Raw genomic sequence first — 62172 nt, forward strand, 5'->3', positions numbered from 1 at the left:
AAAGGGAGGAACCTCTAGTATTATACTACAGAGATATGGGCGTGCCAGAGGGAGGAACCTCTAGTATTATACTACAGAGATATGGGCGTGCCAGAGGGAGGAACCTCTAGTATTATACTACAGAGATGTGGGCGTGCCAGAGGGAGGAACCTCTAGTATTATACTACAGAGATGTGGGCGTGCCAGAGGGAGGAACCTCTAGTATTATACTACAGAGATGTGGGCGTGCCAGAGGGACTAATTAACAAATTAGAGTGAACCCGTTTGACTAAACTCAATGTACATTTGATTAGATTTGACAGTTTTTCAGTAAAAGGAGTAATTGCGAACTTAAATTAAAGCGTTTTATTTATTTTTTGGGTCTCAAAAGGAGAATTTAACAACAGTTTGCAAACTATATAATTGTGTGTTTTTACATTATTCAATTATTGTCATAGAATCAAAATTCCTTAGCTGATGACCAACAAATGTAGAAGTCTGAAGAGGGTCTGTGTGTTTCTGTGAGTGTGTTTACTGCAGAGTGAACGTGTGTCATCAAGACAGAGTGCATGTATTAAAGCAGTGGTGGCTGAATGGTGAGGGGTGTGGAGTGTGAGGAGGGTCAGGGGCTGAGGGATGAGGGGTGTGGAGTGTGAGGAGTGTCAGGGGCTGAGGGATGAGGGGTGTGGAGTGTGAGGAGGGTCAGGGGCTGAGGAATGAGGGGTGTGGAGTGTGAGGAGGATCAGGGGCTGAGGGATGAGGGGTGGGGAGTGTGAGGAGGGTCAAGGAGGGATGAGGGGTGTGGAGTGTGAGGAGGGTCATGGGCTAAGGGATGAGGGGTGTGGAGCGTGAGGAGGATCAGGGGCTGAGGGATGAGGGGTGTGGAGTGTGAGGAGGGTCAGGGGCTGAGGGATGAGGGGTGTGGAGCGTGAGGAGGATCAGGGGCTGAGGGATGAGGGGTGTGGAGTGTGAGGAGGATCAGGGGCTGAGGGATGAGGGGTGTGGAGTGTGAGGAGGGTCAGGGGCTGAGGGATGAGGGATGTGGAGTGTGAGGAGGGTCAGGGGCTGAGGGGTGTGGAGTGTGAGGAGGGTTAGGGGCTGAGGGATGAGGTGTGTGGAGCGTGAGGAGGGTTAGGGACTGAGGGGTGTGGAGTGTGAGGAGGGTCAGGGGCTGAGGGGTGTGGAGTGTGAGGAGGGTTAGGGGCTGAGGGATGAGGGGTGTGGAACTTGAGGAGGGTCAGGGGCTGAGGGATGTGGGGTGTGGAGTGTGAGGAGGATCAGGGAGTGAGGGATGAGGGGTGTGGAGTGTGAAGAGGGTCAGGGGCTGAGGGATGAGGGGTGTGGAGTGTGAGGAGGGTCAGGGGCTGAGGGGTGTGGAGTGTGAGGTGGGTCAGGGGCTGAGGGGTGTGGAGTGTGAGGAGGGTTAGGGGCTGAGGGATGAGGGGTGTGGAGCGTGAGGAGGGTCAGGGGCTGAGGGATGAGGGGTGTGGAGTGTGAGGAGGTTCAGGGGTCGAGAGGGTAGGCCGGGGTACACCAGTCAAGGTCAAGTGTTAATTCGCCACACGGCGAGGGGAGGAGATATGTAGGGAGAGTGGACTGAACGAGGGGGGAGAGGTTGGGGTGACCACCACCACACCAGTGGCTGAGGGACAGGAGCAGGACATTCCAGGGGGAGCAAGTTCGATGTTCACCCCCTCCCTCCTCTGTCTACCTCTCTCCCTCTCTACTCCACATCCCCCACCAGCAGCAGCTTGACCACAGGGGTCAGCCTCAGTCGAATGAGGTCAGCCGTCTGGGATGAAATTGACCCTTGGCCCCCTCTGCTTGATGCCTGCTTGCATCCCAATCACCTGGACAATGAACCCGCAGACAGTAGTGGTTATGGGTTTGAGATTGTGCGACTGAGTGTGTATGTGTGTACAAGATGCTACAATATTTATTCACCACTTTGTATAGATGGGGCTACTGGTTAAAATCATGTTTAACACAAAATTGACTTTACGTTTCTTGTTTGGAATTATTTCCTCACTGCGGATTGTCAGCGGCAGCCATTTTGTTTGATCAGAAGTAATATCTTGTTCATCACTATTACCCTCTGGCTACTAATACTAACAATCAGTACATAGGGACATTGATTATTACTCCCTGTGGCATGCTATCGCATTTCCAGTCCATTCGTGGTCTGACTACCAATGCCCATGCCTGCGTAAATCTATCCATCGGGTTAAACCTTTCTCTGACTTTGCTCTTGATAGTGTTTTCACAATTTATTGTGAATAATTTTAGCCAAATTCAGAACCATTGAGTATATGGGGCGGCAGGGTAGCCTAGTGGTTAGAGCGTTGGACTAGTAACTGAAAGGTTTCATGTTCAAATCCCAGAGCTGACAAGGTACAAATCTGTCATTCTGCCCCTGAACAGGCAGTTAACCCACTGTTCCTAGGCCTTCATTAAAAACAAGAATTTGTTCTTAACTGACTTGCCTAGTTAAATAAAGGTCAAATTAAATATGCATACTTCAGGGAATTAAGGCTATTTGTAGATGTTTAGGGAGCTTAAACACATAACTCCCAATTTGTTATCAAGAAAATACCTCATCCATATTGCATATGAGAGATGAAATGCTGAAATTGCATAAAATAAATAACGATGCAAATTCAGCAGAATTGATTGATAAAAGTGAACGCTTTTGTAGACGAACATATATTTTGGACGCCGCATATTGCTGCATATTCCTCTTCACAAAAGAGCAAAAGTTTTCCTCAAAAAACTTTATTCACGTGTGAACAAAGGTCAATATTTATATTCGTTTGTGGTGTTGATAGTGTCCACCGTAACGACGTCGTTATAGCACAAGGAGGAGCTGATGCGATGCAGGATATAGGCTGCCTACTTTGCAGTTGAGGTCTGTCGTCATTCGCGAGAGTGACCACCTGCCCTTTGACACCGGGTCGTTCTAATGGGCTGGGTCTGGCGGCGGTGGGTGACAGAAGCTCTCTAAAAATTGATGAAAAAGGCAATACTAAAACCACCCTCTTTCGGTAATAATAATACATATCTACCGTGACAAGTTAGATATTTAGTGTGTTCCTGCAAGCGTTAAGACTTTTGTAAAATTAGAGAAATGGTTTCAGTAATTATTTACAGGTTTGGTTTTGATGTTTGCTAGTGTTATTGTAGGACCACTATTTATGCGGTTATATTGCAATGGATAGGCTTTTATCTCGATACGTGTATTAGGTTTTTAGGATCTGTCTAAATCAGGTGCTCTCCAACTCGGTTCCTGGAGAGCTACCGTCCTGTAGGTTTTCGCTCCAACCGTAATCTAGCACACCTGATTCGAATAATTAGCTGGTTGATAAACTGAATCAGGTTAGTTACAATTTGGGTTGAAAGGCAGCTCTCCAGGAACAGGGTTGGAGAGCCCTGGTCTAAGTTATTCTGCGGCACAGTCGTACTCGTGAAACCTTGACTTCTGGAACAATAGGTTGGCCTACATTCAGTAGAGGTGTTGGCTACTACGTTGTATAAAGGGCTGGCACGTTATTTTCATGCATGTTAAAACTAGAAATGAAATGTCCATAACGCATTTATTATGTTAATTTAAATAACATCATTATATTATTCTTGAATCATATTTATATTATTAGGATGTTGATTGTTTTTATTATTACTCATCGGTTAATATGCATTTGACACAGTTGTTTATTGGGAAATCAGTGGATAATAATGAAACATTTGTCAATTCATTCCGACCTTTACAACACTAAAGAAGACGACGGAAGTAGCGACCATACAAATACATTATATTAAAATGCAATGTTCAGAGGGAATAATAATATTCATATGCAAATAATTAGGCCTAGCTATGTAAATAAAATTCGAAAATCCTTTGACGGTAATTTCCTACTAAATACAATGATGTTTTACATTTTCCCACGTAAAACCTCGTTAAATGAATGTCAAAACATGGAGCAACTATACTTGTTGCTTTATAAAAAGAGGAACATTCTCATTCGCTTTCTACGTCCATCTAACTGAGTCGTCAAGGACCTTCTCGTTATAGGCATTGCCCAAACTCTGCCCAAATGAATCCGCATTTGTCAAGATCATTCAAATCGCTTACTTGATCAATGCATTGATTAGAATGAATACATGATGCCAAAAAACCTATTGCCTACATCTTCACTGTACTGCATTTAAATAAAATAAGATTCGGAATTAATCTACAATTTACAGGAATAAAAAAAAGAATAATAATTCATATTGCTTGAGGAAAGCCCACTTCATACAGTTAATCATTATTTAAATAAAATCCTATCGCCTTTATACTTTGGTAGAGAACGGTAATAATTATTTCATTAGGCATAGATGAATTGCATATGAGCATATGTACATTTCAGTAGCGTACAATATGAATATGAATATTTTATATTAACATAATTTGGCATATCTAGCCTACTTGAGAGGCATTTTAAATGCCAAAACATGTAAATGTATATATCCAATATTGGTTTAGCAGCCCAAATACATGAAGTAGGTTAACTTCCAATAAGGTTTGGTAAAAAAAAAAAAATTTAAACGCTCACATTAGTTTGATTGTAGTTTGATTGATTGTATCAAACCGAGTGCGCACATAACACATTTGATCTTAACACTTATAATAATACATTATAAAGGCCCGTATAAAGCATAAACCATTATACCTTCACGCTTTAAGAAAGTAAAGAGTTCCCATTAGTAGTACTCACTTTTAGCTCATGTTACATGGTTGTAGATTCATCGACTTTGGACCTAATTGACATACTTTGCTTTGATCTCTGATGTATCCGTTTTCATCCATAGCCTACCAACACAGTGGGATTTACAGCGAGTTTGTAAGGCTATTCTATAGAAATGACAAAAAGCTGACGTAAGTGCACTTGGTTTCATATCATGTGAGTACAATCAAACTAATATGAGTCAATACTTTAAATGATGTAAATTAGGTCCACAGTTGATTCATCTACAACAATGTAACATGAGTTGAAAGGCTAAAATATGTTACGTCTTCAACATTTCAACTGACAATTTTTTTTTTTTTGGGGGGGGGGATGTAATAATACTATTAATAATAATAACAATAGAAACAAAAACAGCCTGGGGAATTTGTGAAGTCGTGAGCGAGAGGGAGAAAAAATGTAAAGTGCAAATGTGTTTCTGGCTCATCGTTAACCCAGTCGCTAACTAGGGGTGAAATCACATTGACGTTGTGGGGCACACCCTTGACCGATAGGATTTTCTATTTATTTATCAGCCTATAGCTTCTGCTTGAAAGGAAATGATTCTGAAATGTGTAGTGACCACAAACCACTGCCATGTGTTCTACCTCATATGTGTTATTATCATGAACGCTTTGATGTCAGAGAGACTGTATTTAAGTCTGTAATGACTGTGCGTATGTGTGTGTGTGTTTGTGTGTATGTGTTGTGTGTGTCTCTTTCTCTCTCTGTGTGTGTGTGTGTGTGTGAGAGAGAGAGAGAGAGAGAGAAGAGAGTAGAGAGATTATAATGAAGTTCACTTTGCCAGCAAATTAACACGAAGCGATTGGCATGAAATAAAGCAACAACAACAAAAAATACCATGAACAAGTTTAATTAGGTTTCAATCAACTGCCAGCCATACAACAGAAACACAGGATTCCCATTGGCCTCCCATTGGCCTCCCATTGTGCCTCGCTTGGCCGAAATAAAATGTATCAGGTGCTCGGGTGAGAAAGATACAGGAGCTTAGAACTGCACGCCGACAGCCGAGCCAAGTGAGTCGCTTCCTCTCCTTAATCTCTGACAATTTATAAATGGCAGTGCGCTCTTTAAAGGGACAATTCCCTCCTCTTAATTGATTTCTCATAATTAACTCAGTCTGTTCATCGATTTTCCCATGACAGCGTATCGGCCTTGGATATACGCTAACACACTGGTCTGCTCATAGAGCCTTATTATTTTCCTGTTTACCGAAGTCATCTGGAGTGCCCCGGAATAAATATTGACCACATTCGATAATAATTACGGTTCAACAGCAGTAAATAATCAAAGTTCAGGAACAAAGGCACCTCGACCGGCAGTGCGACTATGAGGTCGTCATTATAGTTTATCACTAGAATCTCCCTGTAAAAACTGCATCAATTGAAATCACATTTTGATCATCATGTAGGTAGCCTACAACTAAGTCCCTCGCGAAATATCAAGCTTCACAACAAAAATGTTGCTGTGAGGGAGGAGTGTGCTCTCTCCCCGGTGGCGTGGAGCACCTGAAGGTCAAAGCCTATGGCGTGGGCAGTGTCCAAATGAGTGGCCTACAGCGGCAGTTTACCCCCAACATTATGGCTGACCGACCATCTTGTGTGCGTTGTCATGGGTCACAAGTCTGCTCAAAGTGGCAGAATTGTAACATGAGGATAAACATATAGTTACAAAGGCCCACAAACTGTGATAAACTGCAGTAATTCATTTATATATGTTGTATTGTTAATCTTGTTTGCAAAATTGATGAATAGCAGTAGATGGAAATGTTGATGAAATTGCTGAAACATCAAGCATGTTCTGTTTCATAGGAATGTCATTTCCAAGTAATTGGACTTTACACGTGTAACTGGAACTTGTTTGTGTAGTGCAGCCTATTTCATATGGTAAAAATATATTTTTCAACTCTAATTAAATGCTCCTATTGACATATCACAATTCTCAGAGGTCTCTGGATGCTGTGGATTCAGCTGGAAACCGCTGAATGTCGATAAAATCGAATCCATAACAAATACGGGAAAACATTCTGTCGTTTTTCACTCGCGTAGTTTGCTGTGTAGCAGCTAACCCTCATCTTAAACTATATAACCGGCATACATAAACGGAGCTGTACGCCAAAGGTTAATTGATCGAACCACGACATGCGTTGACACAAATAGAGCACCAAAATTGTAAATGCACAATCTTACAAATAGGTTTAAAAATAGATCTTATTAAGAAGTTATTCCATTACAACAGCAATAAAATAAGAACCTCACTTTGGGAGGGAGTCTAGATAGGTAGCTAGTAACTTTACTTTTAGTTTTGGGTTGCCAGATTGCAATCCAATGTTGGTAGGGAGGGATACATCTAGAACCCCCCTCACAATCACCCTCCTCCCTCAGCTAACAGCATGGTGAATCAGTGATTGTTAGAGCCTTTTGCACTGCCAAAGGGGTGAGATAGAGAGAGCAAGAATGCAATAGTGTGTGTGCGTGTGTGTGTCTGTAAGAGAGTAAGAGAGAGAGGATTGTTGGGGCCTCCCTTGTAAGGAAGGGGGGGGGGGTCTGTCTCATGAATTTAACGCTTTAAGGTATTCTGTCTGAGGCACGCGCATAAGGCCCCTTGTGAATAAAAGGGCCTCTGTCCATCTGGCTTTTTCAGAGAGAGAACGATGAACAGAGGGAGAGAAAGCAGGTGAGAGAGGAAAGTGGTGAAACTAACAGTTAAGGCAGCAGTGCAAAGGTGTGTAAGGGGGTTTGAGTGAGAGAGAGAGAGAGAGGCAGCCTTGAGGGAAAATCGAGTGTGGGGGCGCAACCACTGAGGTAGTTTCACTGAACAGCCACAGTTTAAGACCTGGTGGGTTAAAAGAGGCCCGTCACATACACAAGTAGTGTTAAAAAACCCTCACCTTTAATCTGTACATGTCCTTCAGCCACATTTTCTATACCTCTTGTGCTCCATCTCTCCCTCATCCTCCCTCTCTCTCCTACTCCGCATCTTGGCTGTTTCCATGACAACTGAATTGCCGGCTCTACAGAGAGAAAGGGGGAAAGGGGGCACGTGTGTGTGTGTGTGTGTGTGTGTGTGTGTGTGTGTATGTGTGTGTGTGTGTGTGTGTGTACAGAGGGAGATTAAAGCCGGGGCAGCAGGTGATGGCCATCAGCTCATGGCCCAACCACCATGTGTGCCTAAGCTTTTAAAGGAAGAAGTTATTCAACAGTAACCGTTGTTCTTTCATAATTATATTCAAGAGGGGAATATAATGTGAATGTCAATACAGTACTTTCCTATTTATTTATTTTGAATTCATTTAATCAGATAAGCAAATTATTACAGCCAAAGAGTATGAGACAGTGACAACTGAATCTATGGCATTCACACATTATGTTTCTTGTTTCATTTCAGTGGATCATAAACTCAATATCAAAATGATTGGGAAGGCCTACTGAACATGGAGTAGGAAGCCTGATATAGGAAATAGCCTTGTTAATTGCTGCCATGTGCAGGTTCATGAGAGATACAATTGTACATTCCATTAATATGAAAAAGATAGAAGTTTCAACTCAGCAGATAACCTGCCCTAGGCCACACCTGTGATCTTCTCGAACCCCAGAACCAAATTCTCGCGTGAAGGCTGGCCTCTGGCCTGCTAATGGGTTTATGGATGTTAGTAGACAGACTACATCTGTGGGCAGAAAACATTGAGGATGGCAGATGGCGAGATGACACAAGGCAGAAAGAAAGGCACGAGGTACAAGCCTTACAAACCGACGTCTGTGAAATACAAGCCTAGTACTTTCTCATTTGAGTCAATTACAGCAGGAGAGATAATGACATGTTCCACTCCTGAAAACCCTGAGCAGTCGACGGATAGTGAAATCTCAAAAATCGATGACTCTGGCCCAGTTGAAAGTGGATCCATGCCATTTGGCCGATCGGTTTGTGGTGTCAGGCTGGGTGAGGAAGGAGATGGGTTCTGTCAATTCAGTCAAGGTATCCAGAGGTGGACTGATGTAGGATTGTCTGTGTCTGCTGCCCAGAGGGACAGGGCGAAAGTGTTTCGCGACTCCGGGACGAGAGCTGTGTCCTGCTTTGCTCTCCGGAACAGAGCGCCGCTGAAAGGAGTGATAACTGGGGTGGCGTTGAGTATTGAGGTGGATTGACTGAAGTTGAGCATCCCCATTGTCTGTAATGCACGCGGTTTGGTGCGGCAGACCCGATGGCGAGTACGAGACTGAGGAGACCCTGTCTGTCCTTCTGAGTTTTGATGCAGAGTGTTTGCTGGATAAAGTCACGCTAGGGTATATACGTTATCCTGTGAGAGCTTTTGCTTCGAACCCAATACGGTGTTTCAGGTGCCAAGTTTATGGTCATGTTGCAGCAGTATGTAGAAGGGAGATTCTGAGGTGTGAGGATTGTGCAGGAGGGCATGGGGCAAAATAATGTGTCATTTCTGTGAAACAAATAGGTGTTTCAATTGTGGGGGTGGTCATGTTGCTGGGGATCAGAAATGTCCTGTGCGAGTGAGACATGTTGAAGTTTCCGGGGTGAGAGCAGTGCAGAAAGTGTCATATGCTGAGGCAATGGGGAAAGTAGAGGATTGGGGGCTAAGGGTGAGGGAGCCTGAGAGGATCCAGTACAGAGTGACCCCAACAGTTTGTGCTTTAGTAAGGTTGGCTTCTTGAAGTTTATTGCCATGGTCATTAAGTGCCCCACACAGATGGAAAGGAAATCCCAGAAGATTGCATTGGTGGTAGGAGCAATAGAGCATTTATGGGGTCTCAGAGATTTTAGTGCAGAAGAACTAGAGGGTGGGCTCTAGCCTCCCAGGCCCATGGCCTGGTGTAGAATCTGTTGGGGCCCAAGTAGTGGGAAGGGGTGGTGGGTTTTGTTGGGGATGGTGGTATATACACAGTATATAGGGTTAGATGGTGGTATATATACAGGTTAGATGATGGTATATACAGTGCCTTGCGAAAGTATTCGGCCCCCTTGAACTTTGCGACCTTTTGACACATTTCAGGCTTCAAACATAAAGATATAAAACTGTATTTTTTTGTGAAGAATCAACAACAAGTGGGACACAATCATGAAGGGGAACGACATTTATTGGATATTTCTAACTTTTTTAACAAATCAAAAACTGAAAAATTGGGCGTGCAAAATTATTCAGCCCCTTTACTTTCAGTGCAGCAAACTCTCTCCAGAAGTTCAGTGAGGATCTCTGAATGATCCAATGTTGACCTAAATGACTAATGATGATAAATACAATCCACCTGTGTGTAATCAAGTCTCCGTATAAATGCACCTGCACTGTGATAGTCTCAGAGGTCCGTTAAAAGCGCAGAGAGCATCATGAAGAACAAGGAACACACCAGGCAGGTCCGAGATACTGTTGTGAAGAAGTTTAAAGCCGGATTTGGATACAAAAAGATTTCCCAAGCTTTAAACATCCCAAGGAGCACTGTGCAAGCGATAATATTGAAATGGAAGGAGTATCAGACCACTGCAAATCTACCAAGACCTGGCCGTCCCTCTAAACTTTCAGCTCATACAAGGAGAAGACTGATCAGAGATGCAGCCAAGAGGCCCATGATCACTCTGGATGAACTGCAGAGATCTACAGCTGAGGTGGGAGACTCTGTCCATAGGACAACAATCAGTCGTATATTGCACAAATCTGGCCTTTATGGAAGAGTGGCAAGAAGAAAGCCATTTCTTAAAGATATCCATAAAAAGTGTTGTTTAAAGTTTGCCACAAGCCACCTGGGAGACACACCAAACATGTGGAAGAAGGTGCTCTGGTCAGATGAAACCAAAATTGAACTTTTTGGCAACAATGCAAAACGTTATGTTTGGCGTAAAAGCAACACAGCTCATCACCCTGAACACACCCTATCCCCACTGTCAAACATGGTGGTGGCAGCATCATGGTTTGGGCCTGCTTTTCTTCAGCAGGGACAGGGAAGATGGTTAAAATTGATGGGAAGATGGATGGAGCCAAATACAGGACCATTCTGGAAGAAAACCTGATGGAGTCTGCAAAAGACCTGAGACTGGGACGGAGATTTGTCTTCCAACAAGACAATGATCCAAAACATAAAGCAACATCTACAATGGAATGGTTCAAAAATAAACATATCCAGGTGTTAGAATGGCCAAGTCAAAGTCCAGACCTGAATCCAATCGAGAATCTGTGGAAAGAACTGAAAACTGCTGTTCACAAATGCTCTCCATCCAACCTCACTGAGCTCAAGCTGTTTTGCAAGGAGGAATGGGAAAAAATGTCAGTCTCTCGATGTGCAAAACTGATAGAGACATACCCCAAGCGACTTACAGCTGTAATCGCAGCAAAAGGTGGCGCTACAAAGTATTAACTTAAGGGGGCTGAATAATTTTGCACGCCCAATTTTTCAGTTTTTGATTTGTTAAAAAAGTTTGAAATATCCAATAAATGTCGTTCCACTTCATGATTGTGTCCCACTTGTTGTTGATTCTTCACAAAAAAATACAGTTTTATATCTTTGTTTGAAGCCTGAAATGTGGCAAAAGGTCGCAAAGTTCAAGGGGGCCGAATACTTTCGCAAGGCACTGTATACAGTATATATATATAGGGTTAGATGGTGGTATATATACAGTATATATAGGGTTAGGTGGTGGTCTATATACAGTATATATATAGGGTTAGATGGTGGTATATATACAGTATATATAGGGTTAGATGGTGGTATATACACAGTATATAGGGTTATATGGTGATTTATATACAGTATATATATAGGGTTAGATGGTGGTATATATATACAGTATATATAGGGTTAGATGGTGGTATACATACAGTATATATAGGGTTAAATGGTGGTATATATACAGTATATATATATAGGGTTAGATACAGTATATAGGGTTAGATGGTGGTATATATACAGTATATATAGGGTTAGATGGTGGTGTATATACAGTATATAAATAGGGTTAGATGGTGGTATATATACAGTATATAGGGTTAGATGGTGGTACATATATACAGTATATATATATATATATATATATATATATATAGGGTTAGATGGTGGTATATGTACAGTATAGGGTTAAATGGTGGTATATATACAGTATATATATATAGGGTTAGATACAGTATATAGGGTTAGATGGTGGTATATATACAGTATATATAGGGTTAGATGGTGGTATATATACAGTATATAAATAGGGTTAGATGGTGGTATATATACAGTATATAGGGTTAGATGGTGGTATATATATAGTATATATAGGCTTAGATGGTGGTATATATATAGTATAATGGTTCAATTGTAGTATATATACAGTATATAGGGTTAGATGGTGGTATATATACAGTATATAGGGTTAGGTGGTGGTACATATATACAGTAAATAGGGTTAGATGGTGGTATATATACAGTAAATAGGGTTAGGTGGTGGTATATATACAGTATATATAGGGTTAGATGGTGGTATATGTGCAGTATATATAGGGTTAGATGGTGGTATATATACAGTATATATAGGGTTAGATGGTGGTATATATACAGTATATAGGGTTAGATGGTGGTATATATACAGTAAATAGGGTTAGTGGTGGTATATATACAGTAAATAGGGTTAGATGGTGGTATATATACAGTATATATAGGGTTAGATGGTGGTATATATACAGTATATAGGGTTAGGGTTAGATGGTGGTATATATACAGTATATAGGGTTAGATGGTGGTATATATACAGTATATAGGGTTAGGTGGTGGTACATATATACAGTAAATAGGGTTAGATGGTGGTATATATATACAGTAAATAGGGTTAGGTGGTGGTATATATACAGTATATATAGGGTTAGATGGTGATATATATACAGTATATATATATATATATATATAGGGTTAGATGGTGGTATATATATAGTATAAGGGTTAGATGGTGGTATATATATAGTATATAGGGTTAGATGGTGGTATATGTACAGTATATATGGGGTTAGATGGTGGTATATATAGAGTATATAGGGTTAGATGGTGGTATATATACAGTATATAGGGTTAGGTGGTGGTACATATATACAGTAAATAGGGTTAGATGGTGGTATATATACAGTATATATAGGGTTAGATGGTGGTATATGTACAGTATATATAGGGTTAGATGGTGGTATATGTACAGTATATATAGGGTTAGATGGTGGTATATGTACAGTATATATAGGGTTAGATGGTGGTATATATACAGTATATATAGGGTTAGATGGTGGTATATATACAGTATATAGGGTTAGATGGTGGTATATATACAGTATATAGGGTTAGATGTTGGTATATATACAGTATATAGGGTTAGATGGTGGTATATATACAGTATATAGGGTTAGATGGTGGTATATATACAGTATATAGGGTTAGATGGTGGTATATATACAGTATATAGGGTTAGATGGTGGTATATATACAGTATATAGGGTTAGATGGTGGTATATATACAGTATATAGGGTTAGATGGTGGTATATATACAGTATATATAGGGTTAGATGGTGGTATATATACAGTATATATAGGGTTAGATGGTGGTATATATACAGTATATAGGGTTAGATGGTGGTATATGTACAGTATATAGGGTTAGATGGTGGTATATATACAGTATATATAGGGTTAGATGGTGGTATATATACAGTATATAGGGGTTAGATGGTGGTATATATACAGTATATATAGGGTTAGATGGTATACAGTATATAGGGTTAGAGTATATATACAGTATATAGGGTTAGATGGTGGTATATATACAGTATATATAGGGTTAGATACAGTATAGGGTTAGATATATAGGGTTAGATGGTGGTATATATACAGTATATATAGGGTTAGATGGTGGTATATATACAGTATATATAGGGTTAGATGGTGGTATATATACAGTATATAGGGTTAATATAGGGTTAGATGGTGGTATATATACAGTATATATAGGGTTAGATGGTGGTATATATACAGTATATAGGGTTAGATGGTGGTATATATACAGTATATATAGGGTTAGATGGTGGTATATATACAGTATATATAGGGTTAGATGGGGGTATATATACAGTATATAAATAGGGTTAGATGGTGGTATATATACAGTATATATAGGGTTAGATGGTGGTATATATACAGTATATATAGGGTTAGATGGTGGTATATATACAGTATATAGGGTTAGATGGTGGTATATATACAGTATATATAGGGTTAGATGGTGGTAAAATGTCCTTTTTCCCCATTTTCCATTTCCCTATTTTGTGAACCAATTTGCAATGCACTTTCCAAACAGTGAAGGCAGTAATACATAACAAAGTGTCTAGTCTGCTGGAAAACCAGCAGAAGAAGAAGACTACACCTGTGATTGCCTGATTAGGAGCATACCTGGAGACAGAAATATGGCACACAATTTTAAATGGAGACATATGAAATCATTTGAGGCTAGGCTACCATCACAACTGAGAGAAAAGTTGAAATGTATCCCTAAAGGTCTGTTGTGTAAATTGAGGGGGAAACCAAGCCTTTGTTAGAGCAGATTGCCTGCGATAGCCTAGGGGGAAAATCTTTTTAAATATCTGGTGGTTCATTTGGCAAACACGATAACTGTCATGACCAGAACACAAAGAACGCTAAACGTGTGGCAACGTTATCTTTCTTCGCATTTTGTAAAATGAAGACATTTTACAAAATGTCTTCAAAACTACTAGCAGTCGTTCACCTTGAATTTTTTTTCAAGTGAAGCTCTGCATGCTCAAGACATTTAAATATGTGTTATATCTGGAGCAACCAGCCTGGTATTGGCCACGTTCCCCTGCTCAGACTTCGCATGCATCAACCTATGGGTACGTGCCAGGTCATCGATTGTGCCATCGGGCGACCAGATTGCCATAACATGATGTGGTTAGCTGAAACGCAAAATACCTATCCAGGCGTTGTAAGATCTGGCAGGCGTCAGCAACGCCTGGGCAAAGGAAACGCGCCCATTGTTTTCAATGCACATATTGGGCACGTTCCTCTGCCCAGGCGTTGCTGACGCGTATGCTTTAATAATCTGTCAGTCGATGACTTGGCACGCAACCATTGGTTGATGCATGCAACGTCTGAGCAGGGGAACGAATGAATGAACAATGAATGAACGCTGGCTTTTGTTGGGTAGGCTATGCGACGTTAATATGTTTATTATAAAAATATATATACTTTCTTTGTTGCTTTCACAGCTCAAATAACCTTACTTTAGACCTGTTCATCTTATTACGTTTCTGTCTTGGTTGTCTGATTTGTGGAGAATGTAGAATGTATTTCTTACTAGATTCAAGTTTGTATATCAAAATGTAGGGCTTTATAATAAGTCACTCAGAGGAATACCTTGTATAATTTCTCTGTAATAAGTCAATATTTGTACAATGATTACAGAGCAATTATGCTGCGCTTATAGCCAACATTAGTCTATTTTCTGGGGAAAAACATAGTTACCAGTCATTCGTGTCCTACTATATAACTCCCTGTATTTTCCCCTGTTACGATGTAGTTGTGTCAAGGACTTCTCTGTTATTACCCCGGAACAATGAATAATGTAAAGTGCTGCCCTTTTCTTTGGGGAGGGGGGGGGGGACTGAGAATGTACAGGTGATGTTCAGACTTCTTACTAGGCGTCTCAAAGCAAGAGGAGTCATGGGAGTCATACTGCCAGTGCCATCTTCTGGCTGCAGACCCACTCTGCAATCTGACTGGATGAATCCAAGAGCCTATTAGATGCTTGGCATCGTGATCATTAGGATGCTGGAGAAACTTGACACTTTTCATGACTTATTACCTGTTCTTACTCTTATTTTTTTTTTATGAATATGTTCCTAGTCGTGAATTGCAATTGTTCAGGGTTTATTTGTATGACAATAGATTCATTGTAATTTCCTCATGCATGGATTGGATTATCTCTCTCTATCTTCCTATCTCATAGGTTCAGTTACCCAACACGGCTGCCAGCAATAGTGAGTGCTTTTATTTATCCTGTCCGTCAAAAGTCTACAAAAAGTGCTCTTCAATCTTAAATGTCATCCAAGAAAATATAGCTGTCCAGGGTTCTGCCTGTTGCAGTTTACATGATTTGAATACATTGAATACATGTTCAGAGAGCTTTTCAGAGAACAATGCTAAAACCTAAACTCTGCTGTGTCTAAGCCAATTATATGTTATGTCAGTCTATGGTCTGAGCTTTAGAGAGACAACAAGTTTAAATAATTATTGTACATCCTCAGGGTCATTATTCTGTTTTGGCCACTAACTGTGCAGCTATGGATAGGTAATCATGCGTTTCACCATGTTAGAGGTCTAAGGCACTGCATCTCAGTGCAAGAGGCGTCGCTACAGTCCCTGCTTCGAATCCAGGCTGTATCACATCCGGCCGTGATCGGGAGTCTCATAGGGCGGCGCACAAATGACCCAGCATCGTTCGGGTTTGGCCGGGGTAGGCCATCATTGTAAATAAGAATTTGTTCTTAACTGACTTGCCTAGTTAAATAAAGGTTAAATAAAAAACATTTTTAAATATTAAAAAAAAAACATGATCCCCTAGCAGCCCCAATTCCTTTTAAACCTACTGTCCAAATGATGGGTTCCTGTCTTACTCATCAGACCACCTACGATCCTGATTTTGTAAACCTACATAAAACTAAAAGTGTTGCACACCCTTATCTCATGTCAGGGTTGAACCACTTTGAGTATCCACATTTGATCTATCTCCTGTTGACTCCTGTCTCTTTCCCATCCCCAAACTGTGCTTTTACCCTTACTTGGATCCCATTTTGCAGTGGTTGCGCTGTGCTGTGCTCACTATAGAACAGAGCAGGATCATCCCTCATAAATGGAAGAAGTCACAGTGAAGACCGTGAACTTTGACCTTTACCATCTAAAAATGGTCCTAACACCCTGATGAAGGCTCTTTAGCCAAAATCCACAGCAAGGAGAGGTATGTGTGACTTCATTTTTCATTTATATAGATTATAATTCATTAGCCAGCTCCTTACCTAAGGATACATGTTCTTTATGTCACTGAAAATGGTCCTTTCCCAGAAGCTTGTGCTTAACATTTTTATATATCTAAAGTTGTAATTTTTTCAGTCGGTGCACGTAAATAAAGTTGTATTACTACATTGTGAATTTATAAATATATATTTGTACACTCTTCAGGTGCTTGCTCTAGACGTATTTACTGTAAATCATGTGGCTATTGTCTTGTCTCGTTATATGGTTTACACCTGTAAAATATGCTGACTATATAGTAGGATCTAAATTTGATCAACCTGTTGCAGGACAACTTTCCTGCAATGCAGGGAAAATTACAAATGATTGTGTATTTGAGGTTTAAAAAAGCTTCTGAAGTTTGTAATTTTCACTTGTAAATGTCGGATTCGATTTTTCCCTTACGAAAAATGAATCAACCCCTACAAAAGGGCCATTCATTATAATCCACATAGTAATTCACATATTCTGTGGATGCAGGATTATTTTCCTGCTGTAGCAAACTGGCTCACATGTCCTGTTTATATATTCCTGTGTGTGTGTTTGTGTGTGTTTTTGTGTTTGTGTGAAAGAAAGGCCTGTAAAATGTATATGACGATGTCACACCCTGTATCCACACATTCATTACTGACACTCCATTATTGCAGGAGCTCTCCCCACCCCCAACCCCCCTTACCCATTAAGCGACACCCAAACAGATTTGGCCAACCCACTGACCCCTCCCCCACCACCTGACCCCGGCGACCTAGGAGCCATGGCAACCCTCTGACCCATCCTCCTGTTGCCAAGGAAACAACCTTGGAGCATGTCTGACCATACCCTCCCTTCTCCCCCCTCAATGACGCGCTGAGACGAGCGATCGATATTCTATCACACAGAACAGTGGAGCGCGAGAGAGGGGGGCACGGTGCGGGGAGATTACAGAGTGGAGGGGAGAGGACGGCTGACAAAGAGAGCCCCTGTGTGTGTGTGTGTGTGTTCGTGTGTGTGTGTGCGCATCATAATGAGCAGACATATTTGTGCTGTGCTAGAGGTACAGTAGCTAGCTTCAAGGTATGTTTTTCTATGCTAAGAAGCAGATGCTACTGTTTGTGTTTGTGAATTTTGTTTAATATGAAGAAATAGTATGAGCTTGACATTTAAAGATGTGTTGTGCATTTCAGAGGCTCACAAAGGCCCCTGGCTCCAGGAGCTGCTATAGTAATTTATGTGCTGCAACAATGAAGGGTTATATGTGCCCCATTTAGGTGAAACTGGTTTCTAGTAATTGACAGACAATGAAGAGAGATCAGAAGACTGTCTCATGAGAGAGAAGGTCTAGAAAGCTGGATCCAGTGCAAATGGGGTGACCTATATCCCCAGGATATAGGTGTGTGTGTGTGTGTGTGTGTGTGTGTGTGTGTCTATTTGTGTGTATTTGTGTGCGACAAATGGGCAAGCCATCATTGGCTCCCTCAGCCTTGTAATAGTATTCATGAAACACAAACTCTCCTCCTCTCTCTCTCTCTCTCTCACACACACACACACACACACGGTCAGAGGCCCATTACTAGAGCAAACAAACACGCACGCACCATTCGCCGTAAACCTATGAGATAAACAGTTAAAACCTTCAGAAATGCAGGCCCCTAACACTGCCCTAAGGCTTACATTATAAGGCATACATGTTCAAATATCATTTTTAAATAAACATTAAGGTAATAAATCTCAACCACAATAGGTCATTATGATTACTGGTTTATGAATACTAATAAATGTCTGTTTCAAATCATGTGTGGGGTCTACGATATCAAGGGACCTTCCTATACCCATTCAGGTAAAGGGAAGTATGACTGAGTTGTGTGAGGAACTCATTATTGAACATGCTAGAATCAAGCTCTTGATCTTCCATGGTTCCTTAAGTAATTCATCTCGCGTAGTATATTGCAAAGTACGTTGTTAGAATTTAAATGTATTTTTCAAATGTGTTCACTTTGTGTTTTCAGGACTTTCATATATTTTGATATATCTAAGGACTTAATATTCACAAATATATATGTGTGTGTGTGTTTTCAGGACTCGTGTATATTTTCCTCAGGATTTCTATGGCTTTCATTGCACTAGCAGTGTATCAGAGGATGTGAGCATCTTCATTTATGCCCAGATGAATTCTGCAGAGGTGGTGACTGGATACCTATATTATTAATTAGCATATTTCCATGATTTTATTTTTCTTTATGGCCTTTTTGTATTTTTTAAACATTTGATTTGCCCAACCACGATGAGTGAGTGGGTAGAGCAGCATAATTGTGTGCTGTGTGAAAATAAGTGTAGTAAGAAGTGTTGCTCACTCACTGTCGGCGCTCCCAACGCACCTCATTGCAGACAACCCTTCAATCCCCCTGGTATGTAAGTCGAGACATTCTGTCTGCCTTAAAGTGGTATCAGGAGCATTGATAGTATGAAAGATGTATTTACAGTATTGTATTTACAGTCTTGTCTTTCTCTGCCAAACCCCACATACTAAACAACTAACTGCGACCAAACTGAAAAACAAGGGGGGGGATCCTTGTTTTTTATAAATTGTTTTGCTGCTGTTTTGCATGTACGGTACAGTGCTTAATTCCATTTTTCACTTATTTAAATAATGAAATTGGAGAGAAATTTCTTTCTCCTAGGACACAGAAAGAATGTTATATTTTTTCCAACAGGGGTGAGTTGGGGGGAGTGAGGGGGGGAAGTTTACAAGGACAGGGGAGGTCGCACAGTTCTCACAGACAAGTAGCTCTCAGAGCCGCTGCTAGCATTAAAGAAAAAGAAACACCAGAAATGTTAGGAACTATTGTTTAAAAATAAAACACTCAAGTCTTCTAATATTAGACAACAACATTGGCAAAACAGGAGGAAGAGGGAGGGGAGGGGAACAGGAAGGAGGAGGGACATTTTTTCCCCCTGTAGAGGGAGGGAGTGTTCCACGTTTACGGGAGTGGCGGCAGGGGAACGTTAAGTCGAAGATTGGTGGAAGGAGTGAGAGTGTCAAGAGGGGACGTCAGGGTAGAACGGGTGACAACGACGCCACAGCGCTCACCGTGGGATCTAGATGCAGCCGCCATTTTGTTATTGATAGAGACGAGTTACACCGGCATTTTGTACATTAGTGTATTAGCACATTTATGAACAGTGTTATTATAACAGTATAGTAAACAGTATTGACAGTATTGACTATGCTGTGGTCTTTGGGTAGAAAAAAAAGTCAGCGAGACAGAGAGGGGCGCAGGGATTTGGCGTGATCATCCCGTTCCTCTCCTTCTCTGTAGTTGGTTCTTTGTTCCTCAAGGCGATGTTGGAGGAACATACAGGATGGGGAACGGAGGAGTTTTCAGATGTGGTTTCTCGTGTGGTTGGTATGTGATTAGAGGGATGGGTAGGGAGGAGAGGAAGAGGGGAATGCATTTTAGGGGAGGAAGGGGGAGAGAAGAATGGTTTGATCATTTAATAGTATGTCTCTTTTTCCACCCAGCCTGGAGAGAAAGGGAACAGAATAGAAAGGGAACAGAATAGAAAGGGAACAGAATAGAAAGGGAACAGAATAGAAAGGGAACAGAGAGAAAGAAAGAAATCTTTTTTTTATTGAAATAGAAAACATTTGTATCAAAGGAAACTTGAATTCCCCTAAGATGGTTTTAGTGCAGGGCTCTCCAATCCTGTTCCTGGAGAGCTACCGTCCAATAGGTTTTTGCTCCAAACCTAATCTAGAACACCCGATTCCAATAATTAGCTGGTTGATAAACTGAATCAGTGTAGTTACAACTGGGGTTGGAGCGAAAACCTACAGGAGGGTAGCTCTCCAGGAACAGGGTTGGAGAACCCTGGTTTAGTGTATGCAAACGTGCATGTCTTTTCTACATGTTTGTATGTGAGTTTGCGTGGGTTTGTGCATGTAGGATTTAGTAGCATTATGTACAACAGTACCCACAATGCTCTGTAAAAGATATCTGGTTCTATCTTAGTAAATGATATTATGGGTACTGTAGTACATTGTGCTATAGATTTGTGTGAGTACACTAAGTGTGTTTGTGAGAGAGTAGTACCTCCGGGGTTCCGACGCAGGATGAGTTTTCGGATCTCATCGTAAACGAAGATGAGGAAACTGTACGGGAACGCACAGAACCACCAGCTGGGCCTGAGAGAGAAAGAGATGGGTGGAGAGAACATAGTAGAAAAATACACATTTTAGTTACATCCAGAGTGCCATTCAGTTTAACCCCCCTCCCCATTCATGGATTGACATAATCTCCAGTCCACACATTGGTACATTACTGTTAAGTAACTGCTATATAAACATCACTCAGTAGAGGGTGCTGTTGCTGTGTGGGAATGAAGGCAGAGAGGCTGGTGTACAGTACTGACTTGAGGGGGTACATCCTGAGAGCCACGTCCATGCCTGGGGTGTAGGACAGGAAGGCAGCCAGAGCGGTCTCCTCAAACAGCCCAAATATCAGGATCTTATTCCTGTAAACAAACAAAGAATTAATCTCAACATTTATCCTAGCTATGAATGACATAACGTAGAGGGGCTTCATGACCCTACAAAACACATGGTTTACCTAAATGGAGAAAAGAAGAGGTCTGTTATTTAGTCATGCTAAAGTTTGTGTCATTAGATGACAGACGCAAAGATAAAGGGTTCTGACCTCATGCCCTGCTGGAAGACAGAGTTGCGCCTGGTCTTGCAGATGATGACATCAGCCCACTGTACCACCACAATACTGACGAAGAAGGCTGTGTGACAGGTGTACTCCACTATCTTCCTCTGTTCATAGGTCTGGCATGGGAGGGAGAGAAAATCACAACGGAGGAGAGTTAGAGTGAACGAGAGCAGAGGTAGAGATGACGAAGTGGAAAGTGGTGGTGATGACTAAGTGGAAAGTGGTGGTGATGACTAAGTGGAAAGTGGTGGTGATGACTAAGTGGAAAGTGGTGGTGATGACTAAGTGGAAAGTGGTGGTGATGACTAAGTGGAAAGTTGTCGTGATGACTAAGTGGAAAGTGGTGGTGATGACTAAGTGGAAAGTGGTGGTAATGACTAAGTGGAAAGTTGTCGCGATGACCAAGAAAGCAATTCATTTTATAAGACTAATAAGGACTGGATGAAAGAAAATAAGGTGAAAGAGTGGTAAAAGTGAGTGAGTAAAGACGAGCGAGAAAAGAAAAAAAAGAAAGAAAGAAACTGGAAGGGGAAAAAAACATGAAAACGGAGAAAAAAAAGAGGCAATCTAGCGTACCCATTGCTGTCCGTAGCTGTCCTCTAGGTCGTTGTTCGAACGGTCGTCCCAGTTTAGCCTGATGCCCACCAATAAAGAGGGAAGGAAACCGTTCTCCGCCAGGATCACAAAATAGGAGAAGAACCCTCCCAGAGCCTGGATCATCCCTACAGAGACAGAGGGAGGAGAGGAAGATGTGTTAGTTTTATCCACTATGCCCATAGAATTAGAATTAGGCCGGGAATCAATCCAACACAGACTGACGACCTGAACACAGAGATAGACTTTTAAAGACCCACCAATCTGTCCGTAGGCGATACTGATCAGCCTCTCGTTAACCAGTTTGTCCCTGGCTGGGTTCCTGGGCTGTCTCTTCATGATGTCACTCTCTGCTGCCTCGTAGGCCAGAGAGATCGCTGGCACCTGTAGACATAAATTAGGGTTCGGAGAAGACAGTGGATATCAATACACTGCCTCACATTGTGGTGCAAAGGACAACAGACCAAACCACACAAACCACACACTTGGATAAGACGACCTTCATTTCAAATTGTATTTTTAATCTTCATAGTGTATGAATTGAACAAACTACAATTTGCCTGTGTGTTCGTGAGCCATGCATGTGTGTGTGTGTGTGTGTGTGTGTGCATCTCACCATGTCGGTTCCCAGGTCGATACAGAGGATGGTGATGGTCCCTAAGGGGAGTGGGATGTTGACCAGGATGAAGAAGAGGAAGGGGGTGATCTCAGGGATGTTACTGGTCAGGGTGTAGGCAATGGACTTCTTCAGGTTGTCAAAGATCAGACGGCCTGGAGGGACACAAGAGAAAGGGCTTGTATAGGCTACCCCAGGACGACATCATTATATATTTTATTTTCAAACAATGGGCTCATATTACAGATAAGTTACCTTTCTAACCAGCACCTTTTCTTTCGTCTCCCAATATTCCATTACCCCTCCTTCCTCTCCTCTCGCTGACCTTTTTTTAACTCTCTCCATCCTACCTGTCATTCATACCACCCTCTTTCTCTCCTTCGTTTTCTTCCTCCCTACAGATGTATGATCTTAATTTGAGCCAGTTTGATACAGCAGGAAAATAATCCTGCAGTCACAGGAAAACATCAAACATTTTGTATTGGATGATACATTTTTCGTAAGGGAAAATCAAGTCTGAAATGTAAAACCTCAGAAGCCTTTTTAAAACCTCAAATACATTACAAGTTTTACATTTCCTGTATTGCATGAAAGTTCTCCTGCCACAGGGTGATCTAATTAAGATTCAACATATGTATACCTCTATCCGCCCCTACCCTTTTTCCTCCCTGCTAATATCCACTTTTTACCCACCCTCCCTTTCTTCTTCCCTCACTCCTTCCCTCCCTCCATCTCTCTCACCCTCTTCCACTCCGGTGACGATTGAGGCAAAGTTGTCGTCCAGCAGGATCATGTCAGCGGCTTGTTTGGACACGTCTGAGCCGGAGATCCCCATGGCGACGCCGATGTCAGCCTTCTTCAGGGCGGGAGAGTCATTCACACCATCACCAGTCACAGCCACAATGGCACCCTGAGAGGCAGGAAGGGGGGGGTGAATATTATGAAAAGCCTCCTCTTTATCTACTACTGTATAACAGAATATGTAGGAAGTGTGTGTGTGTGTGTGTGTGTGTGTGCGTGTGTGTGTGTGCCTCACCTGTCTCTGGCAACCCTCCACGATGATGAGTTTCTGCTGGGGGGAGGTCCTGGCGAACACAATCTCAGTGTGGTTCCTCAGGATCTCATCCATCTGATCCTGAGACAGATCCTTCAGGTCTGTTCCGTGGATCACACACGCCTTGGCATCCCTGGAAAAAACACACGCAGGAAGACGGTGAGTGAGAGAGCGTATGTTTGCTATCGCTGATACACACACACACACACACACACACAGAAATGCAGAAAGTGACTGACTGACGGAGTGACTGACTGACTGTGTGAAAGAGTGACTGACTTTGTGAAAGAGTGACTGACTTGTGTGAAAGAGACATATTCCATGCAGTATGTGTTGGTACACACCCATACACACTCCGTCCTCATATCTCTTACCTGGGGTTGACCTGGCTGACGGGGATATTGAGACGGGAGGCGATGTCCTCCACTGTCTCGTTGCCCTCGGAGATGATGCCCACGCCCTTAGCGATAGCCTTGGCTGTGATTGGATGATCGCCGGTCACCATGATGACTTTGATGCCAGCGGAGCGACATTTACCCACGGCGTCAGGCACGGCGGCACGAGGAGGGTCAATCATGGACATGAGGCCCACGAAGCACAGGTTCTCTGTGGTGAAGTTGACATCGTCACAGTCAAAGGCAAAGCCCTTGGGGTACTGGTCCTCAGGCATTAACAGGTGGCAGAAACCTGGGGAGGGACAGTATTAGATTGGTATTATTATTTGTATATGCGCTCTGAAATGCCTCTTTAGGTTCCCATTTCTTACTCTCTTCTCATCTGTCCCACACTCTCTCTCACCGAGTACTCTCTCTCCCAGTCCTCCCAGCTCCATGTAGGCGTTCTGGAAGGCCTCCTTCATCTCCTCCTCCATGGGCTGCTCCTTGCCCTGGATCAAGATGGTGGAGCAGCGGTCCAGGATCCTCTCTGGCGCTCCCTTCATCACCAGCAGGTAGCGGTTGTCGTTCTCATCCTCCGTCTCATGCACAGAGAGCTGGTGGTGGGTGGTGGGGGGTGGAGGAGGAGGCACAATCACACACTTGTGTTCAGCCTCTTATACAAACCCTTGTTTTCCCTAAACCTAGGTTCATGTCTACACCCCGGCTAAACCCTAACCCTCAACCCTAACCCAGACCCAGGTCAGACCCACCTCTAGAACTGGGTCCGTATGTATCAAGCTGATTCAGGATCAGTTTAGACCTTTATACCACAATGAATAAGATCACATAGATAGGTGGAATCTGTTCCACTATGAGATGTTTGACACCTACAGGATCCAGGGTGTACGCTTGTGCTCCATGTTGCTCACTCACCTGGTACTTGTTGGTGGAGTTGAAGGGGATCTCGGCCACCTTCTTGTTCTTCTCCCTCATCTGTCTGACGCTGCCGCAGGACAACTCGATACATTTCAGCAGCGCGGACTCGGAGGCGTCGCCCGCCACGTCCCTCTTCAGGATGGGCAGCTGGTCTTGAGCTGCCTTGAACTGCGCCCGGTTACACAGGGCAGCCACCCGCGCCAGCGCCAACCACGTCTCCGAGCTCTTGTCGAAGGAGGCGCCTGGGGAGAAGAGAGAGGGGGGGTTCTTAGTGACAGACACATGGTTGTTGTGTTCATGTGCCCACAGGCAGCCTTGAAGCCTTCATCAAGGCCTGCATAAGTAAACTTACTATCATTAAAAATGCAAAGCCTTTGGTATAAGACGTTACAAACAACATAAGGCCAATCTTTGATGGCCTAGTTATTCACTAACACAGTGGTCTAAAACTTCTGGCTCGGGTGCCTCAGCAGGCCAAACATTATGCCGGTTTGCAAAATGATATCTAATTCCAGTCAGTTCCAAGGAGGGAACAATCAATATACAAGACTATCTAAATCACCTTAACCGTTGCAACCATCTCAATAACTGTGATCACGATATGCAAAGCCAAGATATATTTACTTTGCTATTATATAGTAAGGACATAAATGAGTTCAGTGAACTTAAACCCCTCTCTCTTACCAGACTGGTCCTCTGTGGTGTCGGCCTCGTGGATCTGGTTGTCGAACCACATGTGGGCCACGGTCATCCTGTTCTGGGTCAGGGTACCAGTCTTATCAGAGCAGATGGTGGAGGTGGAGCCCAGGGTCTCCACAGCCTCAAGGTTCTTCACCAGGCAGTTCTTACGAGCCATACGCTTAGCGGTCAGGGTCAGACACACCTGAGAGAGAGAGAGAGAGAGAGCGAGAGAGAAGAAGAAGAAGAAGAAGGAGAGCGAGAGAGACAAAGAGAGAGAGAGAGAATGCAACAGGGATTGGGAAAAGAAGACCGGGTGACAAAGTAGGAGAGAGAGAATTGGAGAGAATAAAATAAAATATTAGTACCAAGTCAGAAAAGTAAAGTCATGGGGTGCACAACTCCAGGGGTGGACGCCCTATACCAGGGCTGCCCAACCTTCTTCCTGGAGTTCTACTTCCGGTGGGTTTTCAGTCCAACCCTCTTCCTGGAGATCTACCGTCCTGTGGGTTTTCAGTCCAACCCTCTTCCTGGAGATCTACCGTCCTGTGGGTTCAGTCCAACCCTCTTCCTGGCGATCTACCGTCCTGTGGGTTTTCAGTCCAACCTTAATGTAACACACCTGATTCTACTAATTAGCTGCTCAACAAGACCTTCACTAACTGAATGAGATATGCTAAATTAGGTTTGGACTGAAAACCCACAGGACAGTAGATCTCCAGGAAGAGGATTGGGCAGCCCTGCCCTAGACCCTCAAACCAATCAACAACTTACTTGTGTCTACAGATAAGTAAAACCATGACAAATCAATACAAGAAAGCTAAACACCTACCCTTGAGACCTGGAGTTGTGTAAACCCCTGTCAGTCCACATCCCCACCTCTCCACTACATTCAAATGTGCTAGAGTCAAATAAAATACTCAAATATATTTCACAGCCCAGCGCTGCAATGCAGAAAGATAGAAAGCGTAGGAAAGCCAAGCAGAGCAAAAGCAGCGAAAAGGCGGGCGCCGGTGTATCATGCTACTTTCAAAATATCATGGCCGACACAGGCAACTAGCCAAGCAGTGAGAGTGGCAACAGCCCAGCATATATATTAACATTAGCCCAGCATTTCTATTAACATTAGCCTAGCATTTATATTAACATTAGCCTAGCATATATATTAACATTAGCCTAGCATATATATTAACATTAGCCTAGCATATATATTAACATTAGCCTAGCATATATATTAACATTAGCCTAGCATTTATATTAACATTAGCCTAGCATATATATTAACATTAGCCCAGCATATATATTAACATTAGCCCAGCATATATATTAACATTAGCCTAGCATATATATTAACATTAGCCTAGAATTTATATTAACATTAGCCCAGCATATATATTAACATTAGCCTAGCATATATATTAACATTAGCCTAGCATTTATATTAACATTAGCCTAGCATATATATTAACATTAGTCTAGCATTTATATTAACATTAGCCTAGCATATATATTAACATTAGCCTAGCATTTATATTAACATTAGCCTAGCATATATATTAACATTAGCCTAGCATATATATTAACATTATCCTAGCATATATATTAACATCAGCCTAGCATATATATTAACATTAGCCTAGCATATGTCAATCTCTCTTAACAGCTGTCATAGAAGACAACTAACCAGGGGGTGTCACTGACCGAGGCGCAAAGACAGCCTGAAAAAGAGAGACAAACACAAAGAGGGAAGGAGAGAAAAAAGAAACAGCCTGAAAAAGAGAGAGAGGGAAGGAGAGAAAAATGAAAGATACAGGTACACAAAACACAATGGGCTGCCTTTTATGGAGAGAAAGAGAAAAAGAGTGAGATACGATACACCACCACAACCATCACAAAAGACAGATAGAGAGATGCATAATTCCACAACGATACCGGGACACAGGGAAATACTAACACAGAGATAGAACACACAGAGTAAGAGCCAATGACAGACAGACAGACAGACAGAGTAAGAGACAATGACAGACAGACAGAGATGGAACACACAGAGTAATAGACACACAGTCACACACACCTCTCCTCACTACACACACACTGCTCCTCACTGCACACACACAAACATCTTTCCTCACTATACACACACAAACACACCTCTCCGCACATCACACAGACCTCTCCTCACTGCACACACACACACACACATCTCTCCTCACTACACCCCCCCCACCCCCCCACACACACACACACACACACACACACACAGTATTGTATAACTAACCTTGTGGGGGACACAATTCAGTCCCATTCAAAAACCTATTTTCCCTGACCTCTAACCCTAAACCTAACCCGTACTCTTACCCTTTACCTAACCCTAACCTTAACCCAAAAACCTAACCCTAGCTCCTAACCCTAACCCTATCCCTTAAGCCTAAACCCCCTAGAAATAACATTAGCCCCAGTTGGTCAAATGTTTGTTTGTTTACTATTCTTGTGAGTAGTTAAACACGTCCGTCCGTCTGTACACACACACACACACTCCACTCCTCACTACCCCCAACTACCCCTTCCAAACCCACATCACACGACAGCACAAAACATAAAAATCCACCAAAATATCCCCTCACAGTGACCGTAGCCAGCAGGCCCTCGGGCACGTTGGCCACGATGATGCCGATGAGGAAGATGACGGCCTCCAGCCAGGTGTAGCCCAGGCAGACGGCCAGGATGAAGAAGGTGATGCCCAGGAACACGGCCACGCCTGTGATCAGGTGAATGAAGTGCTCGATCTCCTTGGCGATGGGGGTCTTGCCCGACTCCAGGCCGGAGGTGAGGGTGGCGATACGGCCCATGACGGTACGGTCACCGGTGCACACCACGATGCCACGCGCCGTGCCTGGTGACGGTGAGGACGAGAGAAGGAAGTTAGATGACTTGACTTACATGTTACAGTATATATTATATTTGTAATACCATTTGTGGTATCATGGTGAGTAAAATGATGGTGCGTTACCCCCATTCAGTGTAAAGAACTGAGTTTGAGTGCAAATCATACGTTTTTTTGTAATCATGTTTTGTTGCCGTCATTTCTTCCCCAATTTCATGATTACATTCTTGTCTTATTCCTGCAACTCCCCAACAGGCTCGGGAGAGGCGAAGGTCCAGTCATGCATCCCCCGAAACATGACCCGCCAAACCGCACTTCTTAAACACCCGCCCACTTAACCCGAAAGCCAGACCCACCAATGTGTCGGAGGAAACATCTTTCAACTGACAACTGAAGTAGGCCTGCAGGCGCCCAACCCACCACAAGGAGTCGCTAGAGCGCAATGAGCCATGTAAAGCACCCGGCCAAACCCTCCCCTAACTCGGGTGACGCTGGGGCAATTGTGCGCCACCCTATGGGACTCCCGGTCACGGCAGTGCCTTAGACCGCTGCGCCACTCGGCATGCCATTAAATCATACGTTTTTAAGAAGAGTTTGTCTAACACTCCTTTATAATGAATAGTCCTGAAGTAATCATTAAAAAAAAATTCTAATAGGGAATTGCTGAAGTGTTCTTTACTCAAATAACACTGACATTTTTCTTGTTGCCACCAATTCAGGTGCAATACACCATCCCGGCCACATGGGGGCAGCATATACCTTTCTATGAGGTGAAATATATTTGGGGCCCACAGGTAACCAGAGGCCTTAGCTCCATCAGACAACGATGGCCTAGATTCACTCAGATTAGCGTTAACCTGCCGGAACCAAAAACATAGCATATTATTGTTTTTTGTTTCGGCGATGATGTCAGAGGTGTAACTGCATTGGAACTGTCAAAATCGGTGAGCAGCTGCTCTTGTGGTCATTGTCACGAAGCCACACCCTTCCCACCCGTGTCAGAAGTTTACAAAGAGAAAGTGTAGGCTATACAGAAATAATGACACTCACATTGAAAAATCATGAAACAAAATAATAAGGATTTATATCAGACTAATCTAGGTGTAGATCACAATGTAAGACGGCTGCATGGGATTTCTACTAATGACCCTCGATGGGGCCGCTTGTGGATTCGACAGCTCCAACACAGTTACAACTCCGACGCCGCCTAAACGAAAAACAAAGGCTATGATAGGCTATGCCGTTGCCGGCTGCCGCGGGTTAACGCGGATCTGATTGAATCTAGACCGTAGCCGTTTATGTATGTCGTCCTGTATTGACACTACCACTAGACCAGCTGAGCCGTAGGGAAAGGATGCGGTAATATTGACACCAGACGGAGTGTTCGCAAAGATGAAAAGATGTGGACAGATGGGAAGGAAAAGGCACCTGGGGAATTGAAAGAAGCGAGAGGAAAAGAGGGTGTAAAGAAAGCAGGAGAGAGAGAGACAGAGTGTGTGTGGGCGCTGGGTAGGGTGCTTGTTAAAATGGTGGGTGCCTTGTTGCTATGGCAGCCACAATGTTCCCCTCCTACCTGTTCAGGGGATAAAGAGAAAGGGAGGGAAGGAAAGAGAGAAAACAGTAGAGCGACGGGGGGAATGCCGGTTATGACGACGACAACGAGGATTATGGCGATGGCAACGAGAAAAGGGAAAGGGGTCAAGAGGAGGATGGAGATGAGGAGGATGCAGTTGCCAACACGATTTTACCTTCGACACAGTTGGTGGAGAAGAAGGCGACGTTGCGGGTCTCCAGGGGGTTGTCATGGGTACAGTCAGGTGACCTGCTCTGGGGTTCTGATTCGCCTGTCAGGGAGGAGTTATCCACCTATAGGAAAAGGACACAATCCAGGGAACTTGTTTACAATTTGAAAAAGCTTATTTGTCAAATGTGTAGTTGTGCGAGTGTGTGCTATATTTTAATGTGAGCTGTGTGTGTGTGTGTGTGTGGGGGGGGTTCCCCGAGGACAAAGGGTATTTTAGGCTTAGGGGTTAGGTTTACAATTAGGGTCATGGTTAGAATTAGGGTTAGGAGTTAGAGTTAGGAGATAGGGCTTTAAATGTAAATACATTTTAGGTCCCCACAACAACAGTAAAACATATGCTGTGTGTGTGTGTGTGCGTTTACCTTGCAGCCGTGAGCAGAGACGATCCTGAGGTCAGCGGGGATCCTGTCTCCTCCCTTCACCTCCACCAGGTCTCCAGCCACCACCTCCTCAGCGTTGATCTGCATTTTCTCACCCTCACGGATCACCAGCGCTTGCTGCAGACAGAGGAACCCCAATGGTGAAACAGGAACCATAAGCCAACCATTAGCTGGCTATAAATACAGGTGTAACACTGGGGCAACAGTAAAACTCACTAGCAACCACAGACTGATCACAGACAAACGACACACTATCACTGACCATAAACTAACCAGTAATGATGGGTTATTATGTTATAACTATGCAATTGCATAGAGATTGGCAGATGAATAATAGACTAAAGTAACTGACTAACCATTGACAATGACCATAGACGGACTGCGGATAGACAAGACGAATGAACTGCATACAGACTGATCATATGAGACAATGTCTGTGTGGCTACTAACTCACCACTGAAAGACAACATGCATCCTATTCACTGGCGAAGATGTAGAATAGACTAATCCCTAACTGACCGTAGATACAATGGCCACAACAATGTCGGCTACGTGTGTTTTGAGAGGGGGGGGGGAACATCTGGATTAGGGTCACAGGTTATTTTGAGTCACTGCCACAACTACCCCACCCATAGTCATCTAGGAAAAACAAGTTAGGATTAAGATTTGTAAAACACTTATGATGGGACTAATAGGATTGGAATTAGGATTATAGACACTGAGCCCTATGGTCAGGGCCGCGGGCCGATTTTTTTCTTGAGCGGAGGGTCAGGAGCATAATTACAAATAATTTGTAGACCGCAAGAAGCCCAAACAGATGACTAAAACGTAAAAATGTCAAACGATAACATATATATCTCTATATTACGTGTGGGAATACTTTGGAACAGATTTCCAGAATCTAAATCACTTGGAGTTGATTTGCTGGTGTTTTTACACTCTTTTATGTCTAACAAAAAACAAACAAAAAATTATTTATTTGTTTTTGATTCAGAAAACTCGGCAAATCACCAGAGGGCCAAATTGGTATTGGTGGTGGTATTGTAGGATATGGGGTGGTAAGGAGATCTAACATGTTGACCAAACAGGACACCTGTGTGTGTCGTCAAATCGCATGTTGATTTTGTACCCCCTACACCAGACACGATCAGGACACGCAGGTTGAAATATCAAAACAAACTCTGAACTAATTATATTCATCTGGGGACAGGTTGAAAAGTGTTAAACATTTACAGCAATTTAGCCTTGCTGCTGCTAGCTAATTTGCCCTGGGATATAATCATTGGGTTGTTATTTTACCTGAAATGCACAAGGTCCTCTACTCCGACAATTAATCCACAGATGAGAAAGGAATTTGGTTTACCGTTTTGTCATCGCTCCTCCTTCCTCAGGCTTCTTATTTACTTCTTTGAACTTTATATGGAGGTTGGCAACCAACTTTACGGTGCATTACTACAACCGACTGGAGCGTGGATGTCAGTTTATCTTTCAAATCACTCACGTGGGTATATGCTCCTAAACACCAACGAAGAAATGGGAGAGGCCGGACTTACAGCTCGTTGAGCGTCACAAATAGAACCTATTTCTATTTTAGCACCTGGCCATGCAGACGTGAGGCGTGCGAGCATTATGGGTGCAATGATTGAATAACATGTATGTGTACATTTATTTTGAAACGCTCGCGGACGTACGAAGAGCAGTGCTTGACTTGGGCAGGAGCTCACCGGAGCTGAGTACTGGCACCTCAAATGTTCTACTGCTTGAGTGCCTGTTCCCTTTATAGAATATTAGCTCAAAAGTATTGTGGAGCTCCTATACATAATTATAATCAGTACCAGCAACCAAAATAAGAACTGTATTCTTTTTCAGTCCAAGCCATGCACTAAAGAAGAGGTTTGTTTACCTGCGGCACCATGTTCTTGAAGGACTCCATGATTTTGGAGCTCTTGGCCTCCTGGAAGTAGGAGAAACAGCCGGTGATGATGACCACAGCCGAGAGAACGATACCCAGGTACAACTGAAGAGAGAGAACCCAGCAAACAATGTAAAAAAACAAACAGTATTGGAACATTTTAACAAACGTTTTTACAACCATTATGTCCTTCTACTAATGTTTATCAAATAACATTTTACCAGCATTCATGAGGTGTTGTCATGCTATGTTATCTGAAAACCAAATTAGGGCTCAATTGGAACATTATTTAACATTGTAGGAACTCTCACAGTTTTTGCTGGGGGGAAAAAAAATCGAACTTAATTGTTTGATTGTGTTATTATGGTGCCTAGCTTTTTAATGAATTTAGGATTGGTTGAAGCATATAGCTGGATCTAAAATACCACATGCCATGCAGGGTTGAGGTCAATTCAGAATTGAATTGAGAATGGCTGATGAATTCCAATTCAGTTCTTGAATTGAAATAGTAAACGGGATGCAGAATTATTTGAATTTGAATTAATGGAAATATATAGGATAGGAAATAAATCATTGATACATTCAATGAAATTCATTGAAATTCAAATGCCTCATTTAGTATTACCCAGGTACAACTGAAGAGAGAGAGCAAGGAGAGAGAGACATAAATATTGTTTAACCATTTATCATTTCAGACCGTGCCTATATTTCCCATTCATTTGGGGTTGGTTGAGGCATATAGCTGGATCTAAGAAACACATTGGACATTGACTCATATCAACAGTAGACCACTAGACACTTAATTGAGTTTGACAAATCTTTTAGTGCCAAGTAGGAATCAGCCACATCCCCACAAGTTGAATCTTAATGCTACATTTGGGAAACACTACATTAAGCTGAACCAAAAAGGTCATGTATACCCTTGCATCCCTTTATCCCCTGCCAAGTGATGATGGTGGCCATTTTGTGTGTGTCTGTCACTCACATTGTCTCCGGCGGGCTCATCCTCGGTGGCGGCTTGGATGGCGTAGGCCAAGAAACAGAGGATGGCGCCAGTCCACAGCAGGATGGAGAAGCCACCGAACAGCTGACGACAGAACTTGACCCACTCGGGGGTGGTGGGGGGAGGTGTGAGGGCGTTGGGACCGTCTCGAGCCAGGTACTCAGCGGCCTTAGCGTTGGTCAGACCCTGAGCAGGGGGGCGAGAAAGGAGGGAGAGAGGAAGGATTGCTGTTAAAAGGGTACAACCTTGTGATGTGGTTGTTGGCTAGCTAGATATTTTGTGTGATAACTGATATTACTATTAAGGTTACAATATATTTCATTTTAAAAGCCACAACACAGGTTTTGAGAAAACTCTTGAGGTGATGAACTTACCTGGACTATATCAGTAGCGTACTTCTGGCATACCTCCTCGATGGACATCTTGTGTTCCGTCTAAAAGAAAAAAAGTTAAAAACATTGAATAAAACTCTAGTTTTAACTAAATATTTGCAAATACATTGTGATTAGAGCTTGGGGACATTTTACGGCTGTGTTTCAGAGGGATATTCATATTCTCATGGTTTGGCCATATGCCTCATGTCACGTTTACTCCCGCTCCCCCTCTCTGGCGCTCGACATCGCCAGTTGTCTCATCATTACGCACACCTGCCACCATCGTTACGCGCACCTGCACCTCATGACACTCACCTGGACTCCATCGCCTTCCTGATTACCTCCCCTATATCTGTCACTCCCCTTGGTTCTTTCCTCAGGTTTTATTGACTCTGTTTCTGTTTCATGTCTGTACACTTTTTCTGTTTCTTGTTTTGTACTATGTTCGATTTATTATTAAAGTTGCACTCCCTGTACGTGCTTCCCAACTCCCAGCGTACACTTTATACGTGCTTCCCAACTCCCTGCGTACATGTTATAGAATAACGCTTAACTAAGAGAAAACAGGGATTTTTGGTTTTACTGGTGACGTCGGATCCAAGTGCCGCTGCCGAAGCAACAGGAGATGCCTCAGCTGGATCATCAGGCTTCCATACCTCAGCTGGATCATCAGACTTCCATGCCTCAGCTGGATCATCAGGCTTCCATGCCTCCGCTGGATCATCAGGCTTCCATGCCTCAGCTGGATCATCAGGCTTCCATGCCTCAGCTGGCTCAACAGGTTCTCAAGCCTCAGCTGGATCATCAGGCTTCCATGCCTCAGCTGGATCATCAGGTTCTCAAGCCTCAGTTGGTTCGGCAGGCTCCCCGTGCCTCAGCCAGCTCGTCAGGCTCCCGTGCCTCAGTAGAAACGACCGGCCTGCTCCTGGTCCTCTAGAGACGTGCGTCAGTGAGGGGGAGGGGGTACTGTCGCGTTTACTCCTCTCCGGTGCTCAACGTCGCCAGTTGTCTCATTACGCACACCTGCTACCATCGTTACGCGCACCTGCGCTGTCACGCCCTGACCATAGAGAGCCTAGGGGGGTGTTCTAGTCAGTTATTTTCTATGTTGCTGATTGGAATGGATTTTTTTTTGGGGGCACGAGGGGTGGTCGGCGGAGCAGTGGAGAGTGGATGAGCGGGTCATCAGTCCGGTGCCATCTGTGCCAGCTCCCCGTACTCACCCTGAAGAGCCAGAGACCGTCAGGGATGGAGAAGTTGGGAGAGATGAGAGAGATGTTGATCAAGTGTGTTCTGCTCAACATTCGACCTGAAGAGCCTGTCAGCAGTCTGGTGAAGTCTGTGCCGGCTTCATGCATCTGGCCTCCAGGGCGCCTTCCCAGTCCGGTACGTCGTGTGCCAGCTACCCGCACTCGACCCCTGAAGTGCGTGTCCCTGAAATGCGTGTCACCAGTCTGGTGCCACCTGTGCCGGCTCCACGCACCAGGCCGCCAGTGCGTCTCCCCAGCCCGGTATGTCCTGTGCTAGCTCCACGTGTGCCTCACCAGTCCCGCTCCTAGGCTGGAGCCTTCCTCTGCGCCGGTGCCCAGTCCAGACACGGTGTCCAGTCCCGCTCCAGGGCAGGAGCCTTCCTCTGTGCCGATGCCCAGTCCAGGCACGGTGTCCAGTCCCGTCAGTTATTTTCTATGTTGCTGATTGGCATGTTTCCCAATTAGAGGCAGCTGGTAATCGTTGCCTCTAATTGGGGATCAAATTTAGGAAGCCCTTTCTCCCACCTGCTTTGTGGGATATTGTTTTGAGTGAGTGCATGTAGCACTACGGTACTTCACGGTCGTTGTTTGTTTCTTGGTTTGTTTAAGTTTCACTAAAATAAAGATGTGGAACTCCAATCACGCTGCGCCTTGGTCCGTTTCTCCTCATGACCGTGACATGCGCCTCACGACACTCACCTGGACTCCATCACCTTCCTGATTCCCTCCCCTTATAATCTGTCACTCCCCTTGGTTCTTTCCTCAGGCATTATTGACTCTGTTTCATGTCTGTACGCATTTCGTGTTTCTTGTTTTGTGCTATGTTCGATATATTATTACATTTGCACTCCCTGTACTTGCTTCCCGACTTCCAGCGTACACGTTATACCTCATAACAGAGCAAATTCTCTTCAAACAGGACTAGTTTACATTGGCTTTGCTTCTAAACACAAACTATTTATACAAAAAAAAATCCTTTGACACCCATGAGAATCACTTACTGTCACCAATAAAAAAGATTTTCAGGAATACATGCTACCAAAATCCTTAGTCCAATCATTTGAGAAGTTATCTTTTTGTTGTCGCAAACAGAATACACAAAGACTGCCCACTGGGAATACATTGGTTGAATAAAAAAAAAAGTGTTTTTATTTAACGAGGCAAGTCAGTTAAGAACAAATTCTTATTTACAATGACAGCCTAGGAACAGTGGGTTAACTGCCTTGTTCAGGGGCAGAATGACAGATTTTTACCTTGGCAGCTCGGGGATTCAATCTCGCAACCTTTCGGTTACTGGCCCAACACTCTAACCACTAGGCTACCCGCCACCCAGTGGGTGCTCTTTAGAATATTGTTTCTCAACCTTTTATTATACCAGGGTCCTTCCTCCTTAGATTAGCACTTTGGACTAAAATTGGTCTCCAATTAGCAACATTCCAGGACACACTGCTCTAGGGTACTGTGCATGGACAGGAAACAGGAAGTAGGAATTATGCACTACATACCAAGGGAACTTCCTTCTTCAGTTCATCCATGTCCTTGGTCTTCTTGTCCGCCTTGGAGTCCGCCTTCTTGGGGGACTCCTTCTCTTCCTTCTCTGTTGTGGTGGCCACACGGTAGCTGTCTGACCGTCCATACTGAAAGACAAACACAGAGAGAAAACAGATCCCCGACCAGTCCATATTTGACATATTCTACATAGAAAAAGGTTGGGTTAATTAGCTGTGGGTCAGCTAATCCTAAATCCACAATTTTAGGCTTTGAACGTGTCAATGCTGCCCTAGTAACTTTGAGTTTTGCTAAGCCACAACTAAATAAATATTATTTGCCACTCTAGCTTTGTATATTCCACATGAAAATGATGAAAATTATAACAGCCAGGAAATGTATAACATGGTCCAGAATGGAAGGTTTTTCAAATCAAGATCTATTGGTTATGGTTTATAACTAGGCTACTTTACTTCACTAGGTGTCTCCTATAGGTAGTGAGCTCTCCAAATTCCCAAAATTTGAGAGTGTTTTATTTCCCCCAATTTAATGTTTCCCAACATTCAAATGTGTTTCATTTTGACATGGTTTGGTCCAAGGAGTGACCAAGTCTACAGTATTGACAGTAAACGCCCATTTGGGGATTTTCTTGTCAGATCGGTTTTGGTATCGCAACAGGAAGTCTGCATTCGAGTCAGGTATATCCCACCTGTCTTTTGTGGTATAGACAGTTTATTTTGACCTGATTGAAGGCTTTTTATTTTAAACATTGAAGGTTGAAGTCTGAACTTTGTAAATATGTACAGTGATAAACATCGCTTTGGAACATTAGCTCAATTTTGTAAATAAATCGAACCCCCTCTACCCGCCTGCCTCCTGCTGCTTACACTTAAGACTCCTACAAGGTCCCTATTTTACAGTCAGTGGTATGTCAGTGATTGCCTACATAATGCAAAGGCACCCAAGCATGGTTCCTTCCTCTACCCTTCCCTCTCTCAATTACTCCCTCCACACCCAACCTCTCTTTCACTCTTTCTGTCTCTCCTTTCATCTCTCTCTCTCCCACACTCTCTTTAAATGTCTCCCTCTTTCTCTCGTCATGGACAATACAAGCCTTGTGAGAGTACAGCGCCACAGTGAGAGGGACCTCACATGGTCGTTTCTATGAAAAGCACATGACGGTGGCCCTGTGGCCCCAGGTGCCGTGATGGTCAGAGAGACCACAGACCACAGCAAGTCCTGAAAACGTCCTTAGAGGAGAAATGGTCCATGATACTAAATGTGTTATACTATGTGCCTTATATTCGCCTGTATGTGTTTATATGCCTCTTATAATGTATGTCTAAATACTATACAATGAGTATACAAAACATTAAGAACACCTGCTCTTTCCATGACAGACTGACCAGGGGAATCTAGGTGAAAGCTATATTCCCATATTGAGGTCAGTTGTTAAATCTACTTCAATCAGTGTAGATGGGGCCTCCCGGGTGGAGCAGTGGTTAAGAGACTCTGGGTTTGCGCCCAGGCTCTGTCATAACTGGCCGCGACCGGGAGGTCCGTGGGGCGACGCACAATTGGCCTAGCATCGTCCGGGTTAGGGAGGGCTTGGCCGGTAGGGATGTCCTTGTCTCATTGCGCACCAGCGACTCCTGTGGCGGGCCGGGCGCAGTGCATGCTAACCAGGTCGCCAGGTGCACAGTGTTTCCTGCGACACATTGGTGCGCCTGGTTTCCGGGTTGGATGCGCGCTGTGTTAAGAAGCAGTGCGGCTTGGTTGGGTTGTGTATCGGAGGATGCATGACTTTTAACCTTCGTCTCTCCCGAGCCCGTACGGGAGTTGTAGCGATGAGACAAGATAGTAGCTACTAAAACAATTGGATACCACGAAATTGGGGAGAATTTTTTTTTTTAAACCACAACAATCAGTGTAGATGAAGGCAAGAAGGATTGTGTTAAGCCTTGAGACAATTGAGACATGGATTGTGTATGTGTCACCTTAATTGTGGCGAACGGGCTCGTGTTAATAGCTGGAGCGTAATAAGTGGAATGGTATCAAATACATCAATGCTATTCCATTCGCTCCGTTCCAGGCATTATTATGAACCGTCCTCCCCTCAGCAGCCTCCACTGGTATGTGTGCCATTCAGAGGGTCAATGGGCAAATTTGAGTGCCTTTGAACTGGGTATGGTTGTAGGTGCCAGGCGCACTGGTTTGTGTCAAGAACAGCAACGCTGCTGGGGTTTTCACGCTCAACCGTTTCCCGTGTGTATCAAGAATGGTCCACCGCCCAAAGGACATCCAGCCAATTTGACACAACTGTGGGACGCATTGGAGTCAACATTGGCCGCATCCTTGTGGAATGCTTTCGACACCTTGTAGAGTCCATGACCCGACGAATTGAAGCTGTTCTGAGGGCAAAAGTGGGAGTGCAACTCAATATTAGGAAGGTGTTCTTAATGTTTTGTATACTCAGTGTATGTGCCTGTGTTTACGGCCCTAAAACACACAAAAGGCAATTTATCGTCTGAACTTTAATCACAGTAAGACAGTAAAAGACACTATGAGCAGACTTTGGGTTTGGTCACTGATACATTCATGTTGTATCCATCTAGTCTACAAGGTAATCACATTTCACATGGTTGAATTACAGTCTTCATCGCTTGATCCAAGACTAGACATTGCCACTGGGGGAGATTCAAAGGAACACTGGGGAAGATTCAGAGACACTGGGAGGGATTCAAAGATACATTGAGAGAGATTCAAGGAGACACTGGGAGAGATTCAAAGAGACACTGGGAGAGATTCAAAGATACGTTGAGAGAGATTCAAAGATACATTGGGAGAGATTCAAGGAGACACTGGGAGAGATTCAAAGAGACACTGGGAGAGATTCAAAGATACATTGAGAGAGATTCAAAGATACATTGGGAGAGATTCAAGGAGACACTGGGAGAGATTCAAAGAGACACTGGGAGAGATTCAAAGAGACAATGAAAGAGATTCAAAGATACAACTCCAGTCCTCGGGGGCCTGATTGGTGTCACACTTTTGCCCCAGCCCCAGCTAACACACCTGACTCCAATAATCAACTAACCATGATCTTCAGTTAAAAATGCAATTAGTTTAAATCAGATGTGTTTGCTAAGGATGATGGGGGAAAAGTGTGACACCAATCAGGCCCCTGAGGACTGGAATTGCCCAGGCCTGGTGTAGCCGGAGGACAGCTAGTTTCCAACCTCCTCTGGGTACATTGACTTCAATACAAAACCTAGGAGGCTCATGATTCTTACCTCCTTCCATAGACTTACACAGTAATTATGACGACTTCCGGAGAACGTCCTCCAACCTATCAGAACTCTTGCAGCATGAACTGACATGTGGTCCACCCAATCAAAGGATCAGAGAATGAATCTAATACTGAAAGCATAAGCTACAGCTATTTAGCACTGTAGTGCATAAAATATGGTGAGTAGTTGACTCAAAGAGAGTAGTTGACTCAAAGACAATAGTTGAACAGTTTTGAACAAAGTCATTCCTTTAAAAAATGAAGGAGAAGCAAGAGGGAGAGAGCACTATCTATATTTTGTTGTATTTTTTTACTTTCATTTTAACCTAGCTAGTGAATGCAGCTAGCTAGTTTAGCCTACACAAACACCCGGCTCAAACAGAGAGGGATGCTATGTTAACACTGGAACTCTTCCAAGTCAAGGTAAGATTTGGGTTTTATACATTTCTTGCCACCGGGGCCCGCTGCTAAACTGCTTGCTGACTGTACACTGTACTGCATATTGTAGTAGGTTTACAAACGCTTTAGTTCCAGTAGCTATGTTGACTAGCTATGGCGTAAGCTATTATGGTGACACTGATGTAGGCTGTGTGTAGCAGTTAGAAGTTATGATACGAAGGTTTGGTTTGGAAAGGTTTTTTCACCTGGAATATGAATGACAGTAATCCAATACACTGTAATAGAAATAGTCCCTTTGTAGTCCATGATTGTCTGTAGATCCTGCCACATACGTCTTGTGTCTGAGCCGTTGAATTGCGACTCCACTTTGCCTCTATACTGACGTTGTGCCTTTTTGATAACTACACTGTTGGTATTTGATAACTACACTATACTACACTAACTACACTATATTCAGCCTTGGGGCGGCAGGGTAGCCTAGTGGTTAGAGAGCTGGACTAGTAACCGGAAGGTTGCAAGTTCAAACCCCGAGCCGACAAGGTACAAATCTGTCATACTGCCCCTGAACAGGCAGTTAACCCACTGTTCCTAGGCCGTCATTGAAAATACGAATTTGTTCTTAACTGACTTGCCTGGTTAAATAAAGGTTAAAAAAATATATAAAAAATATTCCCAGTCAACTTGCCATGGTTAAATGCGGTGGTGCACGCTTTCAGTTTTGTGCAAATGCTGCCATCTACAGTTTCTGGTTCATTTTAATAAAAAGTTTAAATGTATCCTTTATTTAACTAAGCAAGACAGTTAAGAACAAATTATTATTTACAATGACGGCCTACCCCGGCCAGAACCGTACGACGCTGGGCCGATTGTGCGCCGCCCTATGGTTAGGGTAGGATTTAATAGTCACAGTGGGTACACCAACCCATATACACTTCCTGATAGACAAATACACTGGTGACTGAGTTTGTTATTCTCGGAGGCTACTCAGAACATATCCCAGTCCGCGTAATCAAAACAATCTTGAAGCTTGGATTCCAATTAGTCAGACCAGCGGTGAATAGTCCTTAGCACAGGTACTTCCTGTTAGAGTTTCTGCCTATAGGAAGGAAGGAGCAAAATGGGGTCGATCAGATTTTTCTAAGGGAGGGCAGTGGAGGGCTTTGTAGGCACCCCGGAAGTTGGAGTAGCAGTGGTCGAGTGTTTTAGCAGGGCGAGTACTATAGAACTTTGGTAGTGTTTTCCTCAAATTTGCATTGTAAAAATCCCCAGCTACAATACCTGCGGCCTCAGGATATGTGGTTTCCAGTTGGCATAAAGTGAAGTTCTTTGAGGGCCATTGTGGTATCGGCTTGAGGGGGGAATATACACGGCTGTGACTATAACTAAAGATAATTCTCTTGGGAGGTAATACGGTCGGCATTTGACTGTGAGGTATTCTAGGTCCGGTTGAACAAAAGGACTTGAGTTCCTGTATATTATCACAATCAAACCATGAGTAGTTAATCATGAAACATACACCCCCGCCTTTCTTCTTCCCGGAGAGATATTTATTCCTGTAGAGGTGATTTGATGATGTTGAAATGATCAAGTTGAAATGGTGCTGGAATAGTGAAGGCAGCTCTTGTATTCTTTGCGACTTGCAGTAACTCTCTTTGGTTATAAATCAATAGTTGTTTCCATAGGGCGGCGCACAATTGGCCCAGTGTAGTTCGGGTTTGGCTGGACTAGGCCATCATTGTAAGTAAAAAATGTGTTCTTAATTGACATGCCTAGTTAAATAAATAAAAATAAAAAATGTGTTTAGAGGTCCGAAAATGTTGGCAACATTAACTTGCTTGACCATTTGTAGGTCCGTTGTAGGTCATGTAACTGTCTGTTACATGCAATATGCTTTGTGGACTTCAACGGACAGAGGTTGCTATCCTGTTTTGTAATAAAACAAAGGTGTGGTTGAATTGTCTCGGCCTTTAGGCCTATGTATCACGGTCACAAGGCATATGAAATAACTTATAGCACAAACAAAGCACTGCTACTGCTGATGAAAGGCCTACTACGCATCCCGTGAGATCAACTGTTGACCCAAATTAGGGCCGACTAAAGGAATAACTGTATTGGCCAGTGCCAATAATTTAATTGGCCGGTGCTATCCGTAATCCTTGAGATGTCGCTTCCCTTACCCTAAACTTAACCGTAAACATAACCTGAATTTGATCTTTAACCCTTTTAAATGTCAACTTCAGAGGGGGGTAGGTACGTCCCAAGGGTACAGGATAGCACGGACCAAATTTCATCACAAACCATGAATCATGACATCATCGGCTTAAGGAAGGATACAGTGCATTTGGAAGGTATTCAGACCTCTTGACTTTTTCCACATTTTGTTACGTTACAGGCTTATTCTAAATTTATGACAAATATAAAACTAAAATACATTATTTACATAAGTATTCAGACGCTTTGCTAGGAGACTCCAGATTGAGCTCAGGTGCATCCTGTTTCCATTGAACATCCTTGAGATGTTTCCACAACTTGATTGGAGACCACCTGTGGTAAATTCAATTGATTGGACATGATTGGGAAAGGCACACACCTGTCTATATAAGGTCCCACAGTCAACAGTGCATGTCAGAGCTCCGAGATAGGATTGTGTTGAGGCACAGATCTGGGGAAGGGTACCAAAAAATGGCCGAGTTGGCCGCCCGGCCAAACTGTGCAATATGGTGAAAAGGGCCTTGATCAGGGAGGTGAACAAGAACCAGAGGGTCAGTCCTCAAGAACACAGTGGCCTCCATCATTCTTAAATGGAAGACGCTTGGAACCACCAAGACTCTTCCTAGAGCTGGCAATCAGGGGAGAAGGGCCTTAGTCAGGGAGGTGACCAAGAACACGATGGTCACTCTAAGTTCCTCTGTGGTGATGGGAGAAGCTTCCAGAAGGACAACCATCTCTGCAGCACTCCACCAACCAGGCCTGTATGGTAGAGTGGCCAGATGGAAGCCACTCCTCAGTAAAAGGCACATGACAGCATGCTTAGAGTTGGCCAAAAGGCACCTAAAGTCTCACAGATTATGAGAAATATGATTCTCTGGTTTGATGAAACCAAGACTGAACTCTTTGGCCTGAATGCCAAGAGTCACTTCTGGAGGAAACCTGGCACAATCCATAAGGTGAAGCAAGATGGTGGCAACATCATGCTGAGGGGATACAACGACCCTAAGGACACAGCTAAGACAACGCAGGAATGGCTTCGGGACAAATCTCTGGATGTCCTTGAGTGGCCCAGCCAGAGCCTGGATTTGAACCAGATCGAACAACTTTGGAGAGACCTGAAAATAGCTGTGCAGCGACACTCCCCATTCAACCTGACAGGGCTTGAGAGGATCTGCAGAGAAGAATGTGAGATACTACCAAAATACAGGTGTGCCACGCATGTAGCGTCATACCCAAGAAGACTTGAGGCTGTAATCGCAGCCAAAGGTGCTTCAACAAAGTACAGTAAAGGGTCTGAATACTTGTTAACTTTCAGTTTCTTTTCCAAAATGTTCTAAAAATCGGTTTTTGCTTAGTCATTATGGGGTATTGTGTGTAGATGGATAACTTTTTTTGTGTTTTTAAAATACATTACAGCCTTATTCTAAAATGGAACAAAATAGTGAAAAATCAAGGGGTCTGAATACTTTCCGAACGCACTGTATACAACAATGAATAGGAACATTTGATCCTTTTTGCCATGCCTAATCAACTGGGTTTTGGCAGTCTGTGTCATCACTACACCGAGTCAAAATGGAAGATAGCAATAAGCAAGATTTTCTGTTACAACCCGTCACTGGCATGCTTGATTATTAGGCTATGACAACCTCCCTAACCCATATCAACATGGGGGAACTGGGCATCCATTTTGGAGCAACTGTCTGCGTTGATTGGTACCCCAACCGAACCTCTCCAATAATTCCCTATCTGTATATCCATAACCAACGACTCTCACAGTTTCAGTGACTTAATATATGACTCCGTAGGATGGGTATAAAACAAGTGGTGGATAACAATTCCAATATTCCAATTCTGACATCTGGTATCCCACCCCCACCCTCTGAACTGTCCCTGTGGCCTCCTTATCAATTACAAATGTCAGTCATGGAGGTCAAGGGGTCAAAACGTGAAACAATATTATGACAACTAGGCTAATAATGTAATGAAATTAGGCCTATTAATAGATCATCCGATTTAGAGGATGGATAAGGCATCCTTCCTGCATCCACATTGCCTTTCTTCTGTAGCCTGACCTAAATATTCCTAAATATTGTAATTATTCTTGACAATTTGTATATGTGCCATTCAAATTCAATGGAGTATATACCAAAAAAGTAGAGAATGGACAAAAAACATCTGGCTAATTTGGGATTTAGGTTTGGCGAACAGCTTGTTTTCAATTTGTCACGAGGAACAGATTTGCGCGCCTTTGCCACACCGGCGACACATTCCTTAATCGCCCAACAGAGTTCATCCCTCGGTAGCCTACATATGTTTAGTGATATAATTAAGCAATAAGGCCAATATACCACTGCTAAGGGCTGTGTCCAGGCATTCCGCGTGGCTATTATAAATCGGTTACCAACATAAATACATGTTTTGTCATAACCGTGGAATACCACGGCTGTTAGCCAATCAGCATTCAGGGCTCGAACCACCCAGTTTATAATCAAAATTTGGGACCAGATTCTCCTCTCCCGATAACTAAATTATGACGCACCCGCTGACGGCTGGAGAGGAGAAGAGTGGAAGTGCGCAGCGAATCGGTTCGAGCGCAATTCGGAAAACGGTGCAGATAGCAGATTAGAACAATGTCAGTAATGTTTCTATTTAACACAGACATGGATAATGTGATTTAACAGAAGAATAGACAGCGATGAAATGTATTGAACTGCAATTCGTCCAATTGCATTGAATCAACATAGAAATAGATACCCTTCATGCGTTTAACTGTCATGCAAGTAAAGTCACAGCAATTTGCAATAGTTTCACAAGCCATCGAAATCCAATAGTGGTTACTGTCATTCCAATGATGTTTCTTCCACATTTGAACCCTTTCAAGGTGAGTTACACATGTCTCATATGCTATTACAGCTATCCATTCATAAACGCATTTTTACACACAATAGAAATAACTCTTACCCCCATCTCGGCGCAGTCAGTCGGGGATCCACAGCAGATGAAAAGGGTTGAGGCTGGATTCCACCAGAGTAGCTGATAGTATAGTGTAGAAACAGAAGCGAGAACTGTCACTGTACAATTTAAGAAGACAAAATGCTCTTCTTCCAGACGCTGTTGGCTATTGTTCTAATAATACATGATCAGATCTCATTCATAAGAGGAACGGCACAGAAATACATGAGAAGGCAACGTTTCATTGAATACCTTTTTTTTAAAGGGGCCGTTTTAGGTGTAAAATTATCAAATTAAAGGCAGTTTAGCAATAAGCGTTGCTCTGTATCATGCGAAAATTATACCCAGTAAAATTGAAGAGCCGAGCCGCTTGTTTACGGTATTCGATTCTGTCTCCCTCCGCTGCTCTGCTCAGCTGCCGTGCCACTCCCTTTCCACGCTCCCCAATACTCCTCGTGTGAAAGAAGCGCCAGTGGGTGTGTGAGATACACTGCCCTGGACCCACAAAGCAGGATAGACCTATTGCAAGTGTGCTATGTAATCAGTCTCACTCGTAACTATGATCCACCCACAGACCATTCTTTGCCCCAATAGGTCGCATTACAAACAGACAATTGAGAGATCACCAGTCCAATTCTGTTTCAGGATGTTCGGACAAAGGGCCAATAGAGGTGAGAGAAGACTTGACAGCTTAAAAGAACAGCTGTCTAACAACCATGGAAACGTTCTCAAGTTGTAGTTTGCTTGACAGTTCGCCTCCCTCGCTCATGAAACTGCAATCTCTTGAGAGATGACGGATTTAACAATGCATCAATGATGTTGTGAATCTCTTCTGCAGCTATAAATACAAAGGCTCCACTCAAGTCTGTCATCCGTATTTCTGGAACATATGAATAGGCTATTCAATGTTCCTCCCCAATGACCAATCTGTCTCAACACTGTAGTGTTCCTCTGAGTCCCCTCCGCCCAAAACTCCTACTGTCAAGTGTGGTCTCCATGGAGATTTGATAAGCATCTCTTATCACTCCACACCAAAGTTAGTGGTTGCACCTTGCATGTAAATGCCGTGCGAGCATTCCAGAGAGAACACACAATCAATCATCTGATATCATTGTATTGTTCAACGCACTTGAATGCATACGTCTCTGGCTTTACAAGTGTATTTTTGAATCCAACACCTGCTGTTGAGTAGCCTGGGCACCAGTCTCTGTAGCTAACATTCCACTTCTTGCCACTCCGTGCCACTCCTTGCCTTTGGCAAATAATAGGAGTGGCAAGGAGTGGAATGAATGTTAACTAAAACGACTGGTACCCAGACTAGCTGTTGAGAGTTCAAGTTTTGTTTTTGGAACCTTCAAACCGGGTGAATATCTGGAGTGTCTTGCCACTGGAAAGAACAAAGGGATTTGTGTTTTGTGATTATTTGTGCACAAGCGTGTGTGTGTGTGTGTGTGTGTGTGTGTGTGTGTGTGTGTGTGTGTGTGTGTGTGTGTAACTCTTTGTGTGTGTAATAGGGAATATTTAAGATGAATAAAGTTAATATCCAGTTAAGAGTAATTAACACAATGCTTAGCATATCTATATGTTTTCCCTTTATGTAATAAACATGATTCCAAGTGTTTTATTTGTGACAGTCATTTATTTGTGTCACGGGTTGATGGTCATTATACTTGTTAATGAATGTTATGGATTGTTCTCATATCGTTTGATAGTGATTGACGTCAGAGGTACAGGGATTGAGGACATACTAACATATAAACTGTGATTCTGTAGCAACTGGCAAGGCCATTGTCTTTTTTTGAGTTCGTAGACAACATTTTGCGCTGTCTGATTAATATAAAATAACCTTCTCAGAGAAGGCACATTAGACATTTTCTATGCTGCCATGCTGGAGGTGTCTCTCTTTTGCAACTTGTAATAAACTAAACCAGATAGATTTCTGATTGACTTTATCAAGGACTGCACTCCTTTTTGTTTCACCTGGAAATACCCTTTAAATTGTGCAAGTGTGCAAATTAGATTTATTTCTTTTTTCTGGGGGGGGGTTCTTTTTGGAACATTCCTATTTATTTGGCTCAAATTTATTTTAGAACCATACCTTGCAAGTTGACCGTTACATTTGACATTTTAGTCATTTAGATTTAGAACTTACAATCAGTGAATTCCATCAGAGCTACAGGAGGTGAGAGGAGGACACACACACACACACACACACACACACACACACACACACACACACACACACACACACACACACACACACACACACACACACACACACACACACACACACACACACACACACACACAAATCAAATCAAATGTATTTATATAGCCCTTCGTACATCAGCTGATATCTCAAAGTGCTGTACAGAAACCCAGCCTAAAACCCCAAACAGCAAGCAATGCAGGTGTAGAAGCACGGTGGCTAGGAAAAACTCCCTAGAAAGGCCAAAACCTAGGAAGAAACCTAGAGAGGAACCAGGCTATGTGGGGTGGCCAGTCCTCTTCTGGCTGTGCCGGGTGGAGATTATAACAGAACATGGCCAAGATGTTTAAATGTTCATAAATGACCAGCATGGTCGAATAATAATAAGGCAGAACAGTTGAAACTGGAGCAGCAGCACGGTCAGGTGTACTGGGGACAGCAAGGAGTCATCATGTCAGGTAGTCCTGGGGCATGGTCCTATGGCTCAGGTCCTCCGAGAGAGAGAAAGAAAGAGAGAAGGAGAGAATTAGAGAACGCACACTTAGATTCACACAGGACACCGAATAGGACAGGAGAAGTACTCCAGATATAACAAACTGACCCTAGCCCCCCGACACATAAACTACTGCAGCATAAATACTGGAGGCTGAGACAGGAGGGGTCAGGAGACACTGTGGCCCCATCCGAGGACACCCCCGGACAGGGCCAAACAGGAAGGATATAACCCCACCCACTTTGCCAAAGCACAGCCCCCACACCACTAGAGGGATATCTTCAACCACCAACTTACCATCCTGAGACAAGGCTGAGTATAGCCCACAAAGATCTCCGCCATGGCACAACCCAAGGGGAGGCGCCAACCCAGACAGGATGACCACATCAGTGAATCAACCCACTCAGGTGACGCTCCCCTTCCAGGGACGGCATGAGAGAGCCCCAGCAAGCCAGTGACTCAGCCCCTGTAATAGGGTTAGAGGCAGAGAATCCCAGTGGAAAGAGGGGAACCGGCCAGGCAGAGACAGCAAGGGCGGTTCGTTGCTCCAGAGCCTTTCCGTTCACCTTCCCACTCCTGGGCCAGATTACACTCAATCATATGACCCACTGAAGAGATGAGTCTTCAGTAAAGACTTAAAGGTTGAGACCGAGCTTGCGTCTCTGACATGGGTAGGCAGACCCCAACCCTAACCCTAATTTTAACCCAAAAACCTCACCTTAACTCTAACACTAAAAGCGAACCATAGCTCCTAACCCTAAACCTAATTCTAACCCTAACACCAATTCAAACGTTAACCCTGAACCCCCTAGAAATAGCATTTAACCTTGTGGTCACCAGTTGGTCACATTTTTGTTAGTTTACTATTCTTGTGGGGACCACTGGTCCCCACAAATATAGTTAAGCAGGTCCACACACACAGACTGAACAGGCTAGGTCTGGATTTTCACTGACCCTCTCTCTATATCTCTCCGTCTCTGTCTGTTTCTACAGTGCATTCAGAAAGTATTCAGACCCTTTACCTTTTTCCACATTGTCACGTTACAGCCTTATTCTAAAACGGATTCAATTCAATTGTCCCTCATCAATCTACACACAATACCCCATAATGACAAAGCGAAAACAGGTTTTTAGAAATGTTTGCAAATGCAATAAAAAATAAAAACATAAATACCTTATTTACATAAGTATTCAGACCCTTTACTATGAGGCTTGACATTGAGCTAAGGTGCATCCTGGTTCCATTGATCACCCTTGGGATGTTTCTACAACTTGATTGGAGTCCACTTGTGGTAAATTCAACTGATTGGACATGATTTGGAAATGTATACACCTGTCTATATAAGGTCCCACAGTTGACAGTGCATGTCAGAGCAAAAACCAAGTCACAAGGTCAAAATAATTGTCTGTGGAGCTCGGAGACAGGATTGTGTCGAGGCACAGATCTGGGGAAGGGTACCAAAAAATGGCAGAGCTGGCCGTCCGGCCAAACTGTGCAATATGGTGAAAAGGGCCTTGATCAGGGAGGTGAACAAGAATCAGAGGGGCAGTCCTCAAGAACACAGTGGCCTCCATCATTCTTAAATGGAAGATGCTTGGAACCACCAAGACTCTTCCTATAGCTGGCAATCAGGGGAGAAGGGCCTTAGTCAGGGAGGTGACCAAGAACCAGAGGGTCAGTCTGACAGAGCTCCAGAGTTCCTCTGTGGATATGCGAGAACCTTCCAGAAGGACAACCATCTCTGCAGCACTCCAGCAATCAAGCCTTTATGGCAGAGTGGCCAGACGGAAGACACTCCTCAGTAAAAAGCACATGACAGCCCGCTTGGAGTTTACCAAAAGGCACCTAAAGGACTCTCAGACCATGAGTAATAAGATTCTCAGTTCTGATGAAGCCAAGATTGAACTATTTGGCCGGAATGCCAAGTGTCACGTCTGGACGAAACCTGGCACTATACCTACGGCGAAGCATGGTGGTGGCAGCATCATGCTGTGTGAATGTTTTTCAGCGGCAGGGACTGGGAGACTAGTCAGTATCGAGGGAAAGGTGAACAGAGCGAAGTATAGAGAGATCCTTGATGAAAACCTGCTCTAGAGCGCTCAGGATCTCAGAATGGGGCGAAGGTTCACCTTCCAACAGGAAGCACACAGCCAAGGCAATGTAGGAGTGGCTTCAGGACAAGTCTCTGAAATTCCTTGAGTGGCCCAGCCAGAGTCCGGACTTGAACCAGATCGAACATCTCTAGAGAGACATGAAAATAGCTGTGCAGCGACGCTCCCCATCCAACCTGACAGAGCTTGAGAGGATCTGCAGAGAAGAATTCCCAAAAGAGAAACTCCCCAAATACAGGTGTGCTAAGCTTATAGCATCATACCTAAGAAGACTCAAGGCTGTAATTGCTGCTAAAGGTGCTTCAACAAAGTACTGAGCAAAAGGTCTGGATAAATGTGATATTTCGGTTTTTCATTTTCAATACAATTGCAAACAATTCCAAAATCCTGGTTTTTGCTTTGTCACTATGGGGTATTGTGTGTAGATTGATGAGGGGGAAAAAACAATGTAATGCATTTTAGAATAAGGCTGTAACGTATGAAAATGTGGGAAAAGTCAAGGGGTCAACATGATCAGACAGACCACGTAGAACTCTACCTTATATAACAGAGAGGACAGTATGGTTCAGACTGTTTCTATGTTCCTGGTGGACACAAGGCTTTCAGCATGTGCGGAATTTCCACTAGGGAAATTGTGAAATACCAAGCGAGGGGTTCCACGAGTCATGTTAGATTGTTTAAAACAAAACAAATCCCAGACCTCATGCTCCTCTGCATCTCTCTTCATCTCTTTCTTTGACTTGATTTATAGTGAAAGTATGAGAGGGGAGGTAAGGAAAGGGAGGGAGAACTCTACCTTATATAACAGAGAGGACAGTATAAATCAGACTGGACAGTTCTTGGTTTTATGATGGTGAAAATAGGAAAACGTCTCAGACATTTGTGGAGAACTAACATGAACTAATGTCTTATAATGGGCATACCGTGTTGGCTAAGCTGGTGTAATGATTTTGATAGGATTTGCTGGTCGTCCGCCAGTTTTCAAGACCAGTGAAATCATCAGGTTGAGTCCTAGGTTGAGACATCTTTCGTCGTTGCACCATGTGAGAGGGTCAACGACCTCTGATTAATTGACCCTACCTTCTCCTGAACCCTCAGAGACACTATGGTAACTACAAAGCAATAACCCACGTAAATACTGTTTCAAAAGGTAGTAGAGCGATAGAGGGCTGCTATAACGGCCATCTTCCCAACACACAAGGCCCCCACATTTCTTACATTTATTGACATTTCCATGTGCGGAATTTCCACTAGGGAAATTGTGAAATACCATGCTAGAGGTTCCAAGAGTCATATTAGATTGTGTAGAAGCAAAACAAATCCCAGACCACATGATCCTTATCATCTCTCTTCATCTCTTTCTTTGACTTGATCTATAGTGAAAGTATGAGAGGAGAGGAAAAACTTAACCTGGTCGCTATGGCAATTACTGTCAGGTGACTTTGCCTCCTAATCAGACTGCTGACTAAATGAAAGGAAATGGAACAGATGAGACAGTGGAAGGAGGGGAAAAGGAGGGGTCTTGAGAGGTGTTGGGAGGGAGAGAATGAAATAGAGTGAGTGAGCCCGAGAGTGAAGGAGAGATCCATTGGAAGTGTAATTATCTCCTATCCTTCGCTGCACTGTTTTTTGAAAGGTGTCTTCTTTATGGAACAAAGGCAATTAAACCTCCATCCACAAGATTATGTTTTATAATCAGTCCCAGTAGGAAGACAGGGAGATATGAATAGAACTCATCTGGTGGAAAACATGTTCAGTCATGATCCCCATCTCAAAGGATCTACATGACGCTTCATGTCTACATCCTGGTTCAACCCTAACCCTAACTTCATGTCTACATCCTGGTTCAACCCTAACCCTTAACCCTAACCCTAGCTTCATGTCTACATCCTGGTTCAACCCTAACCCTTAACCCTAACCCTAGCTTCATGTCTACATCCTGGTTCAACCCTAACCCTAACCCTAGCTTCATGTCTACATCCTGGATCAACCCTAACCCTAACTTCATGTCCACATCCTGGTTCAACCCTAACCCTAATTTCATGTCTACATTCTGGTTCAACCCTAACCCTAGCTTCATGTCCAAATCCTGGTTCAACACTAACCCTTAACCCTGACCCTAGCTTCATGTCCAGATCCTGGTTCAACTCTAACCCTTAACCCTAACCCTAACCCTAACCCTAGCTTCATGTCTACATCATGGTTCAACCCTTAACCCTGACCCTTACCCTAGCTTCAGGTCCACATCCTGGTTCAACTGTTACCCTTAACCTTAACCCTAGCATCATGTCCAGATCCTGGTTCAACCCTAACCCTTAACCCTAACCCTAGCTTCATGTCTACATCTTGGTTTAACCCTAACCCTAGCATCATGTCCAGATCCTGGTTCAACCCCAACCCTTAACCCTAACCCTAGATTCATGTCCACATCCTGGTTCAATCCTTAACCCTAACCCTAGCTTCATGTCTAGATCCTGGTTCAACCCTTAACCCTAACCCTAGCTTCATGTCTACATCCTGCTTCAAACCTAACCCTTAACTCTAACCCTAGCTTCATGTCTACATCCTGGTTCAACCCTTAACCCTAACCCTAGCTTCATGTCCAGATCCTGGTTCAACCCTAACCCTTAACCCTAACCCTAGCTTCATGTCCACATCCTGGTTCAACCCTAACACTTAACCTTAACCCTAGCATCATGTCTCCATCCAGGTTCAACCCTAACCCTTAACCCTGACCCTAGCTTCATGTCCAGATCCTGGTTCAACCCTAACCCTTAACCCTAACCCTTACCCTAGCTTCAGGTCCACATCCTGGTTCAACCCTAAACCCTTAACCCTAACCCTAACCTTAGCTTCATGTCTAGATCCTGGTTCAACCCTAACCCTTAACACTAAGTCTAGCTTCATGTCTACATCCTGGTTTAACCCTTAACCTTAACCCTAACCCTAGCATCATGTCCAGATCCTGGTTCAACCCTAACCCTTAACCCTAACCCTAGCTTCATGTCCAGATCCTGGTTCAACCCTAAACCTAACCCTAGCTTCATGTCTACATCCTGGTTTAACCCTAACCCTTAACCCTAACCCTAGCTGCATGTCTCCATCCTGGTTCAACCCTAACCCTTAACCCTAACCCTAGCATCATGTCCAGATCCTGGTTCAACCCTAACCCTTAACCCTAAACCTAGCTTCATGTCCAGATCCTGGTTTAACCCTTAACCCTAACCCTAGCTTCATGTCTACATCTTGGTTTAACCCTAACCCTAGCATCATGTCCAGATCCTGGTTCAACCCCAACCCTAACCCTAACCCTAGCTTCATGTCCACATCCTGGTTCAAACCTTAACCCTAACCCATGTCTAACCTGGTTCAACCCTTAACCCTAACCCTAGCTTCATGTCTACATCCTGGTTCAACCCTAATGTCCAGATCCTGGTTCAACCCTAACCCTAACCCTAACCCTAGCTTCATGTCCACATCCTGGTTCAACCCTAACACTTAACCCTAACCCTAGCATCATGTCCCATCCTGGTTCAACCTAACCCTTAACCCTGACCCTAGCTTCATGTCCAGATCCTGGTTCAACCCTAACCCTTAACCCTAACCCTTACCCTAGCTTCAGGTCCACATCCTGGTTCAACCCTAAACCCTTAACCCTAACCCTAACCCTAGCTTCATGTCTACATCATGGTTCAACCCTAACCCTTAACCCTAACCCTAGCTTCAGGTCCACATCCTGGTTCAACTGTTACCCTGAACCCTAACTCTAGCTTCATGTCCAGATCCTGGTTCAACCTTAACCCTTAACCTTAACCCTAACCCTAGCTTCATATCTACATCACAGTTCAACCCTAACCCTTAACCCTAACCCTAGCTTCATGTCCAGATCCTGGTTCAATCCTAACCCTAACCCTAGCTTCATGTCCAGATCCTGGTTCAACCCTAACCCTAACCCTAGCTTCATGTCCAGATCCTGGTTCAACCCTAATCCTTAACCCTAACCCTAACCCTAGCTTCATGTCTACATCATGGTTCAACCCTAACCCTTAACCCTAACCCTTACCCTATCTTCAGTTCCACATCCTGGTTCAACTGTTACCCTGAACCCTAACTCTAGCTTCATGTCCAGATCCTGGTTCAACCCTAACCCTTAACCCTAACCCTAGCTTCATGCCCAGATCCTGGTTCAACCCTAACCCTTAACCCTGACCCTAACCATAGCTTCAAGTCCACATCCTGGTTCAACCCTGAACCTTAACTCTAGCTTCATGTCCAGATCCTGGTTCAACCCTAACCCTTAACCTTAACCCTAACTCTAGCTTCATGTCCAGATCCTGGTTCAACCCTAACCCTTAACCCTAACCCTAGCTTCATGCCCAGATCCTGGTTCAACCCTAACCCTTAACCCTGACCCTAGCTTCATGTCCAGACCCTGGTTCAGACATAACCCTTAACCCTAACCCTAGCTTCATGTCCAGATCCTGGGTCAACCCTAACCCTTAACCCTAACCCTAGCTTCATGTCCAGATCCTGGTTCAAACATAACCCTTAACCCTAACCCTAGCTTCATGTCCAGATCCTGGTTCATCCCTAACCCTTAACCCTAACCCTAGCTTCATGTCTACATCCTCGTTCAATCCTTAACCCTAACCCTAGCTTCATGTCTAGATCCTGGTTCAACCCTAACCCTTAACCCTAACTCTAGCTTCATGTCCAGATCCTGGTTTAACCCTAACCCTTAACCCTAACCCTAGCTTCATGTCCAGATCCTGGTTCAACCCTAAACCTAACCCTAGCTTCATGTCTACATCCTGGTTTTAACCCTAACCCTTAACCCTAACCCTAGCTGCATGTCTCCATCCTGGTTCAACCCTAACCCTTAACCCTAACCCTAGCTTCATGTCCAGATCCTCAACCACAACCCTAACCATTCACATACATGATGGTAGACAATAGACGTCGACCGATTAATCAGAATGGCCGATTAATTACGGCATTTTTGGGTGCCAATTTTGCCGATATTTTATTAATATTTAAAAATAAATCATAATAATTTTATACCTTTATTTAACCAGGCAAGTCAGTTAAGAACACATTCTTATTTTCAATGACGGTCTAGGAACGGTGGGTTGACTGCCTTGTTCAGGGGCAGAACGACAGATTTTCACCTTGTCAGCTCGGGGGATCCAATCTTGCAACCTTTCAGTTAACTAGTCCAATGCTCTAACCACCTGCCTCTCATTGCACTCCACGAGGAGCCTGCCTGTTACGTGAATGCCAAGGTAAGTTGCTAGCTAGCATTAAACTTATCTTATAAAAAACAATCAATCAATCAATCATAATCACTAGTTAAAATTACACATGGTTACTAGTTTATCTTGCGTGTCCTGCGTTGCATATAATCGATGCAACACTGGGGGATGATTTAACAAAAGCGCATTTGCGAAAAAAGCACAATCGTTGGACGACTGTACCTAACCATAAACACCAATGCCTTTCTTAAAATCAATACACAGAAGTATATATTTTTAAACCTGCAAATTTAGCTAAAAGAAATCCAGGTTAGCAGGCAATATTAACCAGGTGAAATTGTGTCACTTCTCTTGCGTTCATTGCACGCAGAGTCAGGGTATATGCAACAGTTTGGGCAGCCTGGTTATGACATAACATTGAAGGTTGTGCAATGTAACAAGAATATTTAGACTTAGGGGTGCCACCCGTTAGATAAAATACCAAAAGGTTCCGTATTTCACTGAAATAATAAACGTTTTGTTTTCGAAATTATAGTGTCCGGATTCGACCATATTAATGACCAAAGGCTCGTATTTCTGTGTGTTATGTTATAATTAAGTCTTACTGAGCGATGGTAGGCAGCAGCAGGCTCGTAAGCATTCATTCAAACAGCACTTTAGTGCATTTTGCCAGCAGCTCTTCGCAAGCACAGCGCTGTTTATGACTTCAAGCCTATCAGCCTAATGGCTGGTGTAACCGATGTGAAATGGCTAGCTAGTTAGCGGGGTGCGCGCTAATAACGTTTCAAACGGCACTCGCTCTGAGACTTGGAGTAGTTGTTACCCTTGCTCTGCATGGGTAACGCTGCTTCGAGGGTGGCTGTTGTCGTTGTGTTCCTGGTTCGAGCCCAGGTAGGGGCGAGGAGAGGGACGGAAGCTATACTGTTACACTGGCAATACTATAGTACCTATAAGAACATCCAATAGTCAAAGGTATATGAAATACAAATGGTATAGAGAGAAATAGTCCTATAAATACTAGATTAACAACAAAATTAAACCTCATACCTTGGAATATTGAAGTCTCATGTTAAAAGGAACCACCAACTTTCATATGTTCTCATGTTCTGAGCAATGAACTCAAACGTTAGCTTTTTTACACGGCACATATTGCACTTTTACTTTAAACCAAATTGAACATGTTTCATTATTTATTTGAGGCTAAATAGATTTTTATTGATGTATTATATTAAGTTAAAATAAGTGTTCATTCAGTATTGTTGTAATTGTCATTATTACAAATAGATAAATAAAAATCGTCCGATTAATCGGTAGCAGCTTTTTTTTGGGGTCCTCCAATAATCGGTATCGGCATTGAAAAATCATCATCTGTCAACCTCTAGTAGACAACCATACCATGCACTGTACATAGTACAAGAGTGTCAAACAATAGTAGGACAGTAGAATATAGTACAGTGTAGTAAGCATAACCACAGACATTTTTGAGTAAGCAAAGTATGCACACACACGTTTCATGACTTGTCAGTGGGGATTGACATGTTATGTCTAAGACAATGTACGTGACTGTGTCGATACATGTGACTCTACTAGGACATAGCTGTGGGTTATCTTTAATTGTATGTGGCTCTGGGGGGGCTTTAATATGAACACTGTAATCCAGGGTGCTTCATGCCTGACACAATCTCAGATGAGATCACATATGCTGTCATCAAACAAAACGGGGACGGAAGAGAGAAAAACAAGGGAGGACAGGGAGAAGGGAGGCTGTGAATGGAGCAGGAAAGCCACATTAAGGATGACTCGGAGAACAGAGAGATAGGGAGAAAAAAAGACAAGTGGGAACGAGGGGGGGGGGAGTGAAGTGAATGTGAAAACTGTGACAGAAGGTGATAGGACTGAGGGAGGAGAGGATGAGAAGCGAGGGATTTGGAGGAAGACAGGGAATGTATTTATTTTTGCAGTGAATTGCAGGTGTCTGACTGAGGATAAGGTGTGTGTGTTTTTACTATCCTTGTGGGGACCAAAAGGACATTTTGCTGATCCCCACAACGAAATAAGCTATTTTAGGATTAGGGGTTGGGGTTACAATTAGGGTTACAATTAAGATTAGAGGTTTAGGGCTAGGAGTTGTAGTAGGGTTAGGGGTTTGGGGTTAAGGTTAAGGTTAGGAGAGACATCATGCTTCCTCTGAATATCATTATCGTTTGTCCGCAGAGCACTGACATATCCTCCAGGGAAGGCAAGGGAGAACACAGACACACACACACACACGTGTTGTGTTGCATACGCGCTTTGAGATGTGAGAATAAGGGCTGCATATGGTACTGTTCAGGGTGAAGTGGCTGATCAGTATGAGAAGATCACACAGAAGACGAGGGGATGAGGAGGAAGAGAAATATGCTCTGGCCAGCCCACCCACACGAGACTGACAGTGCAGTAGATTGATGCTCAGTTTTGGAGACGAGTGCCACAACTTAACACAGGAACTACTGCTACTACTATTACTGAGCACGACAACACTACCAGTGCCATACTACTACCGTTAAGATCAACACCAGTACTACTACTACTACTACTGCCACTACTACTATACTACTAATACTACTACCAGTGCTACTATTACCAGTACGACTACTACTACTGCTGCTACAGCTAATGTTATCAATTCAATTCAAGGGGCTTTATTGGCATGGGAAACGTGTTCTCTCTCTATGTTCTTGTGTGCTTGCAGCAACTACTGCTACTACTATTACTGAACACTACAACACTACCAGTGCCATACCACTACTGTTAAGATCAACACCAGTACTACAACTACTACTGCCACATATACCCCCTTAAATTACTATTAGACATTGTCATTTTGATATCTTGGGGAGCACAAAATGATCAGGAATCTTTCTATGCAAATGACAGAGGATACCTAAAGTGAAAATCATTCATAACCTCAGTCTTTGACCTAAAAATATGACATCATCAACAGTCTATCTCAATGATGTCATCTAATTCAGCCATTAGTGCGCTAGACTTCTGCATTTAGCAACAAACTACATTCTTTCCTTGCTTTGTAATAAGATAAGTAGAAACCAGGCCCCAGGCTAAGATATTAAGCAGTAGATGTATATTATAGTATATTATATTGCTTTTGGGAAAAGGGAAAGGGGGATACCTAGTCCGGAAGGCATGCCAAGCTGAGATTGCTTCCAACATAGAAAGTCAGGAACATTTTCAATAGTTTCTCAATCTATGGTGAGTTATTCAGGGGATTTGGTGTTTATTGTCCAGTATCTTGGTCTTTCCTGTCACACCCTGACCATAGTTTGCTTTGTATGTTTCTATGTTTTGGTTGGTCAGGGTGTGATCTGAGTGGGCATTCTATGTTGGATGTCTTGTTTGTCTATTTCTATGTCTGGCCTGATATGGTTCTCAATCAGAGGCAGGTGTTAGTCATTGTCTCTGTTTGGGAACCATATTTAGGTAGCCTGGGTTTCACTGTGTGTTTGTGGGTGATTGGTCCTGTCTCTGTGTTTTGCACCAGATAGGGCTGTTTTTGGTTTTCCACGTTTATTGTTTTTGTTAGTTTATTCATGTCTTTATTAAAAAACATGAATAACCACCACGCTGCGTTTTGGTCCGCCTCTACTTCACCTAAAGAAAGCCGTTGTCTGCTGTTTTCCTGTAGTCGATCTGTTTTATGATGCATTTGCTTGTGACTTTCAGAGACCAGAGCCAGGTCTTCTGCAAAACCAGGTCCTCCAGTTGAGTGAATGGGCTCCAATGGGTCCCTTTTCTTTTGGTGGGCTGTGGTTCTCTCCATGGTCCAGTTGGTGGCTATTAGAAACAGCAGAAGGGAGGCCTCCCGAGGGGCTCAGCTATCTAGGGCACTGCATCGCAGTGTTGTGGCGTCACTACAGCCTGGGGTTCCATCCAGCTCTGACCGGGAGTTCCATAGGGCGGCGCACAATTGACTCAGCATCGTCTGGGTTAGGGGAGGGTTTGGCTGGGGGGGCTTTACTTGGCTTATCGCGCTGCTGTTGGCGGGCTGGATGCCTGCAGGCTGACTTCGGTCGTCAGTTGAACAGTGTTTCCTCCAACACACGGGTTAATAAGCGTGGTTTGGCAGGTCATGTTTCGGAGGGCACATAACTCGACCTTCGCCTCTCCAAAACCCGTTGGTGTGACGGGGTAAGATTGGACTCAGGTTCAGAGAAGAGACCAGATGAGGAATCAGTGGTTAAGGATAAACATAATACTTTACTGAGATACGGTAGCCGCAGGATCACAGTACACTTAAAAAAACAAACTCACTAAGTCTCGAAAACTCAGTCAGGAACGGAACGCACGCCGTAAACAACTCCAGCTTCTGCAAAGAGCGACAGAAAACACACCTCATTTAACAGGGCCACAATCGTGAAATAATAAGACACACCCGAGTCCAATAATAGTCTCTAGGACGGTCTCTGCCGCCCTCTGGTGCCAGGAGAAACCATGACAGTTGGGGAGTTGCAGTGATGAGACAAGATCGAAACTGGGGGAGAAAAAGGGGTTAAAAATAAAAGCAGAAGGGATAGTAAAGCAGCTTTGGCGTACTCTAGTTTTGATGTGAAGTGAGTCTAAACGTTTTCTGTTGGACATGACCTGGCCAGTGAGCCCTTCATACATACTCCTGATCAGATTCACAGATTCACATATTTTTGAGGGACGCCATAGTGTCATAGTTCCATAGACTATTTCTGTCTAGATTATCGAAAGCTTTTTCGAGGTCTACAATGTTGATGTGAAATGGTGTCTGTCGTTCAGTGCACTACGGAGCGGTAGTCGTTTAGCTCAGTTACCTTAGCTTTCTTGGGAACAGGAACAATGGTGGCCCTCTTGAAGCATGTGGGAACAGCAGACTGGGATAAGGATTGATTGAATATGTCCATAAAAACACCAGCCAGCTGGTCTGCGCATGCTCTGAGGACACGGCTGGGGATGCCGTCTGGGCCTGCAGCAGGTTTTGGTAGCGGGCCGTGTCAGTGACACTGTATTGTCCTCAAAGAGAGCAAAGAAGTTGTGTAGTCTGTCTGGGAGCAAGACATCCTGGTCCGTGACAGGGCTGGTTTTCTTTTTGTAATCCGTGATTGACTGTAGACCCTGCCACATACCTCTTGTGTCTGAGCCGTTGAATTACGATTCTACTTTGTCTCTATACTGACGCTAAGCTTGTTTGATTGCCTTGCGGAGGGAATAGCTACACTGTTTGTGAAAACAACATTAAATTCTCTGTCAACAGCTCTGGTTGTCACACCCTGATCTGTTTCACCTGTTCCTGTGATTGTCTCCACCCTCTTCAGGTGTCGTATATTTCCCCCAGTGTATTTATCCCTGTGTTTCCTGTCTCTCTGTGCCAGTTCATCTTGTATGTTAGTCAAGTCAACCAGCGTGTTTCTCCCATACTCCTTTTGGTAGTCTTCCCGGTTTTGACCCCTGCCTGACTCTGGACTACTTTCCCACCTGCCTTATCATCCCGCCTGCCCTGACCTTGATTCTGCCTGCCCTTCGGTACCTTTTGGACTCTGAACTGCTCTTGACCCTTTTGGCTGTCCACGACCATTCTCTTGACAGAAGTATCTACAGTATAACACAATCATCCAAACTGGAAAAATGTAGCCTACATTTGTCCTAGTGCTAACTGCGGAAAGATTGAGGTATTGCTGCCAACTACAATATGAATTAGCTAATAGAAATGACTATTTATAATATCACGGGTGTGCTCACCATTGATCGAAATAATTGAGTAAAACACTCTCTAGAAATCAAAAGTAATCCAATGATGGGTAGTTTCTTCGCGCTGCCAGGATTTCTTCTCTCACAGAAACCAAAGATAATAAGAGGAGACAAGATGAGCTTGATCTGTTTATAGCATGTTCAAAGTAGGGTGTCATCTACCATCGTTCACATCCCACCATTAATTTCCGCAAGACCTAAAAAATTAGTGAACCCTTACTCACCTCATTTTGTTATAGCATCTTTGGTCCAACAGATGATTACGTGAAACCCAAAATGCATTGTATGGCAACAAACAATTCCACAGCTGGAATTAGCTTAGCTCATAATCAGTACAACCTTCAAAAAAGTATTTTAAACACATAATATGTGCCCATTACAATCTATGCAAGAATCGGAATGCATGATTTGTCAACCTAATTGAAAACGTGAATAAAACAGTAAATATATAAATAATTACCACACAAAACACTTTCTGACAGTGATTTATTGATACAAGTGGCGAGTGCCGGCAGTCAATCACGTAACCTCTCACTCCCACTCTGAGCCATTCAGTGTTGTTGTTCATGTATGTAGCTAGTGAGCTAAGCTGTAGCATTAGCAATGTCTTTCAAAAGGAGACAACTCGCAGATGTGGAAATTCAAG

The 62172-nt window shown here is 43.5% G+C and overlaps 1 protein-coding gene across 3 annotated transcripts; it reads right to left on the bottom strand.

Annotated features, from left to right (window-relative positions):
* Positions 1–19250: 19250 nt before the first annotated feature.
* On the bottom strand, positions 19251–46582 carry LOC112233288 (sodium/potassium-transporting ATPase subunit alpha-3-like). Of its 3 annotated transcripts, none has more exons than XM_042310002.1 (22): positions 46036–46582; positions 45701–45772; positions 36858–36989; positions 34103–34162; positions 33711–33914; positions 32717–32830; positions 30796–30930; positions 30378–30495; positions 28370–28638; positions 25752–25950; positions 25065–25309; positions 24553–24745; positions 24129–24441; positions 23737–23887; positions 23442–23610; positions 22701–22855; positions 22345–22468; positions 22067–22212; positions 21476–21606; positions 21192–21293; positions 20873–20964; positions 19251–20302 (listed from the first exon to the last, which is right to left on the bottom strand). In XM_042310002.1, exons 2-22 carry the CDS (start codon positions 45704–45706, stop codon positions 20274–20276), a joined length of 3087 nt encoding a protein of 1028 aa, XP_042165936.1. In that variant the 5' UTR covers positions 45707–45772; positions 46036–46582; the 3' UTR covers positions 19251–20273. The 3 variants fall into 3 exon arrangements, with proteins under 3 accessions (XP_042165936.1, XP_042165937.1, XP_042165938.1); XM_042310003.1 differs by having other exon boundaries at positions 45944–46582; XM_042310004.1 differs by lacking the exons at positions 28370–28638; positions 30378–30495; positions 30796–30930; ... (4 more) ...; positions 45701–45772; positions 46036–46582 and adding an exon at positions 27430–27779.
* Positions 46583–62172: the final 15590 nt, after the last annotated feature.

Source organism: Oncorhynchus tshawytscha, linkage group LG31 (genome assembly GCF_018296145.1).
Source record: "Oncorhynchus tshawytscha isolate Ot180627B linkage group LG31, Otsh_v2.0, whole genome shotgun sequence".
In the NCBI taxonomy this organism is placed as follows: domain Eukaryota; kingdom Metazoa; phylum Chordata; class Actinopteri; order Salmoniformes; family Salmonidae; genus Oncorhynchus; species Oncorhynchus tshawytscha.

Coding starts and splice junctions, on each gene's coding strand:
- LOC112233288 (XM_042310002.1), bottom strand. Junction 24,442..24,552: donor ACTGGGAGAGAGAGTACTCG/GTGAGAGAGAGT, acceptor GTCCCTCCCCAG/GTTTCTGCCACCTGTTAATG. Junction 20,303..20,872: donor CCTGCGTCGGAACCCCGGAG/GTACTACTCTCT, acceptor CTTTCTCTCCAG/GCTGGGTGGAAAAAGAGACA.